Genomic DNA, 72,089 nt, shown 5'->3' with positions numbered 1-72,089 from the left:
ATCTTCAGAAGACCCTCTCTGACTCTGTTATGACCCTCTTCATCATAACGGTCTCTTTCAGAGCATTCTGGGTAATCTGGACTCAGTAGTCTCTTAAAGCTTTTTAACTCAGAGATGATTTTGTGCTCAAGCTCCTGAAATCATAGTAAATATTCAAACAATAAACCTGCATTCAGTCACAGAGAAGGTGAACCAAAGGATCAATACACAAGAGTTAAAGCATGAATATTAATAAACATCACTGAATTATATCAGACCTGCTAATAACTTCACTGTATGCTCAAACATCAGCGTCTACAGATACTGAGGTTAAAAGAGAGAGTTTGACTGGATTGGCTGTTTGTTAGATTGATGTTCATCTTTGTGCAACTTTAGTGGACATTGATCTGCTTTATAGTGGACTACAACTTATCTTACGTGTGTGGAGGAAAGAAAATATGACTATTACAGAGAGGATTTCACAGATTTATCCATTTATTAACACTTTAAACCAGAGGATTATTGTGTTCACACACACACACACACACACACACAAAACCAACCTTAAAAATGGAGTCTAAGTTCTTCTTTGCTGTATGTGATTCTGGTCCTTTATGTTTTTGACTGTAATTAAACAAATTATTTTTGTAAATATGTATTCATGTATTTTATATACACCAGAAAATTAATTAATATCATATATATTTCTGATACTGTAAACTGAACAAAACCTCAGATCAACAGATGTGTCTCCCGAGCTGAATGAAATTGGTTGACCCATTGACCGGTCACTCTTGATGGACACACAGCTGGGTTCAGGAGATTCATTCTGACACAGACTGAAATATAACAGAAATACAAACGGTTTCTGTAAATCTCACTCTGCTCTGACAGAAACACATTCACTGATTCAATCTCCCTTTAATGTTCATCTTTCACTTGAGGAGTCTGTTGTGACTTGAGAGTTAAAAGATTAAAGTATTATTTTTCTATGAATAAAAGGAATCTGCCCCATGTGCTCTTTTCATTCATATATTACAGAATAAAATGGACCAATACACACATATAGATAAAGACACAGACACATCCAGCAGCAACAGAGACAGCTGGTGACAATATCCATAACACACCACAGCTACAGTAAATATGAGACTCATAATATCTCACCTGGACTCAACAGAAGAGTCTTCCTCTCTGCAGAGATCTGAAACATCCATCCGTCGTTTTTTCCTCAAAGACACATCCATGTGTTCAGATAAATCTGATTCACGCCCCTGAATCTGACTATAAATGAAAATAATATTGTAGTGTGCATTTATTGTTTCTGAACATTAAAAATTTGAAACATCTCAGGTTTTCTCACCTCTTGACTGTCTTTATCTGTGTGTCATGTTCTTCAGAGAGATTCATTCTGGAGGCCATGGTTTCATCTAAAAGCAGATCCAGATGTTGATCACAGAGTCAGTTATGAATCAGAGATTAATCAATCTCAGTAGTCAGACATCAGTATGACTTGAAAAGTGTATTCTTGACATTTACACAAATTATACACAAACAGCAAAACAAATTCAGACAAGCACTGTGTTAAAATGAAAGTAAAAGTGTAATCTGAGGATTTACAGACTCTGTGTTTTATCTCTTATAATTAAACACATATCTGACACTGCTTGTTGTTGTACTTCACTTTAAACCAGTCAGGATTGATTTCAGATATCAAAGATGATTGTTAAATCATGATACTCACTGTGTTTTTCTCTCTTAATGTAGTTTACTTCCTCATACGACAAAACAGACCCGCTGTAATAGTTTCACTTTCATGAATCACCTGAGAAGGAGGAGTTTAAGTGTCCAAAAACAAAACATAAAGGGTTATTTCCCCCTTAATATTGAATTTCATTCTTTATTATTTAAAGTTATATAATGAATGTATTTCCCTCAAGGTCTGTACTCTGAGTGTTGTTTATATAAAGGTAGTGTTTAGCTGACGACTGAAGGTCTGGAATCTATGGCAGCTTTCATTGGCCAAGGCCCGCCCATGAAACCGTTTGACTGACATGTCCAACAACCAATCACAGTTCGTTTCGTTTATCATCACGTTTTGAGGGAGTTCCCACCAATGCTGAATGAGGGCCCGCAAACGAAGCGGGTGCTGCTTTACGTTTTAGTGCACAGCAATTTTACCCTTTGTCCCACAATAATGTGTAGGCCAGTGTATTTCAAAATTGTGTCTAGTATTATATCAATTTAAAAGGTTTAATTGGGATCTTTATTTCAAAGGACCTGACCAACCACGACCCGAATAGGCCTATCATTAAAAATATTTTTGGATGACTCTTGACCGCGGATCAACCCGCGCATCACTGGACCCTACCAACACGCGATGGGTAACTCGCAAAGCAAAATGTTCCTTCGTGTTTTCCAGCACGATCCTATAGAAAGGAATTAAAAGTAAGAGGGTTGAGAATTAAGAGGCGGGGCAACAGTTCAAAAATTTCCAAGTTAAAGTTCATGCAAAAAAAATAAATAAAAAAAATTAAGACACGTTTCAGTAAAATAAAAATGGTTTATAACAAAATCCAGCGTTAAAGCAGAAAGCAAACAATCATATTTGGAACATTATAATATTTTATAAGCACGGTTACTTCACCCGGTGCTGCGCAGTGAGCTATTAATCTTTACCTGGAGATTTAAATGATCATTTTTAGCTTTAAATAGAGTTTCCCCCCGTTGTTATGTAAAAAATGTGTATTTTCTCAGTTTCCAGTAAGGATCAGATGACAGGAAGGTCATTGAGGTTGACATGTTTCAGAATTATGATGAAGTCAGAGAGTGGATATAGCAAGAAAAATGGGATTAGATCAGGAAACATGCATTCTTACAGTCCCATTAACAGTAACGCCTCCATGGTTATTTAGCATTTTCTGCTGATTTATATCTACTGGAAAATAGTCATCTATTCACAGATAGGAAATTTAGAAGTGGTGGTGGAGGATAGGACTCAAATATTGTATCAGAATTATGTATCAATATATAGAGATGGATCCAAAGATCCTACAGGAAGAAGATCTTATGCATGTACCATTCCCTCTTTACAAGTATCTATCAATAGAAGAACATCAGATCAACTGACAGTTTATCAATTACAACAGCTCTGCACTGGGTAGAACAAGTTCAACTAAACAAAGTTATTCTGTGCTCAGATTCAAGTTCAGCATTAATATCCTTACAATCATTTTCATCTCGGACTAGGCATATATTATTAAATATATTCAACTATTTTCAGACTTCACAACTTGAATATAGTGGTTACATTTCTGTGGGTGCCTGCTCACAGGGGAGTTAAAGGCAATGAAATAGCAGATTCATTAGCAAAGGAAGCAATAGGCAGGAAAATACAATGAACATTTTATTTAGCAAAGCAGAAATAAAGACAATAATTAAAAGTAAATCTCAAGATAAATGGAACAAGGGAAACACAGACAGGTACCTTTATACAATCCAGAAGGAAGTGGGAAGGATGAGGAGGAAAGGAGGAAAACATAATATCAAGATTAAGACTGGGTCACACAAGTCTAAATAAGACATTACATCATCTCAATGGAAAACATCCAACAGGTCTGTATGAGTGTTGTCAGGAGGAAGAATCAACAGAACATGGGCTATGTCACTGCCAAAAATATATTAAAGAAAGAGAAATATTCAGAAGGACACTACAGGAGATACTAGAGATGCCAAACAAATACTCAGTCAAACAGCAAATTGTAATTATTTAATTGTATTCTTGAGTGAAACTGGGATAATAAATAGAATACACTCTCAGAAAAAAAGGTACACGGTGGTACAAATAATGTTCCTCGTAGAACGGTTTTGTACCTTTTTAATAATTATACCCTAAATGGTACAGGAAAGACCTCTGAGGATAATGTTTGGTACCTTTTAAGGTACAACTGAAAAGAAGGTACAAAAATGTTCTCACATCAAGGGTACATTGAATACCTGTCAACCTTTATAGACAGCTCCCTTATTATTACAATTGCAAATAGCATACAATCTCTGTGAACGAAAATGATTAAATAGTAAAGTTATGAATAATTTACAGATTATATTTAAATGAGTTTATACAGCTGTCTTAAATGTACATTATCATAATAGTTCTGAAAAAAATAGTGCCAAAAACATGTGAAAACCATGAGGAAACAGGTTTTGTGATATTTATAAAACAAAATACTTCATGCAGTTTTTAAATAAATATTTTCATAAACAATCATGATGAAATACATTTATCATTAGTATCCACACAATTTGTCATTTGCTTTCCATTGCAATCTGACCAAATTACTGTTTCATGTACGATTGGTTGCTGTGTTAAATAATTTGCATAGCAACAAGACACTGATTGGTCGAAGGCGGCGGCGCTGCTGCAGCCGTTAAGGAATTTTCTCTGTCATTACGGAGAGCGGGAAGAAGCACTTCTGAAACACACGTCCAGGCATTTTGCCTCTGTCTTTTTCGACTTAAAAGCTTAAAAAAATTAATTTAATGATCGAATAGTTCGTAGACGAAATGTAAAGGTGAGTTTTGACTATTTGTGTACATGAGGCAAACAATTTAAATGTTTCAACTACTCAAAGCGAAACTAGCAACGTAAATTTAGCATATACGACAGCATGCAATGCTGTTAGCCATTTGTGTACACATTTTGACATTTTTAAAGCAGTTAATTACTTTAATATTACATTACAATACACAATATGTCATAGGCATAGCAACACGACATTGATTGGCCAAAGAATTTTCAAACAGAACGGAGAGCGGGAAGCAGACAACCATGGCTTTGTCGTCGATGTCATCAGAAGAACTATTAAAATTAACAGAGGCCGGACTCTAATTCTCAGATGAAGAAAAGAGAAAATTCAAAGGTGAGTTTTATATTTAATCAAATCAACAATGGATAAAATGTTACAACTATTTAAGCATGGCATTAGCAAGTGTATTTAGCTTATGTATGAATCCATTGCTATTAATCGTCCGCTTATAGTATAAAGTGATTAAGTTTGTGTGCTGCAATTCTGGTAAATTAAGTTATGCCTTGTTCAGATTAATTTACAAGATTTTTGTGTCTGTTATGATAGTCACGGTGTCTCACTCACTCACTCACTCACACACACACACACACACACACACACACACACACACACACTCATTCACTGTTGCTCGCTCAAATACTCACTCACTCTTGACAGAACCGTCGTGGAGGACCGTTAAAAAATAAACATGCTAGTCTTTTTGTCGTGATGCCGTGAAGCATCGCAGACGCGACATTGGTGGTCGCCTATTATGACACACTATACGAGATGAAACTATTGAATCTTGCGTCCTGATGCCCGTTGTCGTTTACGAATCCCCATGACACCCTATGTCAAACGGATCTGTTAAAATCGTGTAATCTGAACCAGGCATTAATTTAACGTTTGACATTCGTTACACATACGGTTTCATACCTATTAAACTCTGTGCATTTCATGTTTTCAGCCCAAACCCAACTCAGATATACAAATAACGTCCGTCTTGTGCATGTTCACAAAGTATATCTTGCAAAAGTCCAGACAAACTTGTGACGTGTGTTCTTTGTGGTCTGCACATCACTCTTTCCCTGTGTTTAAAATAGTGTGATTAACGTTACCTGATTCTGCCCTATCTATAAGTCATATACATTTCATTCATTTTATCAAATACGTTTTTTGAAACTGTCAGTGCTGGTCTCACGGATCACATGATAGCACAACTTTTTGAGAAGTCTTTTAAGAAGCAAGTTAAATTCATCAAACTTATCCAACAACTTAAAGATAACCAGAGTGAAGAACTGTCTGAAAGTCTGACAACACCTTCAGCTTTGAGGCAAGTATTAGTATTTTTTAATTTATGTTCCCTTATATTTTCTTCTGATTGACTGATTTTCTTTAAGTCCTTAAATTTTTTATTTATTTATTTTTTGCCAGAATGACATTGATGTCAGTCTTGATAAAGCACAGTAAAACTGCACTTCAAATTAAAGTCTGAAAGATTTCACAGAAGTCACTTTATTAAAAGTCTATTCACCCAATACTCTGATGCTTCAAAACTTCAATAAAGAGATCATAAAATAAGTCCAAATGAATTAAGTTGGTTAATTAATTTGTTTATTTAAAATCTGGCCATCATTTTATGTTACAAAAAGTGCATAATGCTGCTCATTTTTGTTGGTTTCGACATACAACTCTGTGAAGTAATTTCAGTATATGTGAGTACTTTTTGAACATTCCAGAACATTTTATCAATAGCTGCGTTTACATGGACACTTGTAATTGAATTGATGGCTCAATCGGACTAAATACCTTCATGTAAACACCTTAATCGATCCGATTTAGCTTGATCCGGATGAAATTTTGATCGGATTGAAATGGGTGGTTTATCCCTTTTGTAATCCGATCGAGAGAACATGTAAACACTTGATCGGATTGAAAACCGAAACTGAAAGGACTTTGCAATGACGTTAAATAGCGTAATGACGTATGACGCGTGGAACGAGCTGTTCTTCCTGTTGAATAAAGTGTCATATTAATAAGTTTCCTGTCATTCTAAAATCCTCATTTGATCGCGTCTCTGTGAAGTGAAGCAGGACAACGTCCCACCAGTCCTTGTTTTGGATTCTCGTCCACAGACGTCTGGTTTTGGCTGCGGGGAAGGGCATTTTTCCTGCGTGATCAATAAGCAGCACGGCAAAACGGTTAATCTGCTCTAAATTATGACCAGAGACTAATTAATATTACGTCTGCTGTTTAAAACAAATAAATAACCAATAGAGGAGAATATTTATGCGTGAACAGCAGGAAACTCTGTATATTTGTGCAGTGTGCGCATGTCAAAACATCAAATCCGATTTGAAACTTGTGACATATAAACGAGCACATCAACCCGATTACTTTATTTATCATTCATGTAAACACCTTGTTCGGAATCGTCAATTGTATTCATTTCTGATTGTGTCCATGTAAACGTAGCTAATGCTGTTAAAATTCAGAGATCATTTTGGTCACTATAATCGGGATGAACATTTCATACTGTTTCATCTCTATTCTGTGTCATTCCTCTGTATAAACAGCCAAGAGCAAAGAATTCCAGCCCCATTTCCTCTTGTCTTCTTACTACCAAAATTCTCAAAGGATGTTCAGTTAAAATTGGATAACAAAGAACCATGTCATAAGATCAGCACTTACCGGCATAAAATTGTACGAGTACTGCACGAGACTATGGCTCAGCACACACTGTAAGTTTAATAAACACTATTTTTTTTTTTATTATTCCAAACCCTGGTAAACATTTGTAGTAAATTTGCACACTTTTTTTAATCTTCTGATAGATATCCTTCAAACAGTGACTATGTTTGTGCAGTCAAGGCTCTTATCTCCAAATACCCTTACCTGAGAGATGCAGAGGGAAATGGATATGTAAGTCAAATGTTTAATATTTATTTTTTAGACATTAATGTAATTTATAGACATGCTTAAAACCTGCTGTTTCAGCACCAGTTGGTTCTCGCTACAGTTTTAATTTTTTTTTGAAAATTCTATTATGGCAATATTCACTAGTTCAGTGCAGAAAAATAGTTTAAAGTTCCCATTAGAGCATGGTGTGTGAACTGTTCCTTTATACTATGGTGAGGAAAGAAATAACATTAATTTAAATAAATTGTTTTTTATTTAATTATGTGGTTGATGACCATTTGTATGTAGGAGCCAGATATGCATAGTCACTCACCTACAAAATATTAGGTTTACATCTCATTAAAATGTTTATAATGCTATACATAATTTAATTACTCCTTTAAAACTGTTAATGTTAAGTAAATTCAAGGCTATTGTGTGGAAGTTAAAAATGTAAAAGTCTAAGTTGTATTGTGAATAGCTTGTGAATTTTTATTGTAGATTGGAAAATGAAATTGACATTGACATTTTAGTGAAATATTTTGTAGCAAATGGAGAAATGTTTTTATGTTCTGTTAAAAATGTTTTAAATCTTCATTGTAAACTGTAGAGATGTATTTACAAAACAAGAAATATGTGAACCTGTAACAAAGTATTCAAACGTGTATTTATGTGTATTGTGAATAGCTTGTGAATTTTTATTGTAGATGGGAAAATGAAATTGACATATTGTGACATTTTAGTGAAATATTTTGTAGCAAATGGAGAATTGTTTTGTTAAAAATGTTTGAAATCTTCATTGTAAACTGCAGAGATGTATTTTACAAAATAACCTGTAACAAAGTATTCAAACACAATGTATTTGTGTATTGTTTCTCATATTAAATTTATTTTATTCAATAGAAAAATGGCCTTTAATAGTTCTTGAAGGAACATATTTGACAAGGTTAAGGTACAAAAGGGCTTGTCACTGGGGTGGTACCTTAAAGGATCAAATTTGTACCTTAGATAAAGGTACAATATTGTACCAGTAAGTAAAAAAAAAAAGGTACATTTTGGTTTTCCATGGTACAAATCATGTCCTTAAAGGTACAAACTATAATGGTACAAATTTGTTACTTCACATTAAGGTACAATTTCGTACCACTAAAAGGTACCGCCCCAGTGACAAGGGTTTGTACCTTCTTTGGTACAAAATTGTACTTTTTTTTCAGAGAGTGTAGGAAGATCAGCTCTTTAAAGAAACTTCCTCTGCAAGCAGTGACCACAGAAACCAAACTCCATGATATTGTGCAGAAAAGATTTATTGACTAAAACACTGACACATAACTAGTCTACACACACACACACACACACACACACACAGAGATACATGGAACAAGGGGAAGTAAAAGTGAAAGTATGAAACTGTTATATAAACCAGGAGAATACAGCTGTGTGAAGATTAAGAGTCAGTTTAACACTTGAACACAAACCATCAGTGCTTTTCTAACAAAGAGACACAGCTTCTGCTAAACCTGTGTTTAGTTTAGTCAGATCTACGATACTGTGTCATCACGGTTGGACTGGATGACTTCAGTCATCTCCACACAAACAGTAACCAGCTGAAGAATTACTGAGCAGTGGCCTTTTAATAACTTCTGGCAAAGTCCCACCTCATGAGTTTGTCTTGACCAATGAAAACAGTGTCATTTTGGCGGGAAGAAGTTTAATGGGTTAAAAGCTGACTCATTTACATGATCAGAGTGGGCTGTTTTTCTCTATTAATGTATTAAGAGATATTTGTATTAATAGGATTTTTTATTAATCAAGTATAATCAAGGTGAATCTAGCCATATATATATATATATATATATATATATACATACACAGTTATTATTCCATTATAATCATATACCCTGTGTGTAAAAAGAATGTGCCTGCAGAAATATACTAACCCTTAGATAAGAAACACCTGGAAAAACATACAAATGGGCCTTTTTCTTTACCACAACAAGTCCAGGGGGTCCCTTCTCTCTAGGGAGGAATCAAATTTTACACCTAACATTAGGGAGATATTCCTTGCAAGGAACTCTCGGCTTGATTCTCCTTGAAATAAAGTCTTTTCTTCTGGAAACAAAACCCCAGACTGAGTGTGATTCTTCGGATCAGTGGCAGACGAAGCTACATTAACAGCCGCTGTTCATCAGTATCTGAATTCACTCATTCATTTTCATTCTCTCTGTCAGGTGGACTATTAGAAAACTCATGTAGGCAATAGTGAATGAAGGTGTAGGGTGTGATTTGAAACACAACATCTGAGCGTCAACTTTGAATGTTGTTATTTCACGATATATAGCAGCAGGCTACTTTCTCAAATATGTTGACATTATTACCCAGAATGCACTGTTTTAATGAAAAACTGCATGTTACAGTCCAAATTTGGCCGTGTTTACAGCGATTTTTAACATGGTAATTCCTGTTAAATTTTTGTGTGTTGCATAGAGAATTGAGTGTTGTGTTTTGCTAAAAGTGTTTTATGAAATTGACAACTGAATCAAAGGCAGATAATTAGTGTATGGTTTTGCAGATTTTTTGTGTGGTTCTTGTGTTTGTCAGTTTTCAGAAATTGTGTGACAAGTAAAGATTTTGTGTCTGAGCAGTTTAAAAGAAAAACTGTAAACTGAACTGGATTTATTTGCTTGAGAAGTATTCTGTTGTGTTCAATGAACGAGAGAAATGGAGCAATATTTGAATGGCTCTTCATTGTAATGATGGTATTAGCTGTAGTTATAATTATGTATTTACATAGCAATGAAGTGAAGAACTGATGCTCTTTCCTCAGTGGTTAGTGCTGTGGAGCTGAAAGAGAACAAACTAAACCACAACTATGAGCTCACATCTATCCATGGGCCGATCTAGATAATTATTTTTAGGGTGGCAAGGGGATAGCATGAGGGTTGTCAGGGGCAACACCAAAGCAAACAAACATTCAATCAGCTATACTTAATCTTTAGTATATCAATGACATCTATACTACAAATAAAGCAACGAGCAGCAATCATCAGTGTCCAAGCACCAATGGCCTTTGTGCATGATTAGCAATCTAACTGAAATGAATGTCATAATGCAGTTTTACAGGAAAGTCGATCTTTTACTGCCTTTAACTATCATTTTGCATTATTGACACACTGGTTTCCTAATGAATGTTGTTCAGTTGCTTTGACGCAATGTATTTTGTTTAAAGCGCTATATAAATAAAGGTGACTTGACTTGACTTGACTTGAATCATCACTTAGTTTAGGGTTTGATGAAACAGGTTACAACAACACACGGTTGACAAATAAAGAAACTGATTTTGAAATAAATAAATAAATAATAATAATAATAATAACTTCCTCAAATTATTTAAACGGGAATTCAGAAATAGCCCCCTAAACATGTTTACTGTCATAAGCTATGTGATTATGATATGTGGTGTAAGTGTGGACTTATTCAGCATTTATATTTAGACAAATTGCACGTCATAGGATGTCAATTTCAAATGAATGTGAAGATGTCATTTGCATTCTGGTCAATCTATTCCTGCACCACACCATGGTAAAAACTTGCAGTCAGCTGAAGGCAGTCTTAGGCTGTGCCTACATCACACTTCAGCCGAGACGGCTTCTTAAGTCAGGAGCAATCTCCAGCTTTGGCAGCAGCTTCCAGAGACTCTCCAAGTGCCCAGCACTTCAGTCAGAGGTCCTACAGGAGGAAGCTACTACCAAATGCCCTAAAGTCCACTGAGACAAGTGCCTCAATTTGAATAAGAGTCAGTGTATAGAGGCCCTAGTCCCAGCATACAAGTCTTTGTACATCCAAGCCCGAAAGAGTTTTTACACCTTGGAGAACACACTTCCTGCTAATGCCACAGAGAGGTTTACATTTCAGATTCTCACTGACCATCTCAATCTAGAAGAGGCATTACTCATTTCTGGTTTTTAAAGGCATTCCTGGTACCCCTTCACAAGAACGATGGCTGCTCTGGACCAGCAGTACAGTCAGCCACACCAGCTTGCATTACAGCGAATAGCAGAACTTATGGATGGACCAAATATCAGAAGCGGAGACATATAAGCTTTCAGACTGTTTGCACTCAAGAGTTCGATCACTCGTTGGCATGCTGAGGCATCTAAGAAGAAAGGGCACCTTTGAATTGCAGTGTGGCTCCTATGTTTCCAGACTGTGCAGGAAATTGCTGCACTATCTCAGATCAAGTTTTTGCTGGTTTGCAGTCTGTAAATGCACTGCAAGAAATGTAACAGTCAACATCTGCTAGTTCTTCCTGACATGGTAACGCTTTATAATAAAGTTCAGTTATAAGCCATTTATAAGTTATTAGTTAATCATGAACTAATAATTTTCAAAGCATGACTATACATTCATAAATGATTAAGTAAGGAATAATTGACAACGGGCCATTGAAATATTAGAAAAATAATGCACACCCACGATGCGAAGTGGAGTCTGTTATGTTGTTGTTTTTGTTAGTCATGTGTGCAGTATGCGTACAGTATGCTGATGTCCGTTATCACAGTTAACTATGCAAAGTGATATGTAACTGTAATGCGGTCAAGAGATCTACCTGGAACTACGTTCAATGTGTGTTTCCCTGAAAATAATTGCACACATAAAACATTTGTCACACTATCAGATTCAAGCATTCAACGGCCCTGTAGTATAATAAGTAATAAGTTAACATTTTATGTAATGTTTTATTAATTCAGTTATAAGTCACTTATTAGTTATTAGTTAATGATGAATGAATCATTTACAAAACATGACTATACATTCATAAATGATTAATACGTTTCATGCTATTGACTTACAAATTGGTTGCAAGTTATCTTAAAAGAAATGTATTAAATAAATCAAACAGATCATTATTAGATGGTTTATAAGTAATTGGTTGATACATTAATTATCACTTATAAATCATAGAAGTATTCATACCAATTATTTTTTTTTTTTATCATTATCTCAATAAACAATTGTTCATTATGACCAAATGATGAACAAACTATTAATAAATGATCAGTATATGATTTATTGATGAAGTTGTAAGCTGGTCCGTGTTCAGAAGCACAAACCTGCAGGTATGCTAAAGCACTATTTTTAAGAAGAGTAATTCATTTGTTTTGAAGTAGATAAACATTTATAAATCTCTTAGTGATTCCAGTGTGTTGTGTTAAATCCTTTCTCTCATCAGCACAGACTTGTGTCCTGTGTGGAGTTTGTGGGATCTACAGTAGTGATAAAGTGAACCTCTGAACCGCTTTTACCTTCCACTGAAGCTCACATCAGGTGCACAGAGTTAAAGACTCCATGTGTGTCAGAGAAGACAGCTGTCTATACCCTAACCAGTCAGTACTTAGTACACACTACAAAGTGTTCAACACCTGTAATAGATGATGTGTAAATGCATGAATTAATCATTTACAAAGCTTCTGCATCCCCTAATCTAAAGTGTAAACTATTCATCACTTGTAAATGTGTTATGTGTTGTTTGTAGACCTTTCTTATCTGTTACAAAGTCATTTAATCATTTATAACACTTTCTGCATCCCCTTATCTAAAGTTTCACCTTCTGTGAAACAAAAAGGTTCTTCAGATGTTAAAGCTTCTTTATGAAACCATTTAGACAAAAAAGTTATTCTATGGCATTGTGAGGTACCTTTATTTTTAAGATTGTACCCATTTTTTTCCCAGACATGAAAATATCCAACTTATGTGTCATTAGTGATCCTTTGAAATGATCAATAATAATAATAATAATAATAATAATAATAATGTGTGTGCTAAAATTATATGTTTCTGCAGTCATAAAAATGGTTATTGTAGCCCAGTTATTTTAAACTGTTTTATCACATTCTAGGGTTACTATTATGAATAAAAAAAAATCTTATGCAACATTGATAGAAACACTGAAAAAAAAAAAAAATTAACCATCACTGCATTTCAAAATTGTTACTTTTTGGTCAAATTTAACATCCAATTTTTATATTAATGTTTCGAGTTTTACAACATCATTATTGTAATATTTTTGTAACATTTGAATTTTTAGTTTAGTGCAATATTTTGTCTTTGCAACATTTTAATTTCATTTTCTCTAGCAACTGCAATTGGATTTATATTGTAGACCAAAGTTCACTGTTATCCCACCGGTCACTATTCTGACCATCAACATGTTTACTCATTCTATGACCACACTCAACAAAACTAAATATATGTGAATTCATATATTAACACTGAACACCCTAAAGATCATGTGCAACAACAATATTTAGCATATATTTATGTTAAAGCATTTTACTAGCCTTCAATTTTGATGCAGCCGTCATCTTCTCAAGGTGCAAAGAGGAAATAAGCTGCTCTAGTCATGTCACAATTTGCACTAATCTTGTCAAAATGCACATATTTAATTGAGACCCGTTTATTTATTTTTTTCATATTTTCAGGAAGTGAACTGAAACATCAGTCAGTAACATTTTTAGAGCTTTATAAATTAATTTTTACCGTCACTATTGTGACCGGTGGGATCATTTATGAATGCATAGTCCTGTTTTGTTAATGATTAGTTCATCATTTACTAATTATTTGTAAATGATTTGTAAATGAATTAACAAAACATATACACAAATTGTTAGCATATCACTTATTGCTCAATTATAAATGTTTTGAAAATATTACTTAATTATTAACTAATAACTTATAAATGACTCACAACTGAACGTTATTATAAAGTGTTACAGAGAAAGGTGTTAATCTTATGTATTATTTATTGTGTTCTTATTCATTTTTGAAAATAAAAGAATGAAATTATTTGATATAAATATTTAATTTAGAGGTTAATGATTTAATCTTATGTTAATTATCAAATAACCCACAAAGAAGGATGGTGGAGAGAATAATGAGGGACGTTTTTTTTTGTTATTATTATTATGTTCATGATTGTATTATATTTTTTTTCTTAGTTTATTTTTCGTTCTACCTTTCCAAGTTTTCTCCCCTTTTTTCTTCTCTTCTCTCTTTTTTATGTTTTAAGGGGAGGAAAGATAAAGTATTCTTACATTTGAAACCCACTAAATGTTAGGGGAGCAAATGCATTGGGAATTTGGAGACCCCTTTGTCCAAAATCAAAATCAATGTGGACAAGATTAGAAAAACTTGTGAAGGATGTCACAGTTGGAAGTCTATTTTTAAGAGTGAAAGCATGTAATTTTTTGTTTTTGCACTATTCGGGAGTTTTTTTTATTTTTATTTTTTCATTTATTTGTGATTGTGAGGAAAATAAGGTGAAAAAGTTCAATGTATACTTTCATGATTATATAAATACTATTAAAGCTGGAGAAAAGGAGAAGAAAATGAAGAGAAAAAAATAAGGGGAAAATATTTTTTTTCTGCAAGAAACACAATTATATAAAGAAGAACATAACATTTTGAAACATTAGATTGGCAGGTATGTGTGGCATAAGAGAAACAATGTGTCCTCGTGACAATAGCACTAATAGTTGTGTCAGTAATTTTCTTAAGGGAAGTGGAGAAAGTGAGGCAGAGTGACACAACACCTCAAAAAAGGGAACCATCCATGTCAAGGAGAAGTCCACCACACACTGATCTGTTAATAACTACTCTAAGACAGTGAAGAGACAAGATATTTCTGTGTGACCTTATATCTGTGAGTGTAGGACCACTGATGAATCTCAAAAATATAAGAAAGATGTATGGTACATAAATGTATTTCTGTTCAGAAGCATGTAGTTGGTCAGACATCAAAGCTTAATATAGGACAGGAGTGTGGGGAGTTGATGTAAGATTCAAGGCAGGAATAGTAATGAAGGAACAACCAGGAATGATCTGGTGAGATGGAAGTAAGGGATATGCATTATTATTGAATATCACAATATCTAATGTACAGCACTCTGATACTGGACTATATCAATGTGCATGGTCCATAAAAGGAGCGGATGTTTATCAGAAAGTTAATAAAGATTACTGTGGTAATACCGGAAACAGAAAAGATAATTGAAAAGGTAATCTCTAATTTGTCTCTAAACCCGGTTGATTTAACAGAGGATGCATCATGCATTGACGAAAGATATAAAATTCATTATGAGTTCAGATTTGAGTGACAGTATTAAGGAAGTTAGGACAGCTAAGGCTAAATGTGAAGGAAATTATGCATGTGCATTAGCACTAAGAAGAGTCAGAAGGAAGAAATAGATGGAGAATGTTGGATCTGTATGCAGCTTCAATCAGCATGGAATAAACACACCTTATAACCTCAGAAACAGTATGTCCTGAAAAGAATAAATGCAATGTACCAAAACAGATGTCTAAAATTTTACAGATGACAAATAATCTAAGAACAAATAGAGCATTGATGTTTTCTCTCAAAGATTATAATTGTTCATAAGGACAAGCTTTTCATGTAAAGTCACATCTTTCAGACTTATGTATCTGTCCGAACCAAGGAAAGCATTATGTAGGACTGTCAGATTATAAGAATACCATAACTCTGAATCAAACTGCTGTAAATATGAATCATAACCGTTTTTGTATCTTAATAGCACTAGAGGTATTATTGGAGCCTGTGAAGGAACGGCATATCACCACTTAGATAAGGGAGTCTGGCGTGGATGCTGCTACTAAGTTTTGCTCTATACAGGAACTTCAGTGTTAACATGGAAAGACATTTATAATAATGATAGAAAGGTAACACAAGTTCAAAGGAAATGTGATAGATATATTATATGCCCAATCGTTATAATGGGTACAAGACAGTCAGTCCATGGACTCCATTGGAAAATGTAGGATGGTTTTTAGCTGGTTACTCAAGAACATTACTCAAATGAAATATGAAATATGTCTCTGCCTTTCTGTCCATCACTGTGGGTAAATTGTCCTGTCTTTGCCCTTGTTTTGTGTTGTGTTCAATCATCAGTGTCTGACCCTCTGTTCTCCTGTTTTCAAGGACTCGTAGTACGGAGATCCGGCAGCTCGAGTGGTCCGCAGTGTGCCGGCCAGCTCTGGAATCTCTGTTCACCTGAACAACAATTAATTATAGTTTTTGTTATTTTGTGTTTTGTGGCGAGAATAAAGATTATCCTTACCACTAACTCTACATCTGGGTCCTCTATCTATCCTGAACCCTGGCAATCGGTGAATACTAGTTATTATTGTATAGGTAAAATCGTAAATGTTTTTTAGATGACGAATTTGTAAAGCAATGGATATTAGGGATCATGAGATGGTTTGTTTAAGAGAAATAGTAAGAGATCCAGAATTTAAACCAAATACTTTTGATGGTGTATTTAAGGTTTGGGTTAGCAAAAGACTTATATATAACCATACACCACCAGTAGGTGGCAGCAAGTCTCCTTTGTAATGAGTAATCCATTAACGCATTCATTCAAAATGGCTGATTCCTTTAGAAACAGCTAGTGATTGGCTGCATCCGAAATGGCATACTTACCTACTATATAGTATGGAAAAAGCAGTAGGCGAGCGAATGAGTATGTTTGAATCTTTTATGTTCATAAAAGAGTATGCGAGGACTGCAATAATTCACGCGAGATTCGGACGTGCGTATACTTCATTTGCGTTCTAAAATGCCTACTCACCAACTATATGGTAAGGAAAAAGAGTATGTGTAGAAAGAAGTACGTTTGAAAACCGCAGTATTCATAAAACAGCAGGTGAGAAATCCCCAGATGTCCTACTGCTTCAGCCCAGATTCTGCAGTGTTCATTGATGGACACTTTTCAATCCCAGGATGCCACGGAAGACAATACGTCATCATCGAATGTGAAGGACAGCAGTGAGAAGGGTGCTTACAAATGTGAGTATAAGAATGTGTTAAAATCATATTTATTGAGCTGCTGTAAACTGTTGATTTGTTAAGGTGTAAAGACGCTAGCCATTAATGTTACAGTATATTTCGTCCCCTTGGAATTATAAGGTTCTGTCTGACATTTTTGTCAAAATTGAGTTATTCACATATTCTTATTCTGTGACAATTTATTTACATTATGTGATGTTTTATTTTAAGTTTTGTACATTTTGGGATTTTTTATTGAAAAAACAAAAAGGTTCTATCTACAGAAGTCTATGGAACACAAAAACTTTGAAGCTCAATATCTCAAAACTACTGAGAACGCAGAAAGAACCTTATAATTCCAAGGGGACGATTTGTAAAAAAAAAAAAAAAAATTCTGTAAAAATAACAGCAGAGCTCCAGTAATCACATGTACATCTCCAAAGTGGATTCACATAAACCATATACACCTTAAAGACTATTAAATGTCTATTTAATATGAGACAGGAAAATGTTTTGCAGATGAGCAATGGCAGATGAGCAAATCACATGTACATCAACATGAACAGACATATGAGACAATATGAGATATGTGTGTGTGTTATTTTGTAGAATTCACTGTCCACATTGCTTTAGATGAATGTGAGTAATGTAAATAAAAAAATCTACATAAAGTAAACCATTAGTATTGTTGATTAAATGAGGAACATTTGTGTTGGATAAAAAGTGAGTGAACACATCAGCATCTAGCTCAACGTGTACATGCAGTATAACACAGATAAATCACAGAGGAGACTGACTCTTGTCTGGATGTTACAGGGAAAGATGAGACACACGCAGAGGTGTAGTGGTAAAAAAAGAGGTGGGTAAACTATAAATTCTGGGTGACCACATTGTGGTCACGGTAAGGTGGGCCACTGCCTACCGGTGTATGTGTATCCTGATGACATAGCTATAGGCTATCATTTGATTTTACTACCAAGGGTATCACTGGTTGTTCCCTCATATAGGTCACACAATGACTATTCAATTCATACATTAATCTAAGTTCTTGTTAAAGAGTCTCAAAAAGGAATAATAAGGTTGAAATCTATAAAGTTTACTAAATGATAAAACAGAGAGAACAATTTTTTTTAAAGAGGAATAGAGAGGGACGCTTATATCCAGGGGTTCCAATGCAATGCACTTGTACGTAATGATTAGGGATTTTGGATTATTTTCATAGTCGATTAATCTGTTGATTTTCTCAATTAATCGGTTAGTTGTTTGGTCTATAATATGTCAGAAAAAGGTGGATCAGTGTTTCCCCAAATGCCCAGGAATGGTCCTTAAATGTCTCGTTTTGTCCACAACTCAAACATATTCAGTTGACTGTCACAGAGGAGAGAAGACACTAGAACATACTCACATTTAACAAGCTGGAATCAAATATTTTTTTACTTTTGTCTTTCATATATTTTATCAATGACACAGACTGCAATGACACAGACAGCTTCATTGCAGAATGACATCCTTTTGGTCACGTGGTTCACGTGAGATGATTGACAGCTTTACAAACTAATGATATTACACTGATGTCTTAGCTGACGCGAATCAATAAGAGGAGCGTAATCCCTAGCTCTGTTAGCTGTTTTAGTTCTTCAGATCGCATAAATCAGTGTCAAATGAATAGAAATGTTATTCTGTATGACAAAATATTTTACAAACATGTCATAAAATTATTATCTCTTCAAAAGTGGGCACCATTGGACTATAGCCCTGGCGGATCGTGGGCATTGTATGTATGCGAACACAAATAAACCGGAGATGAGACGAATGGCTGCTGTATGAGTGATGATTTCTATTCAAAATAACGAACGTTATTATTATTATTATTAATTGCCGGATATCCATTTTTGAATTTTGATGCGTGTCGTTCATTTTGAACGAATCTTTAATATGACTCAGGACTATCGAGTTGTCTCATAGAGTGATTCTTTCATTTTGTGTTGACCGCACATGCGCATTACACAACATATGGGTTCTGAATCGACAGGTGAGGTACGAGTCTTTTATTCTTCCTGTCAGTCCCATAGAGACGGGAAGAGAAAAGATTAGTTCATTTTGCTGAACAAGACTCAAAGATCCAAGTCAGTAAAATGATCCTATCTTCCCACTACTACTGGCAACACCGCAAGCAATTGGTCAACACTGACAAGTTGCAGCACAATATGAAAGACTTCATCTTTAACAATAAACATCCTATGAAACTAATAATGAACAATATGAAACTAAAACGACATAAGCTTAATTTAAAATGTCATAGGAACTGTAGGCTATTTAGAGGTGGATAAACTCAATTTAGAGGTGGATAAATGCACTTTGGAGGTAGGTAAACGATATTTCCGAATTTTGGGAGGTGAGTAAACTGCGTTTACGTGCGTTTAGCCTCCACTACATCCCTGGACACACATGTGTTTATCTGGTGAAGAAAGACTGATTAAGAAATGCTGCCATCAAAGACTCTCAGTGAGTACACTACAGTCATCAATAAAACATCTTTATTACCCATATCTTAACCCTTGTGGATTGTTCAAATTCACTACCCTTTCAAGTTGTTCGTGGATAGGCCTGTGCAAAAAAAAGGCTTAGTTTCTGGCTTGTATATGGAGTTATATGGAGTATAACAGCAAATTATAGTGTTTGTGTGTGTGTGAGATTCTTTATTGTTGGTGGTTTTCCCTGTTGGGAAGAGGTTACATTTGTTATTTTTACAGTTGATCTCTAGGCGGGACCATTAACCCTTTGGATAGGCCTGTGCAAAAAAAGCTTAGTTTCTGACTTGTATATGAAGCTATATGGAGTATAACAGCATATTAAATTGTGTGTGTGTATGTGTGTGTGTGTTTGAGAAAGAGAGAGACAGAGTGTGTGAGAGAGACCTTTGCACACTTACCTTGATGTATTTCAGAAAATCAAAATGTACACCTCAGCTCTCAGAACTACATGGAGTAAACAAAAGTGTATTTATGCACCTGCTGCCTTTTAATGGTGGTGAAAATATTCGGATGCTAAGTGATGACGTAAGAAGTGCTGTTTCCGGTTCAGGCCTCAACTCGCTTCACTTGAGAATATGACCTCAGCAGCCGTTTATGAGCATTGTTTATTCATATTGATAATTTAAGCTAAACACTTTCAAACTTACAATATACACTACAGTCTCCGTGCTCACAGTGTCCCAAACACAAATAATTTTTATATATATTTTTTTATATTTATATTTTCATTGTCTGGCTATCTGGTACTTCGGTATGGAGTTAAAGGTTAAGATTATAACTTTTTCGCTAGTATTCTATAACATTGTGAGTTTATATTAGCACCTTTTGTTGTTTTCTCGTGGTAACTGATAGAGTGTTTGGACACGGAAGCGCTGCTACGTGACGTCAGACTTAACAAGGGATAGACTAAACAAAAGCAAAGTACATGGATTTAAACACTTGCATGGCATCGTGCTGGTCATTTAATGGTGAGAAGAGCAGCAAGCAACTTGTACCAAAGTTTTAGAAATGATTATGTAGTGTGACCCCTCCAGCAAGGTGCAGCTTATTTGAAGTTGGTATTGCATTCTGGTTCATAATACATTATGTTCATAAATTTAATGCAAAATAGATTTTTTACAGGATTTTAAGGTTTTAAACTGGCTTTACCATCAAGAAAAGACGAGCATTTCACATATAGGCCCTCTGTACTTTTCACCATCAAAAGGCACACTTCTTTTTTTTATTGTTTACTCCATGTAGCTCTGAGAGCATGAGGTGCATATTTGGATTTTTTCCGGTACTGTACATCAAGGTAAGTGCACAAAGGTCTCTCTCACACCCTCTCTTTCTCTCTCTCTCTCTCTCTCTCTCTCTCACACACACACACACACACTATAATTTGATATTATACTCCATATAACTCCATATACAAGTCAGAAACTAAGCCTTTTTTGCACATGCCTATCTAAAGGGTAAATGGTCCCACCTAGTGATCAACTGTAAAAAAAATAACAAATGTTACCTCTTCCCAACAGGGAAAACCACCAACAATCAAGAATCTCACACAAACACTATAATTTGCTGTTATACTCCATATAACTCCATATACAAGCCAGAAACTAAGCCTTTTTTTGCACAGGCCTATCTAAAGGGTTAATGGTCCCACCTAGTGATCAACTGTAAAAATATATTTTTTTACCTCTTCCCAAAAGGGAAAACCCACAAACAATCAAGAATGCATGATCATATGGTGTCATGGCTTTGCAATCAAAAAATGTCGTTATAATGGAAGTCAATGGGGCAAAAACAGCCACCAACAACTAATTAGGGAGAAAAAAATTTAATCTAATGCTGCACAAAAACTAACAATGCATCAAAGCCAATTTTGTTTCTAATCTTTGACATGCCCAAGACTGTGATAAAAGGTAAAAAAATATCCAGTCCACAATCACTTTTTATATTGAAAATATGTAATTTTGTGTGTTTTTTTTCCCAAATCAGTGACATAATTTATGAACTTGGTAATTAAAAAGTTAAAATCTTGGAATGTTTTCAAACATTTGGTAGTTTTGATCAGGACTGAGGTTGATTAATAGATTTATGCAAAAAAAAAAAATTTGAAAAAAATATTTATCTGGTACATTTATACAGCAGTTTAATTTACTGGATGTTTTCAAGAATACTTTTATATACTAGAAAGTGGGCCAATTTAATCCCAAGGAGTATTGAAACAGTACACTTACAAGTATACTACTAGAACACTGATTATTTGTATACTTGCTACATAAAGTATACTTAAAATATACTTGAACTTCAGTTAAGTATACTTAATAAAATAAACTTGAAGTATTCTACTTTTTGGTAAGGGGACTCCCGAGGCATAACATCAACATAAATAAATTAGCAATTTATTAAAAATACATTTAAATTAAAAATAAAATATTGTAGCGAATATGCTTTATTTGATTTCTAAATTAAGTTTGATTTATTATTTTATATTGTTAACTCGGCCGGATTGGACACCTCTGATTGATAAACTGATTGACTGAATAATATATTTAAAGAAATAAAGGATACAGGCTCATATAAAGGGAAATTGAATTAGATAATAAAGTAACATAAGAAGATTTTAAACAAAGTTTAAAATAAAATGTACGAACTACACAATCTCCATATTGGCAAGAATATGCTTGGAAAATCAATATGCAATATTTTATAACACCAGAATTATCTTCCAAAAAGAATCATTTATTTTCAACATCGGAGAATAAGTTGCAGTGAACTTAACCCTTAAGCGTTGTTGGGGACGTTTTCGTCCACTAGGGGGTAAAGTTGAGTCTTATTTTGGCCACAACTTTCTCTGTGTGTGATCTAATGGAATGATTTTTGGTGACAAATCTTATGTTGACCTATATTTTGGGAAAATGCTTTGAAATATTTCAAAAACTCAACGGTACACTCTGGGCAAATTCAGTACCCTTTCGTTATGTTCGTGGATGAAAACATCCACTAAATTAAACCGCTGTAAAAATTAGGGGTGTAACAGTACGCAAAAATCACGGTTCGGTACATACCTCGGTTTTAAAGTCACGGTTCGGTTCATTTTCGGTACAGAAAGGGAAAGAAATGCAAACATTAAACTGCAGGTTGTTTATTACTATAAACTTTTTTTTTAATTTTTTTTACACTTTTTTAAAATACTTTTTAATAATATATATATATATATATAATACAAATAAAAGAATAAGAAATAAAATACTGCTGCAAAGTTCTCCACTAAATAAAATACTCTCAGTCTCAAACCAATATCATATCATAAAATATAAGGAAACATATAAATAAATAAATATGATTACAGTGCAGCATTAACAATACCAGCTTTTAGGCCTGCTCATATTTAAAAATATATATAACTTTTCCAAAGTGTAAAGTGCAGCATGAACAGTTTCAGTTTTGAGTCCTGCTCAGATTTCGTTATTGCGTTTGACCGATCAGAATTAAGAGCAAAGGTCTGTTTAAATGCAGACGGGAGCTGCGTTTGAATTACAATCGTTTTTTTTTCCTAGTTGTAGTGATGTTCACACTTGCGTGATGCCTTTTGAAAACCTTAGGCCGGTGACACACTGGCATATTGCACCTGTCAAACATAGTCTATTTTGCCGTCAATACTGTTGACGGTGTCCTTTATCAGTAGGCTTTATATTTATGCTCAACATGAGATATTATATATAGATATTGTTGTCGTGAAGACAAGAGCCTGGTCTGTCGGCAGCCTCCCTCTATGTCACCTAGTAGCAGCAGTAGCAGTAGTGCGCCGGCGCCGCATCAGGCACGATCCTGGTGTGTAAAGACACAGAAAACCCGAAGCAGGTGTCACGCAACTGACACCAGTGTTTGGAATAACGCCGTTTAAAACAACGGCGTTAGGTAACGACATTATTTTTTCAGTAACGGGGTAATCTAACTAATTATTTGTCCCATCGTAACAACGGCGTTAACATTACTGGACGTTAAATGCGGTGCGTTACTATGCATTGATTTAATAAACTATGTAATCCAAACGCACCCCTGGCTCACACAGCGAGTGAGAAGGTGGGTTAATAACGAGATAAGTGATTATGATTGGCTAATGCAGAGTCATGTGTTTCATGGTAGCCAATCAGAGCCAGTGTTTTTACGCCAGCGGAGCCAAACACACACACACACACACACGTGCGCGCGCGCGCACGCACGCAACAGCTAAACAGAATTCGCAGCAGCAGCAGAGATGGCGAGTCAGGAGCAATCCGATGAAAAGTTGCCATTTTTAAGGTGGAGATATAAGCACTACTTTAAATTCATTGTGGTCAAAGGCAAGAACGTGCATGTAATGAGTATACGTAATGTTATACACACGCATCTACAAAGATAGTGGCCAGAACCACTTTTCTTACAAAGATAATACTTTCAGTGCAGGACAAAACGCTTGCTGTCTGTTGACGTGCAATAAATATAGAAATTTATGTACGAACACCTGTCTGTTCTACTCATTTTAACTGACTTGTGAAAACTGCAGAAAAAAAAACAACAACAACAACCATATTTGACATATAGAAACATATTTTTTTTGACATATTTTTTGACATTTTTTTTTTTTTTTTTTTTTTTTTTTTTTTACATTAACGCAAATAGTTACTTTTTCCTGTTGGGAAGAGGTAACATTTGTTATTTTTTGCAGTTGATCACTAGGTTGGACCATTAAACCTTTAGATAGGCCTGTACAAAAAAAAAGGCTTAGTTTCTGGCTTGTATATGGAGTTATATGGAGTATAACAGCAAATTATTAACAAGTTATTAACAAACTGACCAACTATTATCATGTGTCTAAATAATAAGATTTATATATTTACACTAAAATAGTTCATTAATCAATTAATTTCAATTTCTTAATGATCTTATAAACCACTGACAACTCCTTAATAACTGGTTTGTAAATAATGCAATAATTTATAAATGATAAATTGATCCTTAAAGTATGAAAATACAATGATTGAACTTTATAGATATCCCAATAACAAAATATTTATTGCTTGTATTTATGAACTGCTTAATAATGCCTATTAAAGGAGTGCTATTATGCTGCTTAATAATGCCTATTAAAGGAGCTATTATGCTTTTTCAACTTTAGTTAGTCTGTAATGTTGCTGTTTCAGCATAAAAAAGTTCTGCAAAGTTACAAAGCTGAAAGTACAATTCAAAAGGAGATATTTTATTGAACAAAAATCATCTTTTAAAAACTACAACGGACAAATAGTTTGGACTAGAACTTAAATTGTGAATGGATTTTGGATAGCTTGAATGGTTTAGTCGTGGTGATTTTTTGAAATGACAGTAAAAATGGAATCATTAATTGACTTGTATTTTTAAATTGCAGCTTCCAAACACTTCAAAACTTTTTTTTTCATAGAGAAAAAGTCATTCTGAGGAAATATGCATAGTTTCACGACTTTACAACACTGTATGGATAACAGAAAATTTAAAAACTGTCAGACATCTCATCTCACTCTGTCCCTCTGTTTGAGTAAATGTGCTTAGACTTCCAATGTCTGAGAGAAATTGCGCCCCTACAGGTGCAATTCCCGGACTGAAAGGGAAGACTCTCTCTTAGTTTAACTTTTAAATTGGTTTAAAATACAAATAAATACTTAGATTTAATTCACACCGACAAGCTAAACCAACATATCTGATAATTACTGGTTCAGGGCTCATTTATAATTGATTTCTGGCAAGAAATACGTGAGAAATAAGAGAGATGAATCACCGCTGTCTGGAGTCACAAGCTCAGAAAAAAAAAACACATTTATTCTTGTTTTATAGCTTATAAAAATAAAATATTACAGCGATATCACACAATCCACCAATTAGAACACATCAAGAGCTAAATTCAGATGTTTATGAACTGTTTGTGTGAAAATGAAATATTTGTGGCTGCCTATCTGAAATCACCGCTCTCCAAATTGTGTATTTTTTGTAATTTCCATGCGTTGTATTTTAACAAAATCCTCCCAGAGATTTATTCAGATCAAAACCAAATTTGGTATGCCTAATCTAAAGGCCTTTACGATGTTAAATTTTGAAGAGATTGAGTTTTCGTCAAAGGGCGTGTCCGTGAAGGCCTGGCAAATTTCGATGATTCGCCATGAAAAATTAAGTTGCTATAACTCACACATACAATGTCCAATCTGCCCCAAACTTCACATGTTTGATGAGATTCCGAACCTGAACAGATTTATATGCCCAAGTTCAGTTATAGTCATAGCGGCACCTATTGGCAACAGGAAGTGACATATTTTACACTGTGACAAACTACTCCTAGAAATTTTATGGCATCAATGTCTTTTTTGTGGTCAGTCTAATCTAAAGGCCTGTGCGATGTTCAGTTTTGAAGATCTTGAGTTTTCGTTAAAAGACGTGTCCATGGCACCGTGACGAAGTTCGATGTCTTGCCATGGGAATAAAAGATGTTATAACTCAGGCATAAAGTGTCCGATCTTGCCCAAACTTCACATGTGTGATAAGAGTCCTGGCCTGAACAGATCTGAAGGCCAATATTCCATCGGGTGTGGCAAAATGGCTCGTTAGGGCCCTGGTCCGTCGCATGTGAGGTGAAAGGTGGTGACGATTATAGGGGCCCACGGATGAGTGGGGGCCCCCGGCGATCTCAACTGTCTGGCTGAAGCTAGCCTAAAACGACGATCAGGACAGTTGACAGGCCACTGCTGCGTGTCGTCACGAAAGCTTATCATTTTCATATGTTTTTAAGCTTGGCCACTTTCCAATTGAAAGATTCAAAAGAGTTTAAATCATTCAAACACAAGACACGGAAAAGCTGAACTGGTTACACGCGCGCTGTGTTCGGTGCGCACGCATCTCACAGACAGCGACACTGAACCGAGCTCGCCTTTGCGAAGTCCTTTGGTTATGTCTTAAGTGACGTAAACAGTTGAGAAAAAAATCGGATGTGTATTATATTGGATGCATTCATTGTCTCTTAAAGTGACTGTGCCTAATTTAGCTACTAGCTGCTGTAATGTTAATCCAAGAAAAGTAAATTAAGAAAATCACTCACTGCTCTTGACTGAATTATTCCGTAGTTTTAACAAGAATGAGTGCACAGTCAAACCAAAAATTCAGACACCATATATTATAAAGAAAAAAAAAAAGTTTTAATAGTAGGTGCTGGACACTATAATTAATTTAAGTAAGTGAGTATAGCAAAATAAAGCGAACTGTGACATATTATACCCAAAAAAACTTCATACAGTGGACAACTAGTGAAAATGATAGAGAAAAAAATGGGACCAAAAATTTTCAGACACTGACCTCATGTTTTGCTTATGTGTTTTTTTTTTTCTTCTGTAATTGCTAATGCAACCTTTTCACACCACAGACTGAACAGAAGTAAGCATAGCTTGGTAATTGTTCAACAAAGTATTTATAGTTGTGTAAATATTGCCATACTAACAGTTGTCTCAAGTTTGGTTTGATTGTTATCCATTACATATCTTTCTATCAAAGTTATCTGATATTATCAAGATGAATTTGTTCTGACAGTTCAACTTTGATTTCTTATCATATTTTATTACCATTTTATAAACTAGAGCAAATAAACTTTGATAATTAAGAAAAGGTGCCTGAATACATTTTGGTTTGACAGTTAATTTAATTTTTACAGTGGAGACTATGCAGTGCTATTTTATATTTAATTATTTGTTTGCTGTACCTTGACACCTACAAACATGAAAAATTAAACATTGTGCAATTAGTACAAATAAATAAATAGAATGAACATATAAATTAAACAATTTCAAACAGGGCCCACTGGTACAACCTGCACCAGGGCCCCTCGAATACACCAATACCTACGAAAGAGTCTATTGGTACGAAATCCGAATCCCAACAGGAAGTCGGTTATTTAGAATTTATTTAGAATTTTCTCAGCAAAATTGTTGTTGTTTTTGCCATTTTCCCTGGTTGTACTTTAACAAACTCCTCTTAGAGATTTAAAGGCCAACATTCCATTATAATGATAGCACCACCTGCTGGCAACAGGAAGATTGGCACATATATGGAATATACTTAGATATATTCCACTTATATTTATGACTTTAAATGCATATTTCTCACAGTTCACCTTTTTACTAAAGCCACTCACTGGCGGTGAGCCTGGGTGCGAGGGCCTGTTCACCGCTGCTTGCAGCTTTAATCAACATTTGTTTCTCTGGATAATGTTATATGAAGCACCATTACTTTAAACAAGTTATATTTGAAGCCTGCCCTCTGAGAAATCCTGAAAACATTGTTATAAATTGAAGCAACATCTCCCCCTTTGCCTTTTAGACGCGGCTCATTTTTATAACAGTAATCTTGGGGGGTGGACTCATTTAAAATAATGTAATCATCAGGTTTTAGCCAGGTTTCTGTCAAACAGAGTACATCTATATTATGATCAGTGATCATATTATTTACAAAAAGTGTTTTCGTAGAAAGGGATCTGATAAGCCAAGCTTTATCATTTGTTTATCCGTATTGCATCTGTGTCAATTAAATTGTTAATCTTAACTTGGTTTAGACATTTTTTGTATATTCTAGTTTGGGGAACAGACACAGTCTCTATAGTGCGATATCTAGTTGAAAGAGTCTCTAGGCTGCTAGCAGACAGTCGGTTTAGCCAGTCTGTCTGCTTCCTGACCTGGGCCCCAGTTAGTCAAGTATAAACACTAAGACTATTTGCCATATTTCTACAGAGAAGAGTGGCGCCACCCCAGGAGGGATGAAGACCATCTCTTTTCAACAGGTCAGGTCTGCCCCAAAAGCTCGTCCAATTGTCTATGAAACCTATGTTATTCTGTGGGCACCACTTAGACATCCAGCCATTGAGTGATGACAATCTGCTATGCATCTCGTCACCACGGTAAGCAGGGAGAGGACCAGAGCATATTACAGTGTCTGACATCGTGCTTGCAAGTTCACACACCTCTTTAAAGTTATTTTTAGTGATCTCCGACTGGCGAAGTCGAACATCATTAGCGCCGGCATGAATAACAATCTTACTGTATTTACGTTTAGAATTAGCCAGCACTTTTAAATTTCCCAAGATGTCAGGCCCTCTGGCTCTTGGTAAACATTTGACTATGGTGGCTGGTGTCTCTATATTCACGTTCCGTACAATAGAATCACCAATAACTAGAGCACTTTCATCAGGTTTCTCAGTGGGTGCATCACTGAGTGGGGAGAACCTGTTTAATGTTTTGATCGGAACAGAAGAGCTGTGTTTTGAGCCACAACTACGCTTCCTCACCGTCACCCAGTTGCCCTGTTGCAGGGGCTCTGTTGTCGGAACCGAACAATGTGCAGGAATCCCTGAGCTAGACGCATCCAAAGCTGTATCTAGAGCCCTAACATTCTTACTGTCCTCAATTTTATGTTTGGATGCGTGTCTCTAATTCTGAAATTTTCTCTGTCAGCCTAACTATTTCCCTGCATTTATCACTTGTAAATCTTTCATATGTGACAGAGATAGATAAACTGTACATGTGATACATGTGATAGGAAAGAGAGTCCAGATTTAAAAGAGCTTGTAGTTCTTTTATTTTATAAAAGAACAATGAAGAAGTGAGGATGAAGGGAAGATATGAGGATAAAGAGCAGATCGAAAGACAAGAGACAGAAAGAGGAGGGGAAGAACCAGAGAGGCATGTTAAGGAAGAAGAAGAGATTAAAGTGACAAAAAAGACTACACACAGTCTTAAGATGATGAAATGGAAGCCAGAAGAGATTGAGAAAGCCTTGATTAGCTTCAGGTGTGTTTCATTAGGGTTAGAGCTAAACTCCAGAGTTGTGGACCTCTAGTAACTGAGTTTGAGACGAGTGCATTAGCTCTTTGCATCGCTAGTCTTTTACACATCGTCATCCATTTGAAAAGGTCTCATAATATTGATGTTTGTATTTTTGTTTCAGCGTGGTTTAGATTTTTAGATTGTTAAAAAGTGTTTTGCATTTTAACTTTTAGACATTCTCTGTTCTAGTTATGAATTAATTTATACATTTCTAAACAAATTTTACATTTGTACAGAATGTCCATTCCATGCATCTTGGGATTTATTTCCAGTGGAATCTGTGTCATGAACAGAAAGTTCTCAGAAAGATTAATCTGTATCTACAATCTGTTAATGTTGTGTTTAATAATAATACCAGTGACCTTTTCATGTATATCAGGGGTGTCCAACTCTGCTCCTGCAGAATTCAGCTCCAACTTCAACTTTCAGATGCCATCTTTATTTATTGTCTTAACTGTCACAGAATGTAACGAACAGGATTGTGAGATATCAAATGCAACTATGGTTACATCTATGCTGCCTTCAAAAATCATCCAGATGAAGGCATCTCAGGAGACAGGAAATGGAAGCTTTAGCCTAAGTTCTGCCAGGAAGACTCAATCACTTCGTCACTAATTACCTTCATCATTATCCAATCACGTCTTTATACTCCTGTATAAAAGATCGTACTTACACATGTTTGAGTTCGCAGATGCCGACGCGACAACAACAACCTCCACCCTCCCCACCACCACCAGGATGGTCCTGTCCTTACCTTCCAGGGGGGTCGGCTGCGCCCCTGCCTTCGTCTTCAGGCAGGAAATGCAGATTCGCTACCCTCGTATTACGAACCATGGACGGGACCTTCCGCCAAAGAAATTTATAATTGTGCTTGCTGAGCTGTCAATAAATGTATGCTTCGTACATCATTTTATCTCCCGAGTTTTTCTGGTAGAACTGAAGCTAACATTGAATTCGGACGTGTCTTGATGCCTTCCTACCTTGGAAAGCGTCCTCCGAAGGCAGCATTTTTAATTTTTTGAATACAGCCTATGAGTTTGAGGCTACATCCACTCGAAGCCAGACCTTTCCCTATCTGATCTTATTTTTTTTCCTTCATTTCAATAAATATCTGCGTCCACACAAAACGATTTAGTATACATACTACGTGTGGACAGGGCCTGAGATAGACGGGACATGGAGGACCTACAATAATGTACAATATTTGAAAAAGAATGTGTTTTTTTAACATTGAAGCATGTCAGCATATTATGTTAGACCAAATACACAAAATAAAGCATCATATGACCTCTTTAAATGAGGACTTTGATCTTATTTGTTTTCTTTAAGAAATTATAAGTTGTTTAACTCTTTATTGTTTGGTTAGAGTGGGTGATACCATACTGACTGATGAACGGCTTGTTACCTGATGCGTAAGCTCGTTCCCCACTTTCATTTATGCAGATGGTCTTAAAGGGGGGGTGAAATGCTCGTTTTCACTCAATATCCTGTTAATCTTGGGTACCTATAGAGTAGTACTGCATCCTTCATAACTCCAAAAAGTCTTTAATTTTATTATATTCATAAGAGAAAGATAGTCTGTAGCGATTTTTCCCGGAAAAACATGACCGGCTGGAGGCGTGGCGTGTGGGCGGAGCTAAAGAATCACGAGCGCCAGTAGGCTTTTGCGTTGAGAGCATTTGGAAGTTGTGACATTATCGTGAGGACAAAACCAACCAAAACAAACCATGGCTAACAGTCAGATTCATCGTATATTTATGATCCAGAATCATATCCAGAGGCTGAAATTTAACAAGAGCAGCATCAGCAACAACGTCTCTATGTGGTATGTACTGAAACTGTTTATATTTGCTTAGCGGTTTTGGAAAATGACTAAGTTCCACTTTGTCGTCTTTTTTTAAGCTGTACATGTGGAAAGTGCAGTTTGATGACAACATCGCATGTTGTTTACTTGATGTGCTTACACGCCGATAGCTAAGTTAACAACACAGAGATATCTGAAGCAGTTTTACTCACCGAATGCGGTTCAAACACACAATCGTGACCCTTTTTCGTTGGGACTGCATTATCCTTAAGAAATAAACGATGTGCAAATCTGGCGTCAAACTGGGCCTTGTTTGTAAAACAAGCATCTTCGAAATGCAGGGAACAAACACAAACACTTGCACAACTCCGTTGATGCTCTGTAAAAATAAACTCCATTCACTGGTCCCTTAATGCTGTTTCTCTTTTGGTAATCTGTGCAGGGTTGTCTTGCCCTGGCAACCAAAAACACACTCCTTTTGTGACATTTCGCGACGCTCTCGCTCTGATCAGTGAATGTCTGTGCTCTCAGTGCTCTGCTATACGGGAGCGCGCGCTCTTCCGGCAGAAGTGCCCTTAGGACCCATATAAGGAAATTCCGCTCCATCTAACGTCACACAGAGCCATACTCGGAAAAAAAACTTTCCGAAACTTCTGACAAACCGGAAGGAGTATTTTTGGAACAGAAATACTCCTTCAAACGTACAACTTAATTTTTGAAACTTTGTCCATAGTTTGTCCTTTGTCCATTGTCCAACTTTGTCCCCTTAGCATGGGTATCCAACTCTTTAACAGTGTAAAAAACTCAGTATGCATGAAATAGCATTTCACCCCCCCTTTAAGTAGAAAATCTTTTCTTAATTGTTCTTTTTGATTGATTATTTGTGTTAAATTCTCTTCTTTTGTGCCTATATTGCCATATTATTTTTTATGTTCAATGTTTTGGAATTATCTTGGTTGTTTGTCCTGAAATTGCTTGATTGATTGGTCAGTTAAGTTTGTGATGAGTAACACCTGTTATGGGAATTTTCACCAGGGGCAAGTTCAAGCTCAAACAGGTGCACAACGTTTTGCTACGGTTTCTGGTTTAAAAGAACATGTTTCCTGGAAACGGTGTGCAACAGGGTTTGAGATATGTTTTCTCTTGTTTGGTAGGTGTGTCAATGTCAGCCCAATCAGCAGCAACATGTATATAAACCACACGGTATTAAAGAGACAGCTCGCTCAATGCAATTAACAAAATAAATTCACAAGAGCAAGTATATTGTTTGCATGTTTATTTTCATTAAAGGCAAAAGTTTAGGTTAAAGTTTCTATACTCCTTATATAATGGTAAATATTACAATATCATAGCACAACAACAGTGATTAGCAATAATGATAAGCCTAATACTCACGATAAAAATAACATGGTCATATAGATCACAACATAATCTTGAAGGTAAGAAGTGGATTATCCTTCACCTGAAAAGTTTGTCTTGTCTATTTTGCATACATATTTATACTGATCATATCAGGCTCCTAAAATTCTTCAGAAGAACACAAAGAATGGCCTTCTCAGTTGCCATAGTTGCAGCTCTTGCGTCATCAGAACAGAGTGATTAACGCACCACCATTTCCGTTTATCCGTTGTATCCCAGGTGATCTTTTGACTTCATTTCTTTTTTTAAAAACTCTTGTAGAAAATGTCACTGTATGATTCACTGAAGAAGACTTACTGGCAAAATTTTCTATTGTTCTTTGCAGCAAAATTACAATAAAGCTAAAAGTAATTAAGAAGATTAAGCGAGTGCAGATCCCTTACTATTAGTTAATTATCTTAGAAAAAATCTAATTATTGGAGGCATTGAAGACATTTATGTGTTTAGATGTACGTCAAATGCAGTTCTGCTCAATCTGTTCAGTGATATTTATACATATTTCATCAATCATAAACATTTAGTGTCATGTTTATGATGACCAGGTCACTCACGGTCACGATACATACTAGCATTGCATCTATTATTGTAGCATTCCCAGCTGAACAGATGCACTTTACTCTCAGAAACTGATGTTTACAAAGGGTTTAATCTTCAAAAACACCGTAAGAGCTGAATAAAACAAACAAACAAACAAAGTGTCATTAGACATCTTCCTGCAAATTGTAAATAAATGTCCAAAACAAACCTATAAACTAATAGATACACAGTTGCAATCTGATTGACCTACATCATAAATTGTATGACAATAAATCACATTTTTAGTATACAGGCTAATGTAATAACCTTGCCTTACTGTACTGTAGTAAGCCTGAATAATATGAATTATTTTAACACTGTCAGTAACCATATTTAATGCAGATACAGCACCAACGAATAAATGAGTTTTAAACAACTGACAAACTTCTTTCAAAGTGCTACTTATATGACCCATTTGATTTTATAAATCACATCAATGTCCTTTTAAAGTTCAATGAGAACTATATGTTAATTAATTAATTTTGGTAGAACTGATGACATCAAATTAGTGCGAAAAACATAAAATGACCAAATAAAGTCCTGATTTACTGTAAACAATCCACCTGGTGTGCAAACCAAGAAAAACTGTAACATTGACGAGGAAATAATACAGTAACCATGAATCACACTCTCTCTGAATAACAACATTAGCAAGTGAAATGGTCATCACTGATATTCGAAACTTGCATATATGCTAACAACCAGCTAAACGTTAGTTAATAGCTTCAGAGGTAATCGCTAAAATAAACACTTCAAAGTCTTTCAAAGTTTACCACACAGCATGAAATTAAAACGATACCTTGTGCCCTTCATCAGCCAGGAGCTAAGAGATAGGGAGAAACCTTTAACCGTATATATGTAGAGCGTGCACCCAAAAGTTCATCCTTCTTCTCTGGTAACGTTAGTCAGAATGACGCTTCACGTACAAAAAAGTGCGCCAATGTACACACATAGCACCACTTCACTTCCTTTTTCAAATTTCAAAATAAAAGCGTGAGGCAAGAAACAAACACTCTTGAAAAACAAACAGGAACACAATGTCCGCATTAAGCACTATGCAAAAATCACCAGACAACCAAAACAAACAAATAAATAGTTCTTGAGTGACATTTGCCTCGATTTAATAATAAAGTCCTTTTTTGACTATTCCATGGCAACACCGCCCTCTGTGGCTGGAAGTAAAGGTGTCGACCCACTTCAATGCTTGGGGGATTTAATGGTCATTTACACTCCCACCAAAACATGAGTGATTTGTATGACATTAAGGAATATAAATTACAAATGTTTTTCAAATGAAAATAACCTTTTACTGTAAGAAATGGACATAAAGTGTCCATACTAAGGCATTTCTAGAATTCAAGTAATATAAAGAAAAGGATACACTTGGTTGCTCTTGGTAGGAGCTAGACGGTCTCTAGCAACAGGATCAGCTTCTGGACTGGGCGTTCAATGACAGACAGCTTGTTGAGGCGACGACCATCCGTTTCCAGATTTCGGTCACCAAGGCATACTTTTACTCTTCTCACAAGCCCGTCTTTATCTGTAGTAGTCTCTGTAACTCTGGCCAACCGCCACTCATTTCTGGGCAGATCATCAATCTTTTCCATGACAATGTCTCCTACTTGCAGGTTTCTCTTTACTGTGTGCCAGCGCTGTCTGATGGCAATGTTGGATAGATACTCCTTACGCCAACGACTCCAAAACTGCTCTGCAAGGTACTGAACATGACGCCACCTTTTCCTTGCATAGATGTCTTCTCTGATGAATCTGCCTGGTGGTGGTAATGCTGGAATAGACTTCATAGTAAGCAGGTTATTAGGGGTGAGAGGTGCAAGACTGTTGGGGTCGTTTAAGTTATCAACTGAGAGTGGTCTACTGTTTACGATCGCCATAGCTTCATAAAAGAATGTCCGCAGTGATGCATCGTCCAGTCTGCCAGAATAGAGTGAGAGAGTTGAGCGAAGAACATTCCTCACTGTTCTGATTTGTCTCTCCCATACCCCACCAGCATGACTTGAATGGGGTGCATTTAGGACAAAATCGCACTGTTTTTCAGCTAAGAACACTGTCAGACGATCAGCATCAATCTCCTTGAGAGCATTTTTCAGCTCATTCTTGGCTCCTACAAAGTTGGTGCCTTGGTCACACTTGATTTGGCGCACTGCTCCCCGCAATGCAATGAAACAGCGTAAGCCATTGATGAAAGCATCTGTAGACATGTCATCTAGCATTTCTATATGAATAGCTCTGGAGCTGAAACACGTGAAGAGGAGGCCGTACCTTTTATGATCCTTCCGACCGTGTTTAGTGATAAAGGGACCAAAGCAGTCCATACCACAGTACGTAAACGGTGGGGATGGATTCGTACGCTCTGAAGGGAGGTCGGCCATTCTTTGTTCTTCTGTGGGTCTCCTGAGCTTCCGACATGTCACACAGTGATGCACATGGGATGCTACTGCTCTGCTAATTCCTGGAATCCAGTAGCCTTGTGATCTGATCTCATTAATTGTGAGACCCTTTCCTTGGTGCTTGACATTCTCATGACATTGAGAGATGATCATCTTCGTTATGTGGTGATCTTTAGGAATGATCACTGGGTGTTTGATTGAGTTGGGTAAAGATGCATCACAAAGTCTTCCTCCTACCTTGAGTACTCCTTCTTGATCCAGGAAGGCATCAAGATGATACAGCTTGCTGCCAGGTGACAGCTGGGTCCCCTTGCTCAATAACTTGATATCCTCTGGATGGGTGTTTCTTTGTAAATCTTTAATGATGATGCGTTTAGCATCTTCTCGCTCAGCTACCGTACTGTGGCTGCTGGATTTGTCCCCTTTGGCTCGTCGAATGAGGCGAGCCACAGCTTGGACAGCTCCAGACCACGAAGACAGCTTTGACAAGCGGTCTGAGAGGCTGACTTCTGTTGCTTGTGCACTCAGTGTCTGAGCCTGTCTCACTTCAGGATCTCCAATCGTTAGTGCTGTGTCAATATCTGCAACAGGAGGTATATCCTTCTTCCATAAGAATCCTGGCCCTGTCAACCAATTAGATGTAAGAATCTCACCAGCGTTTAAACCTCTCGACGCATGGTCAGCAGGGTTTTCATTAGTGGGAACATATCTCCACTGTTGAGGAGTAGTGCTGAGATGTATCTTTTGCACTCTGTTCGCCACAAATGTGTGAAAACGGCGTGCTTCGTTGTTTATGTATCCCAAAACCACTTGGGAGTCGGTCCAGAAGTGCTCTTCTATGTCTGCATATTGTAGCTCCCGTTTAAGCATATTGCTCATGGCAACTGAGATGACAGCAGCTGTCAATTCGAGCCTGGGGATGGTCTGGACCTTAATGGGAGCAACTCTGGATTTACCGATGACCAGGGCACAATGGATATTTCCTTCTTTGCTTGTGAGTCTCAAATAGGTACACTGGCCATATCCGCTGTTGCTCGCATCAGAGAAGTGATGAAGTTCCCTTTTGATGACCTTTCCAAAGTTTGCAGGCACATAGCAGCGGGGTATACTGATCTTTTCCAAGTTCACAAGATCTGCTTTCCAATGCTCCCAGCTAGGCTGCAATTCTTTAGGAAGGGGGTCATCCCAGCCTGTTCCATTTCTGCACATTTCCTGAAGCACTAGTTTTCCACTGAGCAGCAAAGGAGCAATAAAGCCCAGTGGATCATACAGAGACGCAACTGTGGATAGTATGCCACGGCGTGTTGCTGGCTGGTCTTTGAGGTCAACAGAGAATCTGAAGTTGTCAGAATCAATGTGCCAGTGGATCCCTAAAGCTCTCTCTAAAGGTGTGTCATCGAAGCTGAGGTCAAGCGCCTTTACTTCAACAGCTCGTTCAGAAATTGGAATGCTATCCAGGACAACTTTGTCATTTGAAATAAATTTGTGCAGTCTAAGACCACCTGAGGCACACAGTTGTCGAGCTTCTCTTGCTACCTGGATAGCTTCTTCTGTGCTGACTACACTGGTGACACCGTCATCTACATAAAAGTCTTTTGTGATGAATTTTGAGCCAAGAGGATACATACCCTCATTCTCCTTAGCAAGATGTTTCAGACCATAGTTGGCGCATCCAGGTGATGAGGTTGCACCAAAAAGATGGACCTTCATGCGGTATTCATGTGGGTGTAAAGCTAAGTCTCCATTTTTCCACCAGAGAAAACGGAGGTAGTTTCGATCTGCTTCTTCCACGTGAAATTGGTGAAACATCTTTTCAACATCGCACATAATGGCAATGGGATGTTGTCTGAATCTTACAAGAACACCAGTCAGATTATTCATTAAATCTGGGCCTTGGAGCAAGTGGTCATTGAGGCTGGTTCCCTGGTACTTGGCGGAGCAGTCGAAGACAACACGGAGCTTGTCTGGCTTCTTAGGGTGGTACACCCCATGATGAGGGATGTACCACTTCTCTCCATCCTTTCCTTCATCATGCACTTCTTCTGCATCACCTCTTTCAATGACCTCTTCCATAAACCTCACATAGTGTTCCTTGTACTTTTCATCTTTCAGCAATTTCCTTTTAAGATGATTGAGCCTTACAATGGCCAGCTGCTTATTGTTAAGGAAATTAGGTCTTCTTTTGAAGGGAAGAGGCATCTCGTAATGACCGTGGTCATTCTTCCTTATGCCTTGCTGCAGTTTGGTCAAAAAGAGGATGTCATCCTGTGACACAGTTTTATCATCTTCACCAGCGTCTTTGAAGTCAGACTCCAATACTTTAATAACATCTGCTGGGGTCACTGGAGGGAGCTCTTTTATGCTGACTCTATGACAGATGGTGTTGAAGCTTTGTGATTCATTGTGTGAAGACAGGCGACCAACAATGCTCCATCCTAGGTCTGTATGGACTGCATAAGGTTCATCGTCTCCTCCTAAAATCACCTGTTTTGGTGCCAAAGCCTTTGGACAGTTGTAGCCTATCAGGAGACCAACCTCACAATCCTGCAGAGCTGGAATTTTATCCACTATTGTAGAGAGATGCTTCCAATGACGTGCTGTGTCACAAGTAGGGATATGAGTACGGTTCACTGGAATGGAGTCCTTAGTGTAGGCAGGGGGCAGGTTGAGGACAACGGAGGAGCTGTACCCTCTTACTTTAAGACCTGACACCCTTTCACTCGGCATGACAAGATCCTTTGCAGTCATGGTTGTCAACTTCAGTCTCACCGGACAGGAGTCAGCTTGTAACTTAATGCTCAGCTCTCTGTCGACAAACACAGTATCACTCTGGGTGTCAAGCAGAGCATAAACAAGTTTTTCAGAGCCTGGATTCCTCTCGGTTGACACCCACACTGGTACGATCATTGAAGTATTGGTGGATGGCTCATTATTCTCTACTTTGTGAGATGTAGAAGTAGTTATCTCTGTGTCACCTTGGTTTGAAACTGGTGCAGAGTTGACTTTCTTTGTATAGTTTTCATCATGTAGACACGTTGGATGTCTACCTCTACAGGTGTCACAGGACAGACGGTGACGGCAGTCTTTTGCGCTGTGGCCTGGTTTCATGCAACCATAGCAGAGTTTGTTATCCTTCACATATTTCCGTTTCTCTTCTAATGATTTTGCCACAAATTTAGGACAGTTGTGAATCTTATGCTTGTCGTCCTTGCAGAAGAAACACATTTTGAAATTCCCTTTAGTGGGCTTTTGTTCGTTTTCGTCATTTTCTTTATTTTCTGTGGCTGTTTGAATGTGAAAGACGTTAGCCCTGTTCCTTTTACTGTCCTTAAGGTTCCGTTTTTCTGAAGTAGGGTCAGAGGCACGAAGAGCACTGAAGGAGGTTACAGGATTACAAGAAATCTCTGCTTCCATCGACATGAAGGTCACAAAATCTATAAACTTTGGAAAGTCATGAGTCTCAATCAGTGTCTGCGTGACCTGACGGTTCCAACGTGCTGCTGCCCAATCTGGTAATTTGTGTACAAGTTTCTGATTTTCATCACAATCATTTAATATTTCAAGCCCTTTGACATGAGGCATAGCTTGATGACAAGCATTCAAGAAGTCAGAGAATTCTCTGAAACCTTCAGAATCCCTAGGATGAATCTTAGGCCATTTGGCTAGTTTTTCCCTGAATGCCTTTTGTATAGCAAATGGCTGTCCATACCGTTGGTTCAGCTTGTTCCACGCATCATTATAAGCCTCATTATCATTCCTGTAGAAGATACCATCAAGAGACTTACGAGCTGGACCGCCAACGTACCTTTTTAAATAGTGCAGCTTGTCAGCAAAAGAAATGGCCTTTCCATCAATGAGCGACACAAATGCAGCCTTCCACTCAATGAACTGGATAGGATCACCGTTGAACACAGATGGTTCTGTTGCAGGCAGCCTGTTCAGAGCTATGCTATCTTGGACAGCTTGAGCGAGATAAGATATATCAGATCTTGGAGGTGAGGATTTTGCTGTGAAGTCAGTAGGACGCGTTGCTGTGATGTTGGTAGGACATTGAATAGGAAATGGAACCAAATGCTGTTGTGGCGTTACACTCACATCCTGCTGTTCCCCTAAATTTGAATCTGAAGAATGAATGCTGTCTTCCTGTGCCATTTCTTGATCATAGGCCTGCAGTCTGGCTCTAGCTGCTTTTAGATCCTTCTCTACCTTTAGTTTTTCCAGTTCACACTTCTGAGCTTCGATCTCTTGTATCATTGAGTATTCTGCTTCTTTGGCTGCTAATTCAGCTGCTGCATCCGCTCGCTTAGCTGCAATGGACATAACTGTAGACCTTGATGATGTGGGGTGTGAGACTGTGGATCCGTAGACAGAGCGAGCATAATCGTGATGGAGTATCTCACGAAGACTGTGTTTTACATTTTCTCTGTCAAAGTCCTCAAGGCATGCCATTCTGTCAAAAATTATCTTCGAAATATCTTTTGTCACAGCTTCACAAGTATCAATTCTGCGTCTAGTGTCACTGGATGGAGCGATGTGATCTCTAATTTCCAGGTAGACGTGCATGACATCATCCCTTCCCTTCTCAAGTGTATTAATAAGCGCTACCAGTTGGCTCTCACTAATGTCTGTTTTTAGCTCTTCCCTTGTGTTGCGAGCCAGGACCTTCCATTGTTCGTACAGCTGAATCAATCTTTTCTCCTTTTTCAGGGCCTCACCTTCTTTAAATACACGCATCTTTTCCGTGGGTTTCCGTTGTCGACCAGATCGATGAAGCTCCTCCTCTTCCGTTCTATTATAAGGGGCCTCCACGTGCTGGTCTGGTTCTTTATTTTCAGAAGCATCCATTTTCTTTAAAGAAGTGCCACCGACTTAGATCTCCAGACTAAATTCTTTGGTTGTCATTAAACAGCTTTCAGATATGTGGTAGGACTGATGAGGTGTAGCTGTTATTTATTTTATTATTATTATTTTTTTTTTTAGGTAAAGCACTTACTCTCCAGAGTAAGGGCAAGCTCTTACTGTAGCATTCCCAGCTGAACAGATGCACTTTACTCTCAGAAACTGATGTTTACAAAGGGTTTAATCTTCAAAAACACCGTAAGAGCTGAATAAAACAAACAAACAAACAAAGTGTCATTAGACATCTTCCTGCAAATTGTAAATAAATGTCCAAAACAAACCTATAAACTAATAGATACACAGTTGCAATCTGATTGACCTACATCATAAATTGTATGACAATAAATCACATTTTTAGTATACAGGCTAATGTAATAACCTTGCCTTACTGTACTGTAGTAAGCCTGAATAATATGAATTATTTTAACACTGTCAGTAACCATATTTAATGCAGATACAGCACCAACGAATAAATGAGTTTTAAACAACTGACAAACTTCTTTCAAAGTGCTACTTATATGACCCATTTGATTTTATAAATCACATCAATGTCCTTTTAAAGTTCAATGAGAACTATATGTTAATTAATTAATTTTGGTAGAACTGATGACATCAAATTAGTGCGAAAAACATAAAATGACCAAATAAAGTCCTGATTTACTGTAAACAATCCACCTGGTGTGCAAACCAAGAAAAACTGTAACATTGACGAGGAAATAATACAGTAACCATGAATCACACTCTCTCTGAATAACAACATTAGCAAGTGAAATGGTCATCACTGATATTCGAAACTTGCATATATGCTAACAACCAGCTAAACGTTAGTTAATAGCTTCAGAGGTAATCGCTAAAATAAACACTTCAAAGTCTTTCAAAGTTTACCACACAGCATGAAATTAAAACGATACCTTGTGCCCTTCATCAGCCAGGAGCTAAGAGATAGGGAGAAACCTTTAACCGTATATATGTAGAGCGTGCACCCAAAAGTTCATCCTTCTTCTCTGGTAACGTTAGTCAGAATGACGCTTCACGTACAAAAAAGTGCGCCAATGTACACACATAGCACCACTTCACTTCCTTTTTCAAATTTCAAAATAAAAGCGTGAGGCAAGAAACAAACACTCTTGAAAAACAAACAGGAACACAATGTCCGCATTAAGCACTATGCAAAAATCACCAGACAACCAAAACAAACAAATAAATAGTTCTTGAGTGACATTTGCCTCGATTTAATAATAAAGTCCTTTTTTGACTATTCCATGGCAACACCGCCCTCTGTGGCTGGAAGTAAAGGTGTCGACCCACTTCAATGCTTGGGGGATTTAATGGTCATTTACAATTATTCTAATTTCTAATTAAGAACAAGAAAGGAAGTCAAAAACCTTTGAGCAGTTTTAAGCTATTTTAAAATCTAAAGATTAAACACGTATTTATAGCAATTAAATATTTTACAGTTGAAAAAAGGTATATACAGTCATGCCCAAAAATATTGGCACCTGGTAAATATGATCAAATAAGGCTGTGAAAATTAATCTGCATTGTTAATCCTTTTGATCTTTTATTTGAAAAAAAAAAAAAAAAATCACAAAAATGTATCCTTTCATTGCATAATAAAAATTTAAAATGGGGGGAAATATCATTATGAAATAAATGGGTCTCATTCATGAAACACGAACAGAACAAATTTTTGTGTAAATCGCGTGTAAAGTGGTTTTGGCGTAAATTTTCGGATTCATTAAAACGTTCGTATTTTCCAAATGTTAGTTGGTACGAAAGAAATCTACACCTGCTCCCAGCCACGCGTAATTAGTGCGTTTAACGTCTGAACGTTTTGCTCATTAATACGGCTGCATTTTAATTCACCTTAATTGGGTAAATATTTACACAGCATTTTGAAAAAAATATTATATATATTAATTACATACGGTTTTTCTTTTAACTTTTATTATGAGAGCCAGTAATAGGATCTGTAATATGCTGCCAAACTTCCTTTTTTAGGACCTGATACGCCACTAGTACGCTTGAAAATAAAATGTGGCGTTTTGAATGAACTTCTGATAATAAAACTTCAATTTCTGCAGCTGAGAAATGTTTCTTTTTCAGTCGCTTTTGAGAAGACATGTTGAAATCCTTCGTTTGGTGTCATAATATGATGCTCATATATAGTTGTCAGTCGGATTTAATAGGCGGGATTTATGGTAATTGAGAGTGAGCGTGCACGCGCGTCCCATTTACGACTGATTGGAATTCATTAACACACACACACACATTTCACTATCACATCTGACGTTTACGAAGTTTTTGTGAATCAGGAGAAGAGTTTTCGGGAAGTTCTCTTTACGCGCAAATCACTCAGATATTTACTCGTATATTTACGAATGTTTCATGAATGAGACCCAATGTTTTTTTCTCTAATACACATTGGCCACAATTATTGGCACCCTTTTATTCAATACTTTTTAAAACCTTCATTTGCCAGTTTATCAGCTCTAAATGTTCTCCTATAATGCCTGATGAGGTTAAAGAACACCTGACAAGAGATCAGAGACAATTCCTTCATCCAGAATCACTCCAGACCCTTTAGATTCACAGCTCCATGTTGGTGCTTCTCCTCTTCAGTTCACTCCTCTTATTTTCTATGGGGTTCAGGTCAGAGGACTGGAATGGTTATAGCAGAAGCTTGGTTTTGAGCTCAGTGACCCATTTCTGTGTTGTTTTTTAAAGGGTTTGTGTTTGGGTTATTGTATGGTTGGATGATCCAAACATGGCTCATTATAAGATTTCTAACAGAGTCAATCAATTACTGATTTTTTATGTGTTGATATTTGATAGAATCCATGATTCCATGTATCTAAACAATGACCTCCAGCAGAAATATGCAGTAGGCCCACAACATAAAAAATACAGCAGTATATTTTATTGCACACATGTTTTGTTTTTTTCTCTCTGTGTTCACCAAACCCATCTTGAGTGTTTGCTGCTAAAAGCTCATTTTTTTTTAGTTTAATCTGATCATAGAAGCTATTCCCATTTAACCTGTTAAATGTCACCCCGTCCCGTATACGGGACGCCTACGTTGACTATACTATATTACAACCAAATCTAATCTAATCTTGACAAACTATATATCGTTGGAAAGGTCTAAGACTCCCAAATATATATTGTACCAATATTTTTTGTTAAAAATTATGTAGGAAAAGTAATAGATGAATTTATGACAAGAGTGCACCCTCAGAAATTTACATTACAAAAGGAGTTTTGACCTTTGTTTAAAAAAAAGACTTCCTCGTTGCCTTTTTCTCTATCACATTTTAGAAATCATCAGAAGTTATATATCACTTGAAAACATAAAATCTCAAAATTCATCCTTCAAAACCCATTTTAAAATCAGACATTGCATTACCATGTAAATGGTACATCAATATCATGTTACAAAATGTTTTCAGTCATGAATTATAAAAATTTAGGTCTGTATCATGCACATTCATGTCTATCTTCAAAAACGTGAGTGACATTTAACAGGTTAAAGTTCCAGTCATGTCTGATAACTGAATATGCTTTAGTTTGTTTTTGAATGAGATAGGATAATTTTTCATGTAACCCTCCCAAACAACATGTGTTGATGTAGGTTCAGTTTGACAATTTTTTTAAAGGTGTTCTGAACCAGAGACTCAACTATTTTCTGGAATTAAGGGAGTTACGGGAATTTGGACTTTGTTTTCCCTCCTCTTTATATTTATGTGAAACAGGAAGCAATGGCTGGATGATTTCATGTTTATAATCATGCTGGAGTGCTAAAAATTGTGAATATGAATGGGAATATACTTCAGAAATATTTTACTCATATGAATTTCTAGGGGTGCCAATAATTGTGTCCAACTTTGAAAAATGAATCAGTGAAGACATTCATTTCATAATGATATTTCCCCTCTGATTTAAATTCTTATTATCCCATGAAAGGATACATTTTTGTGAATTTTTTTTTTTTTTAACCCCTTTACGTGCAAACATCGCCGACGGCCCCAGTTTATTATTGTTTCACTTTCACAGCACGTTAAACATCACTGTCTTACTTGATCTGGACAAACTGTGCATCAATTGGAAGTTTAAAGACTCAAGCTTAGATATTTGACCAATATTTTGATAAAACATTGTTGCAGTGACAGATATTTAGTGATTTATGTCAGGAGTGCAAAATAATAAATCCGTATTATGCCACATTTTGAATAGAAATTCACCACTCATTCATATTCAGTCACGTCAGCAGCGGTTTATTTGTGTTCACATAGACTCACTGAACAGCGTCAATAAGGATTTATAGACCAAAGATGCATATCCGCGGAGATATATGGATATACAGTCTTGTTCAAAATAATAGCAGTACAATGTGACTAACCAGAATAATCAAGGTTTTTAGTATATTTTTTATTGCTACGTGGCAAACAAGTTACCAGTAGGTTCAGTAGATTGTCAGAAAACAAACAAGACCCAGCATTCATGATATGCACGCTCTTAAGGCTGTGCAATTGGGCAATTAGTTGAAAGGGGTGTGTTCAAAAAAATAGCAGTGTCTACCTTTGACTGTACAAACTCAAAACTATTTTGTACAAACATTTTTTTTTTCTGGGATTTAGCAATCCTGTGAATCACTAAACTAATATTTAGTTGTATGACCACAGTTTTTTAAAACTGCTTGACATCTGTGTGGCATGGAGTCAACCAACTTGTGGCACCTCTCAGCTGTTATTACACTCCATGATTCTTTAACAACATTCCACAATTCATTCACATTTCTTGGTTTTGCTTCAGAAACAGAATTTTGATATCACCCCACAAGTTCTCAATTGGATTAAGGTCTGGAGATTGGGCTGGCCAGTCCATAACATTAATTTTGTTGGTTTGGAACCAAGACTTTGCCCGTTTACTAGTGTGTTTTGGGTCATTGTCTTGTTGAAACAACCATTTCAAGGGCATGTCCTCTTCAGCATAGGGCAACATGACCTCTTCAAGTATTTTAACATATGCAAACTGATCCATGATCCCTGGTATGCGATAAATAGGCCCAACACCATAGTAGGAGAAACATGCCCATATCATGATGCTTGCACCTCCATGCTTCACTGTCTTCACTGTGTACTGTGGCTTGAATTCAGAGTTTGGGGGTCGTCTCACAAACTGCCTGTGGCCCTTGGACCCAAAAAGAACAATTTTACTCTCATCAGTCCACAAAATGTTCCTCCATTTCTCTTTAGGCCAGTTGATGTGTTCTTTGGCAAATTGTAACCTCTTCTGCACATGCCTTTTTTTTAACAGAGGGACTTTGCGGGGGATTCTTGAAAATAGATTAGCTTCACACAGACGTCTTCTAACTGTCACAGTACTTACAGGTAACTCCAGACTGTCTTTGATCATCCTGGAGGTGATCATTGGCTGAGCCTTTGCCATTCTGGTTATTCTTCTATCCATTTTGATGGTTGTCTTCCGTTTTCTTCCACGTCTCTCTGGTTTTGCTCTCCATTTTAAGGCATTAGAGATCATTTTAGCTGAACAGCCTATCATTTTTTGCACCTCTTTATAGGTTTTCCCCTCTCTAATCAACTTTTTAATCAAAGTACGCTGTTCTTCTGAACAATGTCTTGAACGACCCATTTTCCTCAGCTTTCAAATGCATGTTCAACAAGTGTTGGCTTCATCCTTAAAAAGGGGCCACCTGATTCACACCTGTTTCTTCACAAAATTGATGACCTCGGTGATTGAATGCCACACTGCTATTTTTTTGAACACACACCTTTCAACTAATTCAACTAATTGCCCAATTGCACAGCCTTAAGAGCGTGCATATCATGAATGCTCGGTCTCATTTGTTTTCTGACAATCTACTGAACCTACTGGTAACTTGTTTGCCACGTAGCAATAAAAAATATACTAAAAACCTTGATTATTCTGGTTAGTCACATTGTACTGCTATTATTTTGAACAATACTGTACATCGGAAATGCTAACTTGTGCAGCGATGAAAAAGGCTACAAATAACATATTTTTACAACAGTAAACGACCAAATACCACCCATGATCGCTAAAGGAAGTTATTATAAACACTCGATCGGGGTTTAAAGTGAGTTTTGAGTAAAAGTGTACTAATAATTTCATAAATTGTCTGATGTAGCTTGATGCTAACGTTAGCTCCAGTGCTACTAATAGCAGGTGCATTTCTTCTTCATAATGCATTTTTGTCTCAATAATTCATGTAAGGTCGTAAGAAAATGTTTTGTTGTATTTTTATAGTAAGATTTTTGATAAATAAGGGCTAAATGCAAACAGAGACTGAAGTGAGATCGCTGCTTTGTGTCTTTGTAAAGCCTGAAAAACCACAATAAAGGCTAATAAAGGTGGAATAAAAACAAAAGAATAATGATAAAAGAATAATGCGGATAATGTGTCATACCCGGCGGAGGTGTGAAAGACTCGTTTGGTGAGAACAATACAATCATGAATGGGGAGTTTTGCAAAGCCAACTCACATACAAAATACACAGGAGAGTTTACATGTGAGATCTTACAGAGATGACAAGGGCCATAAATCAATCTGATTAGCCTTCTCTAAAAACACACATGACATGGCCTTAGAAAATATTTCATAAAATTCACAGTTTTACAGTTTCGATTATGAATTTTTTTATGAAGTTTTGGAAGACTTGTGGCCTTAGCTACACTGTGTTTTCAAACTCATATCCTACATCAACAATTTTTTTAATACATTTAAAAAATATGTTTTTAATATTTTTATTTTTGTTTTTATGTTTGAGCTTATATATCTCTATTATCATAACAGTCTGAGTGATTCTGATTCCTGAACAGTAAACATTAAAGTGTCAGCTTTGTGAACAAAGGTTGATTATGTATCTAGTCAGAAAGAATCATGAGCAGAAACCTTTTTATTTTGGGTATGTCATTTCTGTCTCCATGCCAAAAAAGGGGGGTTACTAGTAAGGGGTTAAATAAAAGATCAACAGGATTAACAATGCAGATGAATTTTAACTAGGGATTCACCGAATCCAGGATTCGGATTCGGCCGAATACAGGGCTTTGTCACGGGGTTCGGTTTTGGCCGAACCTTAGGTTTTTTTTCACCGAACCGAACCCTAGGCTAGTGCTACGCTGGTCGACGTCACATGGCCTTTGATTGCGTGAAGGTGTTTATATGAGGAGGAACACGGCCCGACAGTCCGCTCTAAACTAAACTGTTCTGGGACGATTTATACCGTAGCAATACAGAGCCAGCCAGTCACATCGGGTGCTAACGTGGAGATAAGTGTTTTTTCGGTGAGTCTTTGATTCCTCTTAGAGAGGATCCTCTTCAGTGGTGGAAGACAAACCAGCAGCGATTTCCACTGCTGGCAAAAATGGCAAAAATCTACCTCTGTGCCCAGTGAAAGACTTTTCAGTACTGCTGGGGACATTCGTTCCCACACTCGCAACCGGCTGTCACCTGTTAATGCAGAGCATCTTGTTTTTTTTTAATGAAACTCTCATTTCATGTGAAAGATTAGAGGGTTTTACGTTAATTAAATTATGATGCAGGATATGTGTGTGAGATCTTCGGTAATATTTTTCGTAATATTTGGCTACTGTTCTAATCGTAGCCTATCCTACTGTTATAAACGAAAACTAAACAGCCTACTATCCCTGTTTATTGAGTTAATGTTCAATTACATTAATTTCAGTTAAGTCACCAAACATATTCTGATTTTTAAAAAGAAAAGAAAAACATTTTTCTTTGCATTGCTGCACTTTTATTGAAAGGTTTTGGTTGTTTACTTGGGTAAGCATAAGCTTGGTAATTGTCAAAAAAGTTTTTCTCACTTGTCATCCTGGCATAATGTTGCATATTCTTTTTTTCTTTTCTTTTTTACATTTAAAATAAAATAAAATGAAAAATACATTGCTGTGGATGTTTTTTACTTCATTAGTGTGTTTTACTGTGATAATGGAATAAGGATGCGAGTATTCGGAATAAGGATTCGGTATTCGGTTTCGGATTCGGCCGAATCTTAAACAGTGGATTCGGTATTCGGCCGAACCCCAAAAATCTGGATTCGGTGCATCCCTAATTTTAACAGCCTTATTTGATCATATTTACCAATATTTTTGGGCACGACTGTATTTATAACACAATTTTAGAAAATGTCCTTAATTTGTCCACACTTGGAAAGCACAATTTAAAAAATTCCTGAAGTTCCCATGACCATGAAAACCCTACTACAAAAAAAAAAAAAAAACATCAAGAAGAACAAAAGAGAAACTAAAATTTTCACACACACACACACAAAACTTTCTCTCCCAGTTAATGAGTAAATTACATGCTAGTTACACTGCAGCACCACCCAAGTGGTTAGGTTAGGGTTAAATAATCATTGATGTGAAATACTTAAATCCTGGTCATTCTCCTGCCCTTCTCAGCCTACACTCATCAGCGTCCTGGGTTTGAATGTTTCTCCTCCAGCCATTTATTTAATCTGAGCATATGTCACATCACTAGATCCAGCATCTGAAAGTTAGTAAATGAATAAATAATTGCTAAAAATGCATATTTAAATTTTTGCATATTTCATTTTATTCTGCGATTCTCAACAATGCTTGTAGATGCAGTTTCAGTGGCTCCTTGTAAATTATGACTGATTTTTTCTTTGCCACTCACCTTGATGGGTTTCCAGGTTCAGTTTAGAGTAAACAGTGTCAGAACTTTCACTGGTTTTACCTAAAAGATGCCAACAGTTAATAGCATGTTATATTCATTTTTATATTCATATAATCTCTACAGCTTCAAGAAATATTTTATTTTAAAAGAATATGTTTGACCAAATTACCTTAAAAACACCATTGTAATGATCATAAAACATCTCAGGTTACGAATGTAACCATGGTTCCCTGAGTAAGGAACGAGACACTGTGTCATCTAGGGGGCTATGGGGAACATCTCGTCGCGACCCGTGTCTGAAGCATACATTTAAAAAAAACACCAACGAGTTGGTCGACAACGTTACTACCGGCGCGATTATAAACAGGCAGCGGGAGAACACGTATTTCACTTCTTCATCTGAAGCTTGCGTCCGAAGCAACAATGGTTACATTCATAACCTGAGACGTTCCCTTTCAAGGGATTTTCGAACTGTGTTCTCTAGGGGGTGCTATGGGGAACAGTATACCCATGCTGCCATGCTGAGGGGTGTGCAGGCCAGAATCATGGAGAACACTAAGTACCAACTCTACCATTTCCATGGGAGTTGCCCCTGGGATGTATAGACGGCTGTCTGTGACAGTACCCCTTACGGACAAAGGCTTAAGCTACATACCCAACTTAATCATTAGGGCCTCGGCCCGGCGTAGAGCTGAAGGCTTGGAATCAGGAAAGATTATTTTACGTATACGGCTAAGAACCTAGCATTTTATACCAAGTCTTGCCTGTCACACAGGGGCAACCGCTTGCTTTCGCATAAGCTTGCTGAAAGAGCTGTCTCAACAAATCCCTAGTAGCAACACCCTGTTTAGATAGGTATCAGAGGATACATAGGTGGAGTGGTGCCCAAGATGAATGGGGCTTTGACCAACTCAAGAAAGGGCATGAAGCAACCGCGCGAAGCCCTCACCATATAGGATTTTTGGAAGAAGGCAGAATACTAACATGCAAACTTCCATAGCCTGGATTTCAGAAAGTGTGCAAAGACTTCATGTGCACACATACCATAGCATGGATTTTCAAATACTGTTCTTAGGAGGGGCTCTCGTGGCACTCTGATAGAGGAGCTCATAGATGGAATGGTGCATCTCAATACAGGATTGTACCAGGGTTCTTTGTATAGAAAGATGGAGGCAGGAACAGGCGGACAATCAAAATACTTTAATAATAAAATAAAGACAAAACAATGCGGCAGAATCAAAACACAAAATAAAATCCAGGCCTGGTCCTCTCTCGTCCTTCACTGTCGTCGCTCCTGTTTTATATCCTTCTATCTCCTCCATGGGACTCGAGACCGGTGGGTCGAGCAGGTGTAGCTCATCTCTCAATCATTCCACCGGCCTCGCCCCATTCCCACGGCTCTCGGCCCCGCCCCACTCGTCACAAGTATGTTTGAGAGTCATCAACTCGATATCTGGAAAAAAACAACTGAGAACTCAGTCTCACATGAAAGGAGAACTCCGAATTCAGAGTAGCGCACTCATAGGCAACCCTTTTTGGAAAAGGGGAGCGCTGCTAAACTTCCATGAGAATCGCCCAAATAGCCCCTCATATTGAGGGAAGTGATGCTTGAAGTGTATAAACAAATACACACTGGCTGAATGGAACCCAAGCAACCAAGGTCTAATCATCTCAAGAAAGGGAAACGAGGCAGAGCGCGTAACCCTTACCGTACAGGATTTCAGAAAGTGTGCAGAGTCTTGCGTGCACACTTACCACTTACGTGGATTTTAGAAAGTGTGCAAAGTGTTCACGTGCACATTAACCACCATGTGGTTTTTACCTTTCACTTTCATCACTTTCACGTCACTTTCACTTTTTAGAAAAAGTACACAGAGCTTAGCGTGTGTCCCTAAAGGTTCCTGAACTGCACGGGAGAGGCAAGCTCAAATTTTACAAACTTCTGGCAAGGGGAGCTTCACCTGAGGCAGCACATAGAAGAACACTTTTAAGTGCCACCTCCACTTCCAACTGCATGCAACAGCGCAACTAAGTCGCCAGGAGACCCCTCAGGGTGACCTGGCCAGACACCCATGAACCACCCAAAAATATTATAGGTCCAGCAAAGGAGAATGTTATGCGAGAGGTTGCCACCTAACCTCGATCAGGTGGAGAGCTGGTGGTTACAGGTGAATTAGGAAGGGGAGGATAAAAGCAGAAGTTAAAAATCCCCAAAGGGAATGAGTAGATACCTAGGTATCGCTCTGATTTGGACGAGAATGCTACCTCGTCTGGATCACATCCCTCAGGTTCGGCTTCCTTCCTTGTGACCCATGATTCCTGCCCGCATGGTGGTCCATATCTTCTCGAAATGGCCTCTTTCATTTATTTTCGATCTCTGTATGGAGAACAGGCAGAAATGGAATATTCACCTGAGCTGGAGGGCTATGGTCAGAAAGATAACGCTCATCAAGGCGGCATCACCTTGTTAGCGCACTTTCATGGCAAGTCCAATTTTGCCGTGGTGCGATCCATAACCTCCAACAGCTCGACATATGCAGGGCAGGAGGATTGAGAAGGCTCAGCCTCAGCTTCTTCACCATCCTCAAATATCTCTGCTTTTCCTGGGTAAAAACCCAGCAGAGCACTAACCTCAGTATCAGATAGTGTTAAAGATATAACATCATCCTCCCGAGGCTCTCTCTCGTCCGCCGCCATTACGAGCACGAAAGGAAAACTCCCTTTTTAAACCATTCAGACAGATCGACCTGTATTTCTCACGAGCTCATTCTCCTCCGTGCCTCAGCAGCGGAAGGTCCTGAACCGCGGGAAGCAGATGGCTGCCTTTTTTTCGGAAAGAGAGACGAACGAGAGCAGAGCTTTTTCATTGAAAAAATGCTCACAATTCATGCAGATTGCCTCCTCAAAGACATCATGTGCGTGCTCTTCATCTAAACAAATGACGCAAAGATTGTGTGTGACATCGGGTGTCGAATTACACCGACACAGATGCACACATTGTCTAAACGCCCGCTAGTAGTCATGATAGACAGAGCAAGATGCTCTTTCAGATGCACGCTTCAAACAGAACAGTCAGTGAAGTCGAAGAAGAGAATGATGTGTTCCTTGGTGCCTGTTTATAGTCATGCAGGTATTAACGTCAGAGGCTGTCGCAACTAGTTGTTGTTTTTTTCAAAGTATGCATCAGACACGGGTCACAATGAGGTCTTCCCCATAGAGTCCCCTAGAGGACGCAGCGTCTTGTTCCCTTGAAAGGGAACCATACAAGCATCAACTTTTGTTTCAGTTTACCTTTGTTTTCTTTCTGTTTCTCTGTAGGTTTGAGTTCGATTTCAGCATAGGTGACGTCTGTAGTTCCACTTACAATGTCTACAATTAATAACAGAGAAAATAATGAGAAGAAATGTGTTTTTATCTGCAAATATTAGTCAAATGTAAGATAAAGATGGTTTTGGTTATTGAGAAAACAACTACTTTATTAAATGATCAACCTGACATAATTACATTCTGTAACATCATTAGTTACCAGTGCTTATGTCTTTATTAATTGTTGCATCAACAGAGTCATAAATATGAGCAGTTCCTGTAATAAATGTATTTAATTTAAACTATTAAAAGAATTCAAGCCCACAGAAAAAGATCGGTTTTATGTTTACAGTGACTTAAAGCTAAACTCTGCTAAATATGCAATGAGTTATTAACATTCTACATTACATATGAAATATTTTAATAATGAAATAAAACTGAATTACATCTAGTTGAAATATAAATGTCAGTAACACAATCATATTACACTTCAGAAGAGGGGAAATTATTTGTCTTTTTAGTTGAAAGATATTTCTAAGTATCTTCAATCTCAGCTGGTAAAGTTTTCTGGACTGACCAGACATGAGTGTTATATTTCCCGCTTCACTCTGGTTCTGCTCTGATGTCTGACTGCTGTTCTGCTGTTGACTGACACGAGAGAGAGACTCAGATCTTCCACCTAAGACAAACAGAATATGTTCATGAATATGAAGAGTTTATTTGCTAAAACAGATAACTCCATTTTTTTTTCTAAAACCATGTTTTTTTTTTTACTGTTATCATGTTTTTATTGTGTTTTATTTTGTTAGCTAGCTGTATTGTTTTATAATTTTTTAACCTAATCAAAATAACTTAACTCAGCTTCAGATTAACTGGAATGCAAATTAACTCTTCAAAAGGAAATAAGGGGGTCAAAATGACTTTAATCTCCTTTATGCATACATAAATATATACATTAGGAACAGAGTAAGCAAAAAATAGAATTTAATTATAATATTGCAGAAGATAAACCTTTGTTGTTTCTGTAACGCCACAGAAAGACAAAGAAGACAATGATGAAAAATATGAGTCCAGCAGTAACTCCAACTGGACTGAGATCATCAAATCCTGATCTTCTGGAAGAAACTGAGATGAACACATTTTACAGTCATATTGATTCTGTTTATTACACAGAAGCATTTTAATAGTGTTTCTAGTTTCTTGTCTGACCTGTGACTGAGATCCAGCTCTTGGGTGACTCTCCTCTCTCTGGGAGTTTGCAGGAGTAGAAACCCTCGTCTGACTTTGAGACAGTAGAGATGATCATCTCTGTAGTTTGATTCTGGATGAGTGACCCATCTTTATAGAAATCAGCTCTGAGCTTTGGTGAGGATGTATTTTGATCTAAACAGCGTAGAGTCAGAGTTTCTCCTTCAGTCACAGGATGAACAGCACTCTCCAGAATCACACCAGCTACAGAAACAGAGAAAACATCAACTGAAGAGTAGTACGAATATAGTCAGACTGAAACAACAACAACAATAATAACAACAATAATAATTATAATTATAAATAGTTGTATTTAAATGTGTCATTCAAAACATTCAAGAAAAAATGAATGACTATCATAAAATACAAGACAGCAATACAATCAATTCTCATTTAGGAATACGATTGTGTGGGTGATTGAATTGAGATCACAATCCAGCTACAGTATTTATATCCAAAACATAAAATGAGTAAAATTAATGAATACAAAAACACAGACTCACTGTGTATAGTGATATTAACAGGATGACGTTTCTCTCCAGATACAGACTCGCACCAGTACACTCCAGTGTCATCTGTGCTGGTGTTTTTGATTATACATGTAGATCCTGTTTGTGATCCTCGACGTAATGATGAACAATATTTCAGCCCCCATCTGTCTGTGTATCTTCTCACTGTCCATCCAGCAGAGTTACTCTGGTCCTCACATCTCAGAGAGAGAGAGACAGATGTGAAGTGTTGAGTTCTGCTGGGACTGACCCTCAGAGAGACTGGAGGAGAAACACCTGAGAAGACAATCACAGATACAATTCACAAATCAGGTCAAGACAGTTTTATTGATAAAACACTTTACACAACTTACATTGTTTCAAAACAACTTTTCATAAAAAATATTCCATTTATATTTTCACTTTCACTTCCATTCTCTCTTATAGTATCAAAAAATTAAAAAATATATATATTTAAACCTTCATAAACAAAAGTAAACTTTAATATATTTGCCATTATTCCATCAGCAGCAAACCAAAGACATGTGATAACCAACAAAAACCTCCATAAGATGTTACTATTGGAGAAAAACCGCAGAGAGAAACCAGACTCAACTCGAGGATCAGTTCTTCTTTATCTGTACAGTGTAAACCTAGTTATGTTTATAGTTAACTGAGCTTGCTGTATATTAATTTACTAAGATATTATTAGTTGACAGATAATAATCAAACTGTAAAATGATTGATAAAGTGTTTATATGGTTCATCCTATAAAATGTGTTGATGTGTACACTGAGTGTCTTGTGTTGTCTGGTCAATGTCACAAATATTTAAAATATATTTAATTATGAAAACACATTTATAAATAGGTTAGATAACACATTTTATTACCCTTGTTTGATTATATTCCACCAAGTTCACTGATGTAAGTAACGCTTTTGTGCCAAAGTAGTTTTATTTTAGTATTTAATGACATTAAATGTTATACATGTTTGCTGCTAACCAGGAATCAAGGTTTTTCTGGTTAGTTTGGTTTATTTAGACTAGTAGATGAAGTAACTAAACCTGATAGCAGAAGCATCTTTCTCCATTCACATCATTCAAAAGTAGCCATATATATTATGAAAGGACAACATTTCAAGACACATCAAGCTTTAAATAAATCAAGGAAAATGTCCAGAGTGTCACTCATTCTGTGATTCAGTTTGAACTCACCAGTGACACATATTAACTGTTTGTTGCTGGTGATTGTGTTATAGGCTGGTATTCCTCTCTCTGCTCTGCACACATAAACTCCTGTGTGATTTAGAGCAGCAGAACTGACAGTGTAGTTTCCTCCAGCTCCTCTGCTGCTGTCTGAGAGCAGCTCAACGATATCTGTAGTCTGCATAAAGTGAAAAAGTGCAGTTACCTCAAGAAATGAGCAGACATTTTTACATGAGTCTTATAAATTATCTTTGTTTGTATAATCAGAGTATTTAGATTGATTAACCATTTATAATCTGCATTTCTAATTTTTTGTGAAACCAGTTTGTTCAGATGTTGCTACATGAAGCACATTATCTTACCTGATGAGAGAGTTAGAGTGAACCAGCTGAATGTCCAGCCTGTAGAGGAGCCGTTAACCTCACAGATCAGAGTCACTGGATCTCCTTCAGTCAACCACGACTGTGGAGAAACACTTAAAACTGCTCTGGGAACTGAAGGTGAGAAATCTCTCATTAATAACATGTTAAACTTGTGTGTGTATGTGAAGAGATGATCAAACTCACCTGATACTGTCAGTGTAACTTCATCACTGCGGTGTGATGTTCGTGATCCTCCTCTCTCTGCTCCATCACAGGAGTATGTACCTGCATCAGACTCAGTAACAGAACTGAATGTGTGTTCCTGTAGTTCACTGGAAACATAGTCTGAACCGTCTTTATACCAGCTGTACTGCCAGCTAGTGACTCCTTCAGCATTTATGTCACATCTGAGAGTGACTCTCTCTCCTCTGAACACATGTTGAGCAGGTTTGATGGTCACTGTGGGTTTTGGTGTTTCTGTACAATGACAGCCATTCACAAAAATAATGCTCTGTTTTTACTTTATGAACACAGTAACTTGACTGTAAAACACACGCTGAATCAGATGAGACTGAACTGCTGCTCTCTATAACTGTTATAGTCATTTATAAAACCTCTGTCAATATACACTTATTGAGAGTTTAGAAATGTATAAAAATATATCTGCTGTTTTCAATAAACTGATGTTTCTTGTCACACATCAGAACTGTCACATGAATAATTCAACTTTTTAAGAGGGTGCATTTATAGTCAACATAATGTGAGTAATTTCTCAACTTTCAGTTGGTTTATAAAAGTAACTGTAAAATCAATCTTAAGTGATGAAAATATATGAGTCAAATGGACTCACCTTCAGTTTGTCCAGAGTAGATGTTTGAAATCAGCACTAAAACTCAAAGAGAAAAACTCATTACAATCTGAACATTCAGCTGATAATTATAAAGATGAACAAATATGAAGATATTGTGTGAGGACTTTGTATGTGTCTAGATAAACATGAAAACATCTGACTGGTATTTTATAGATTTGATCACATCAGAGAACTGTTTCAGGAACTTCAAGACAACAGTCTGATCACGAGCAGAAGAATAAAGACAAACTCTTACTAACTGTGTACTAGTGAATATTACAACAACGGTGACAAAAACTGCAAAACAAAACAACAGAACTGATTCAACAGCATTACACATCACAAAACTGAACGACTGAACAAAACACTGATCTACAACCCAACAGAGTGCATTTCTACACTAACTACACTTCAGCACTAACTACACACTTCCTATAATAGCAATTCCACTGAAATAAATTTAGAGAAAATAATACTCACAGAGCACAAGAGGAAGTTGACTGAGCTCCATACTGACTGAATGATGACAGACGGTTAAAGTTACAGATGTGTTAAAGACTCAAGACTTCCTGAAACCTGCGCTCAGATCTTTAGAAACATCACAACAGATTAAACACATACAAATGTGCCTCATGTGTAACAGAAGATCTTTTGATAATGTTGAGTCTTGTAACATGTTTTCAGAAAATGTCACACTGACTAACATTTTTCTACTGAAATGTTTTTATGAAAATTGAACAGGATTTTTTTTGCTCTTATAAGTTCTTTTCTGGTGTTTTCAATGAACAAGAGAAATTAAGCAATTTTTTATGAATGAATAATGAATTATAAAAAACTCATAATATGTTATATCTACTCATGAATAATCAGCAATTATAATACATCATAATACTTACATATTTGTGGTTATAAGAGTATGATTATTTACAAAACACAATGAACACCATATTAAATCTACTAAATTTACAGTATAATAGACTGTGTCATATCTTGCCATTATTTCAGATCTGCACAGTATCGTACTACAGCTTGTGAGTGGTTAGATGTTGAGTGTTATTTGAGTGTTTCTGTGGAGCTAATGTTAATTAATTGATGTGAGCTTAATACTCCAACCGAAAATAAAAGCAATGATTTATATGGTTACATTTTATTTTGATGGTCCCCTTAATCAATCGACTATAAGCAGCTTTGCAACTACATGCCAACTAACTCTCATTAGAGTATTAGTATGATCAAGAATGGTAGAATCTTGTATGATAGAATAAGCTGATGTACTTGCAAATACACGTATAGTCAGTTTATTTGTTGGTTGATCATAAAAATAAAGTGTTAGCTTATATTTAAGTAGCAGACATACTAATACTCTAATGACCACTAGTTTATATGTAGTTACAGAGTTACTTCAACAGCTGTCTAAAGGGTACATAAAAATTATCAAACTGATATTACAATAAAAATAGTTCAAAGCAAATGTGTCATATTACACATTTATCTGATCTGATATCTGATCTTATGGCTGTTTGAGAGAATTTTTTATTTTTATTATTATTGTTATTATTATTATTACTACTTATAAGTTGTCTTTGACCGCTTTAAGTAAAGTAGCATCAGAAAAATGGCAACATATGAGATTTATAATACTTTATAACTATGAGAAGTATAATCCATTGTAAAAGTGGATGCAACACGTTCATTGTGTTACAAATCATCATACTCTTAAAAGTTAAAATCACGAATAAAGAAATATTATAATATATTAAAACTGTGCTTATGAATATTAATTAGATGATACAACATATTATAAGTTTTATTATAATGCTTTATGCATTCATTATAATGCTTTAAGAATACCCTTATAATGTATTATAAATACAGTCTTCATAGAAAGTGTTACCCAATTTTTTAATGGTTCTTTATTGTAATGGTGGTGTTTGCTGCAGTTATAATTATGTATATATATATATATATATATATATATATATATATATATTTTTTTTTTTTTTTTTTTTTTTTAAGAAATAGCCAACGTCAGAAATGTATCAATATTTAACTGAGAGAATGATGTGAAAGTGGAAGTGCAAGAGAAAAATAAACAGCTTGCATTACTAAGAATTTCTATTAATAATGCTGTGATGTCAAATAAATGACATTCAATGTGAAGAGAAGATCATATCAGTGGTCTTCAGATCTTGTTTTGTCAGTGCTTCAGTCAGAGGTGTAAAATACTTAATAATTAATTCATTTAAATAATTAATTTTACTTAATTACTTAAGTATAATTTTGGTGGATTTGTACTTTATTCAAATACAATTTAAACTGGTTACTTGTGCTTTTACTTCAATACATTTGTGTAGAAAAAAACTGTACTTTTTACTCCTTATAATTTTATTTAATCTTAGAAAGCACGTTAGATTTACTTTATCTCATGCACAATAAATACAGTAAACAGAAGTTCAAATGTGTGTGCTTGATGTGAGAATCAATGATCAGTGTTTTCACGCATCAAGCACACACAGTTCTACTTCAGATGTGACTTTCATCAAGTAAATGTCTGGCTTCAGAAGTTTACTATCAAATATGAGGAAGCATATTGATGTAGCAAAGACACGTTTCCCCCCAAAACAGTTTATTCTGTGAAATCTTTTATATACAATCACTGTTGGGCAAGTTTCTCTGAAAATGTAATCAAATTACTGATTACTGATTACTCCTTTCAAAAGTAATTATTTACATTATTAGTTACATTACTTTTTCTCTATGAAATTTATGAAACCCCAGCATACACGTCACTTCCTGTTTGTTGTTGGTGTCTGTACTGCATTTGAGCTCCGTCACTATATTCTTTTTATCGACTATTTTTATCTTAAAAATCAATTTTACACCAGCGTTTCCGTTTCTATAACGTGTGAATATATCCTCTTTTGTATTCTACAATAAAAACAACCAGAGTGCCTCGGTATCAGTAGTTTTATTTTGATCTCCCAGTCCGCTATTAGCTTATAGCCCATTAGCATCAGCAGCGTGGTTGCTGCTAACAGCGTTTGCATTTCTAATACTCTATTCACACAAATTACCATTGCTTTGCTCACTGTTACTTGGTTTAATGGCGGATGAATGTCTACCTTTGATTGCAGGTGAGGACACGTTCGAGCTGGAGGCCGTGGAGAAGCAGATTCGTGACCTGGAGGTGAGGCAGGTCCAGCTGAGAGAGCGGAGAACCGTGCTGGAATCATCCCGGGCTGACGCTCACAAGTCCGGGGTAAGTATACAGCGTACTGCTAACAGTCCCACCACGTCTACTCCGTGTGTTTATCTGCACAGGCCCGGGACACCACGGACCCTGGGTGCATCAATATTCAACATGGCGATCGTAAAGCAAGTGTGTGTTTATGTTCTTGTTCAACTCATGTTTGAGCTGACTGCAGCATTTTCTCTGCTGGAGATTTGATCCTCCAGAAAAACCAAGCAAAAGTGATCGAAGTGCCTGTTTAGTATTACAACAACGTCACTTACGATTATCGTCAATATGGAAGATATTAAAAAGACTCTGGCCTCAATCCAACTAGAGGTCGGCAAAATAGCAACGCAACAAGCGGAGATCCTGCAGCTCACGAAACAGGTGAATCTACTACAAGCTCAGGTGAGCGGTTATGAAGTTAAACTAAAGAAGAAAGACGATCAGATCAAAGAATTGGAAAAGAGACTGGATGATGTAGAGCAATATTACCGTATGGATGATCTGATTATCTCTGGATTGAAAACACGACACCGTGCCTATTCCAATGTCGCTGTGGGAAACAATGCTGATGACACAACTGCTGAGATGGAGACCCTGGAAGTCCAGGTTATCCAATTCTTCGGTAGTAAGGATATTCCCATTCAAAGAAATCAGATCTCGGCCTGTCATACACTCCCTCGGAATAACAAAAATAGACCTACCCCACCGGCAATCATAATCCGTTTTATCAACAGAAAGGACAAGATCGCCTTGTTACAACAAGGGTTCAAGTTAAAAAGTACGGGACTGTTTGTGAATGAACATTTAACGAGGAAGAACGGAAATATTGCTTATGCTGCGCGGCAACTGAAAAAGGCTAAAAAGATCAAAGCGACCTGGTCTCGGAATGGTTAAGTTTATATCCGAACGATTGGAGCAATACCAGAAGAGGAAAGAGCAGTGATGGTGAAGGAAATGGACGAATTGAACCTCTACAAATGATGATTAGAGTTGAGTTACAATATGAGCTGTGGATGTGCGGACCTACTAATTTTTTTTTTTTTTTTTTTTTGTGTGCCGTTGATTGTGGACGATGATTATCCAATTCTCTGGGACAGATGGAATATTCAGTTAACTTTAGTTATTAGTTTTTTTGAAGTAGGAGGCCATCTCAACCAGGGGACAATCAGTTTTTTTTCACGTGAGTCTGTGTCGATTCTCTTGCCAGTTTAATTTCTATGGCTTCTATTGATTTGACCATCTTTGAAGATAATTCTCTTATTTTCAACCCGTTTGAGCAGAACATAGACAGTTGTGGCATCTATGATAGTTTCTTTAATTCTGATGTAAATCAACCTAATCTAAACTTGTAACTATTACTCTGAAGGGCAAGTAAATTCACTGCATCAAACCATACAATTTCCTAAAAATCTTTTCTCTACTTTCCATTGGAATATTTGTAGTATGTCTAAAAATCATGAGGAATTGAGAACTTTCTGTCTACCTTAAGTTTTTCCTTCTCAGTCTTGGCATTTTCTGAGACTTGGCTGACTGATGACGTATTTTCTTTATTCCCCCTACCTAATTATGTATCATTTCATTCTTGTAGGAAAAACAAAAGAGGAGGGGGTGTCTCTCTATATGTTTTGAATTCCTTTGATGCTGGTGCTAGAGATGATCTTAGTGCAGAGTTTGACACCACTAATACAGAGTCTATATTTATCGAAATTCCATCTTGTCAGCAATTCAATGGTAAGAGTATTCTGATCGGATGCATCTATAGACCACCAGACTCAGACCATAATACATTTATTGATGCACTTCAATCAACACTTGAGTTAATAACCAAAGAAAGCAAATTATGTTTTTTACTCGGTGACTATAATATTAATTTACTTAAATGTGATTTAACACAAACAGTTGATTTTTTAAATGCACTCCATTCTTTTAATTTTTTCCCTCTTATTACAAAACCATCTAGAACCACTTCCTCATCTGCTACTCTGATTGATAATATTTTGTTTAATTCTTATAATTTTTGAGGTCACTTCAGGCCTCCTGATGTGTGATATCTCTGACCACCTTCCTGTCTTTCAGTTTATCCAATCCAGCCAATTAATGTCTAGTTATACTAGGAATGGGCCAAATACATATCGTAAATTCTCTAGAAACAACATTGATCATTTTAAGTCTGCCATTGGCAATATCATATGGGATGAGGTACTTATGTCACAAGACGTTAATAGTGCATACACTTTTTTCTTAAAGTCTTTTAATAAGGCCTTAGATGTATCATTTCCGCTGATGAGTATAAAATCCAGAAATAAATATTCTAAGGGGAAGCCATGGATATCTGATGAACTAAAAAAGCTTTCCCAGAAAAAAAAATAAACTTTATAGGAGGTCTATTTTTAATCCTTCTTCCATTAATACTGAAAATTATAAGAAATGTAAAAACCACTTCACATCTTTAGTAAGAAAAACAAAGAAAGCATATTATTCAAATCAATTTGCACAAGCTTCTAAAAACATTAAGACAACATGGCACCTCATTAATCACTTACTGAACCGTACTAAATCCCCATTTACTGCCCCTGTAGTAATGAACAGTAAGAAGGGGGTTCTCTCCAACCCTGTTGATATTGCTAATGGCTTTAATGAGTTTTTTATATCGGTTGGTTCTGAACTAGCATCTAATATTAATGGCTCAGATATACATCCCTGTTCTTTAATTAAAGGTCAGTATCCTCCATTCCATAATTTTGACCCACCAACTGTTCAAAATGTTCCTAATATTATTTTATCACCAACTGTTCAAGAAGTTCGTAATATTATTTTATCACTTAAAAATGCAGCCCATGATCATGATGGCATTAAAAGTCTTCTTATTAAAGAGACAGTTGACTATATTATTAAACCTCTCATTCATATTCTCTCACTGTCTTTGAAAACTGGAATTGTCCCCCGGGATTTGAAAGTTGCTAGGGTTATACCAATTTTTAAGACCGGTGACTCCAAGGAATTTGGTAATTATAGGTCAATATCAATTTTCCCGTGTATATCGAAAATCTTGGAAAGACTTTTCTTTTCTAGATTATTTAATCACCTGGATGCCAATAATATTTTATATAAACATCAATATGGTTTTCGGAAGTGACACTCTACTGAGCATGCCCTCATTCAACTTGTGAACTATATTTCTTCAGCTCTTGACAATAAACAATTTGCTCTTGGAGTCTTCCTGGACCTGAGTAAGGCATTCAATACGGTCAGCCACAATATTTTGATTGCTAAACTTAGTAGATATGGAGTGGAGGATGTTGCCTTGAGATGGTTTAGAAGCTACTTAGCTAACAGAGAGCAATATGTATACCTGGAAGGCTATACCTCCATGAAGTCACAAATTATGATTGGGGTCCCTCAAGGATCAATTTTGGGGCCTCTTCTATTTTTAATTTATATTAATGATATGGCCATGATTTGTACCAAACTCCTCCCAGTACTATTTGCAGATGATACAAATCTTGTAGCTTCTCACCAAGACTTTAATATTTTAATCAAAACGGTCAATGAGGAACTATCTTCCATTGTGGAATGGTTTCAATGGAATAAACTTACTCTTAATATAAAAATTTTTGTAATAATAACAAACATTACCCTATAGAATTATCAAAAACCTTTATTAATAACACTCAAATCGAATTGGTTCAGCATACCAAGTTTTTGGGAGTCATTATAGATAGTGGTCTTAAATGGTCTAACCATATCAACTTCGTATCTAAGAGGTCAGCTAAAATGTTGGGTATATTGAGGAGGGTTTGCCCTTTAGTTCATTCCTCAGCTTTTTTAACCTTATATTATAGCTTTTTGTTTCCATTCATTAATTACTGCAATATTGTCTGGGCAGCTACCTATCCTACTTATCTGAAGAAATTAATAGTGATACAGAAGAAATATCTTAGATTTATTTCTCATTCAAACAGATATGCACCCTCGGCACCCCTTTACAATAAATTTAAAGTTCTCCCTGTTGATAAGGTTAATATTTATCAAACATGTCTATTTATGCATAAGTCTATATATAGGACACAAGATCTACCAGACTCCTTTCAGAGTTTGTTTATCCCTATCTCACATGTACACTCATTTCAAACTAGACATAGCAATAATACTTTTGTCTTACCCTACACACGAACTACAAGACATCAATTTAATATTTCTTTTAGAGGTCCTAAGCTCTGGAGTGATTTAAGCCCATTGTTGCGATCAATGTCCTCTTATTCGGTTTTCAAAAAGCATCTGAAGAGACTTCTATTGCTAGCCTGATGCCTTTATGTAGTCCTTTCTAGGTAGTGCTTGTGTCACGGAGTGACTTTGTAAGGGCGTAACTAAAAGTGACAGAGATTGGTTCCGCCCGGACCATATATCGTAAACACCGCCGCTTCCGGGAACGCCGATGAACCCAAATCGGCGTGTTATTGGGAACAGGTGTCTTGTGGAGCGTGGCGATCACTGATTGGGCAATTTGGTGAAGAGGAGACACATAAATAGGGCATCAGAAACACAGGAAGTGGTTGGTGATTCCCAGTAGTTATTGTGTGTGCAACGGAGCGGAGGAGAGAGGTGGAGAGAGAGTGTATGGTGTACTGTGTACTGTGTACTGTGGAGCTTGGGCAAAGAGAGATACACACACAGGGCTGAGTATACGAATATCTTTATTGGAGCATTGTGTTCAGATGCATTGTGTGAGGTGAAGTTAACACACATTGAAGATCTGCTAGGATTGCAGGAAGGAGATCGTGCTGCCAGTTGTGTCGGATGTCGGTTATCTGGAAGAGAAGTGGAAAGATACAGTGTTAATGAAAGTGTGAGTACACTGAAATATTCATTGAGTCAACAGTTATTTTACAAGTGTGGAATATCCATATACCTCTTGTGAGTTGTGACTAGTGTGAGCGGCCCCACCATAATAGGATTGGTGGGTGAGCCGGAACCAGCGAAAAAGGAGTCTGGTGCCTTGTCATGGCTGTGACATTTCCTCCGGCCGTCTGCTGCATCGGTGCCCCCCAACGTCCAGGAACTAATCCCCGGTCCTATGTGGTTTTGACCCTAATTCACTGTGAGTGTGTGGAGTGCAGTGGGTGAGTCCTTTTCTTTGCTGTGTGTACACTTGAAGTCTGCAGAGTCGTGCTGTGTCATGTCGTCAGTAATCACCCTCTAGGCTGGGAGAGAAAACCCTGTGGAGAAGAACGTGCACCGGTGTTGTGAGATGACCGTCTTTTATATACATGCCCGCTCGTGGCTTTTGGACCCCTACTTCGCCGAGTGGTGACGTGTCAACAATAGCAAGTAAGGAACAGTGTGCATAACAGTGTGAAAAGCCTGATGTCCACCTCGTCGAGGGTCTGTGAGTTGTATCCATTCAGTATTGTCATTGTATACCCACCTGCATGCCCAGAGTCAAGCTCCAGTTGCCCCTGTATACCCCTCTGTACACCTAAAGCTAAGAGCCAGCGTATTGCCCTTGTATACTTACCTGTATGCCCAAAGTCAAGCTCCAGTTGCCCCTGTATACCCCTCTGTACGCCTAAAGCTAAGAGCCAACGTATTGCCCTTGTATACTTACCTGTATGCCCAAAGTCAAGCTCCAGTTGCCCTTTTGTATGCCCTTCTGTACGCCCACCGCTAAGAGCCAGCATACTGCCCATGTATACTCATCTGTACGCCCAAAGCTAAGAGCCAGCGTATTGCCCTTGTATACTTACCTGTATGCCCCTCTGTACGCCTCAAGCTAAGAGCCAGCGTATTGCCCTTGTATACTTACCTGTATGTCCAAAGTCAAGCTCCAGTTGCCCCTGTATACCCTTCTGTACGTCTAAAGCTAAGAGCCAGCGTATTGTCCAGCGTAAGTCAAGCTCCAGTTGCCCCTGTATACCCCTCTGAACGCCTAAAGCTAAGAGCCAGCGTATTGCCCTTGTATGCCCAAAGTCAAGCTCCAGTTGCCCCTGTATACCCCTCTGAACGCCTAAAGCTAAGAGCCAGCATATTGTCCTTGTATACTCATCTGTACGCCCAAAGCTAAGAGCCAGCGTATTGTCCTTGTATACTTACTTGTATGCCCAGAGTCAAGCTCTAGTTGCCCTTGTATACTCACCTGTACGTCCAAAGTAAAGACCCAGTTGTCCTTCTGCATGCTTACCTGTACGCCCCGAGTGAAATACCAGTGCATCGCCCTTGCATACTCACCTGCAAACTCCATCCATAGGGTTTACCTGGACGAAGTTAAGGATTGTGTATCCTTCTTGCATACTTACCTATACACCGAAGGCCAAGACCCCAATATATTCACCTGCATACTTACCTGTGGACCTTTTAGGCATTTCCAACTGCGGACCCAGAAATTCGTGGCGAACGGCGTCAGGTACGCACCCCACCCAATTCATCAGAATTACTTGCCTTCTTTGCTCTGCGTGCAGGGACTGGAAGGGCCCCACCGACGGTTCTCCTGCAGGAGAAACACAAAGGCACTACTGAGAAAAAAAAAAAACCTGTTGAGTCACGTGAAGGAAAGGACACCAATTCACCTACAGGCTTACCTGAGAGTCCCCGTGACAGAGTCAGAAGCGACTCGGACCTATACTCTCTGGCCCCGAGAGTGGATTTTAGATTCCCTTTTCCCTTCCCCTCACACCTTTTAGATAATTTAAATAAAGTTTGTTTTAATTATACCCACTCTCTCTCATGTGTCTGGTCATTGGGGTGTTCTTGAGACCTCGAGGTGGAAACTAGGGAGGGGCGAGGCTCACGACATCTGTGGTCCGCTCCGGCCTGTGACAGATTTTGGCGTAGTCGGCAGGGTTCCTCCTCGAGTTGAGCGACCAAGGTCCCCCAATGGCCGACGACGAGTTGCCCGAGGCCCCGCCCCGAGTCATGCCTGTGTTCATGGGGAACCCTTGGATCCAGAAATATGGAGGTGTAGAATCTGAGGTGAGATTATCCGAGTGGAAAGCTCAGATTGAATATCTTGCTGGGATCCAGAGACTAACGGCAGCACAGCAGCTGAGATTTGTTCTTAATTCTTTAGAGGGGGAAGCACGGCGGGAAGTCCAGGCCGCCCCAGAAGCCGTCCGAGCCACCGCTCAAACCGTCTTCCAGTTCTTGACGGAACAATATGGCGATACCACCCCAGTAGCTATCCTTAGAGCACAGTTTTTTAACTGTAAACAAGGCCCCCGACAACCCATCAGAGCTTTTGCACTGCGACTGCGAGAGCAGTTTACGAGGCTACGAGGACGTCAAGATCATGGTCTCGGGGACGGAGAGACCTTGTTGAGAGACCAATTTCTGCTGGGGTTGAGAGAAGGCCCAGTACATCAGAGCCTGCGAGTGCAGTTCCGAAGAGACCCTGAGCTTACATTCGAGGACCTGAAGAAGGAGGCGGTGGCTCTGGAGATCGATCAGGCCGAAGTAAAAGACCCCCCTGTGTGTGCAGCCGTAAGTGGCACTACAACGGCTGTTCCAGAAGCAGCAGACTGGAAACAGGCCCTGAAGTTGGAACTCCTCAAAGATGTCCGTGAACAAATGACGGAGTTATCTAAGACCCTTTTGGAGGAACTGCGACTGGGCACTTCGAGGCAAGAGGTAAGGCCTGCCCCCCGAGACCGTGGGTATTCAGATGGTGACCGAGACCCAGGAAGGCGACCTAGCCGGCCTACCCGCCCTCGATTCGAGTGGGATGAACAGGGGCGACCGATTTGTAACCGTTGTAGAGAACCTGGCCACTACAGTCGACAGTGTGGTCCCCGAAGAGGTTTTTAGGTCGACCGGCCACAGTGGGTCGTGTGGTCGGGACCCCCTTAGATGACCCATCTATAGAAGCTGGCTCGAAGGACAAGATGATTGGGCATAGCCCTGTGGTGGAGGTCCAAGTGAGTGGCATCAAGGTACAATGTCTCGTTGACACTGGATCGCAAGTCACCCTATTTTCTGAGAGTCTGTCACAAGAGCTGTTTGGGAAACAGAACGTGCAAGGAACAGAGGCCCCCTGGCTCACCCTGAAGGGAGCAAATGGGTTAGACATCCCCTATATTGGCTACAGACTAGCGGACTTGGAAATTCATTTGAAAAAGGCTGAAGTCAACAGTTTTAATACTCTTTATAATAATGCTAACTGTTCCATCAACCCTAAAGGGGTAGTTCACTTTCAAATAAAATTTTGGTATGTTTTAGCTTACCTCAAGGGCATCCAAGAAGTAGGTGTCTTTGTTCCCGTTATCTAACCAGTTATCTTTACAATTTGCCTGTAGGATTCAGCTGATCTACCCGTCTTTGTACAAGCGGAGTTGGCAGAGGAGGTCATAAAAATCGACATCCTTTGGGACAATGACGGGGCAGTCAGCGATGTAGGAGTTGTGATTGAGGGCATCACTGTCCTCAGCAGTCTTGGGAATCTCAGTAGAGCCTTCTGCTATCTTTTGGGACTTATGACTTATGTGGATTTTAGATATCTCAAGACCCACAAATACTTACTTGAGGTGTTCCAAAAACTGTTTCTGTTAAAGGAACACTCCGACTTTTTGGGACTTTGGCTTATTCACAGTATCCTCCAGAGTTAGATAAGTCCATACATACCTTTTTCATTTCTGTGCGTTCTGTAAGTGTTATTTGACGCACCCACCGCTAGCCTAGCTTAGCACAAAGACTGGATGTAAATGGATACTGTTAGCATAGTAATCCCAATAAGTGACAAAATAATGCAAACATTTTCCTATTTACATGTTGTGATCTGTATAGTCACAGCGTGTAAAAATAACAAGGCTATATGAGACAGAGACCATTTTTAATCGTAGAAATACTGGGAACTATATTCTCACTAGGCGTAGGAGCACAGCTAACGTTACTTGGGCGGAGTGACTACTTGGGCGGAGTGATTAGTGCAGCACACGAGACGCGCCTTGTTGATGGTTCCGTAAACAGAACAAGTGACTAGTTAGACGTGACTCGTGATCATGGCTGACTTTGAGGAATTGTCAGACTCAGAGGAATTTTACTGTGTATCAAACCAAGATCCAGAACCATATAGTTTTGAGCCAGAATACACAGACGAGGAGTTACAAACTTTGGAAGCTGTAAGACAAGATGTCGAAGGGAGAATCAGAACGAACACAGACTGTTGCTGTAAATGTGGAACATGCCAACCTATGCCGACAGAACCGAGTGCCTTTGTTGTAATGAATAGGACCGGGTATTGCCATCAATGTCAAGGCTTGATGACAATCAAAATATTTGCGTCACTACCACGGAAGATTTCTCTGCCCTAATACACCCGGCAGTTGTCGCTTTTTTTCCCCATTGTGACAAGATCAACTGGAAGAAATGCCCCATGCCGAGTGAACCTAATGGTCAGCTGTCCACCAAGTAAGTGATTTTGTTATAATGATCACAAGCAGTGTGTTCATGACAACACAATAATAACAATAAAGGGGATACACGGAGCCCCTATTCACATAATTGTGTCACTACTAAGGTTATATTACATTAGCATGGCACTGTTACAGTATGGCTAATGTTAGTCATCTCAAAACATAACGGAACACTTACCGCAGCAACAGGTGATCCAATTTGTCCTGTCTTTATTATCGATGGGATGGCTGTATCCTTTAGCACACGTTTCGTGGTCCGTGTGGCAACTTGCATTTTTTCAAAATAGTCGTCCACAGTAAAATGTTCAGAGCAAACGAAATACTTAGTGATGGTGTTCACAGGTGTGTTTGGATCTATTTACAGAGCAAGTAGCCATCGATTCATCAGGTCAGCGTTTTGGGTTGGAATTCTATGAAACATCATAGTATTACCTGGTCTCCCCTGTTTATTGTTGCAGCTCTTTACAATACAGCAAACACCCATGATTGTACACTATCAATGTACTATCTAGTAATTGCTGACTCTATTACTCCAACTCTGAGCGAACACTCTGCTCATCAACAAGGCGCGTCTCGTGTGCTGCGCTAATCACTCCGCCCAAGTAGTCACTCCGCCCAAGTAACGTTAGCTGTGCTCCTACACCTAGTGAGAATATAGTTCCCAGTATTTATACGATTAAAAATGGTCTCTGTCTCATATAGCCTTGTTATTTTTACACGTTGTGACTATACAGATCACAACATGTAAATAGGAAAATGTTTGCATTATTTTGTCACTTATTGGGATTACTATGCTAACAGTATCCATTTACATCCAGTCTTTGTGCTAAGCTAGGCTAGCGGTGGGTGCCTCAAATAACACTTACAGAACGCACAGAAATGAAAAAGGTATGTATGGACTTATCTAACTCTGGGGGATACTGTGAATAAGCTAAAGTCCCAAAAAGTCGGAGTGTTCCTTTAAGGTTCAGAAGTTAAAAAATTATATTCTTGCATAGTTGCTGTTCAAGATCATACCACAGAATGGGCATTCCTGATGGAAGTGTTTCTGTTATCGGTTCTGTTAAAGGGATAGTTCACCCAAAAATGAAAATGTTGTCATATGGTACTCGCCCTCAAATTGTCCCAAACCTGTATGAGTTTCTTTCTCCTGTTGAACACAAAAGATATTTTAAAGAATGTTGGTTAACAGGCAGTTGAAGGTTGTCATTGACTTTTCATAGTATATATTTTTTCCTACCATGGAAGTTAATTAAAAATGTGTTTCTTGCTTTATTTGGTTTTATTATATTCATTGTAAAGGGTAAATAGTGTAAAAAGTGAATGCAACATTTTGATAATTTATAATCCAATAATAAGTTAAATTCACTTTTACATTTAGTAAATAAAGCAGATTTGTTTGGTTAAATTTCATCTAATATTTCAATTATATCTATTCAATATTCTTAGTTTATTTGACATAGAATTACAGTTGTGGTGTTTTATAATTTGGATTATATCTAATTAATTTTATTTCTCATATAAAGTTATTCAGATTTACAATTTTTTTTACTGACATTAACTCAATTTATACAGTATATTTTATTGATTTCACAGCTTTAAAATCTACTAAATTTTCTTTTTTTTTTGTAAATAATAGTTAAACTTTTTGCAGTGTGGGGGGTAGGGGCTAGTGTGTTTGCAGTGTGTGACTAGTAAGGGGTTGAGAGGAAATTATTAATGGTACCACGGTCCAACTTAAGACACTCCTTTCTCCGCATCCTTTTTGATCTTCAACTCAATCACAGGTAACACTCCACACCATTCAAGATTCAATATTTCATTTGTCATGTACAAGTTACATGACATACAAAAAGCAGTGAAATGTAGGTCTGGCATAATCTTTTTAGACTGTGCAAAAAAATAAGAGAAAATTAAATACAAATAATGAAATATGCTGAAAAATTATAAAAAGAAAAAATACGATAATTAAATACAAATAATGAAATATACACAATATATTAAACTACTACACAGATGATGTGCAGAGATGTAAACAATGTGCAGTAAGGATGAGTTGCATTGTTAGGTTGTGTTAAAAGAGCGCAGTGTGCAGAGAGGTATTGGTAACCCTACACTACCAGAGTCTCTAAAGTGTAGGTTTTTAATGTCCTTGTTTAGTAGTCTGATAGCGTGAGGGAAGAAACTCCTCCTGAGCCTCTCCGTTTTTGCCATCAGACTGCAGAAGCGTCTGTCTGAATGTAGCAGATGAAACAGTGGATTTCCAGGGTGGATGGGTCTTTGAGGATATCAGCAGCCCTAGATTTACATCTCCTGGTGTGGATGTCTTGCAGAGAGCGGAGAGATGTTCAGCTACTCTTTGCAGGGCAATTGAAGGTATTTGAAGCTGCTCACTCTCTCCACTGGGGTCCCGTTAATGATGAGTGGGGTGTAGATTCACTGCTGCCTCCTCCTGAAGTCAACAACCAGCTCCTTAGTTCCCTATCTGTCGGTCACTACGAGTAATG

At 37.4% G+C, this 72,089-nt stretch overlaps 3 protein-coding genes and 1 long non-coding RNA gene across 4 annotated transcripts in view; all 4 read right to left on the bottom strand.

The window, feature by feature from the left end:
- Positions 1 to 1,850, bottom strand: part of LOC113039790 (NLR family CARD domain-containing protein 3-like) — a 20,740-nt gene extending 18,890 nt beyond the window's left edge. The window contains exons 1-6 of the mRNA XM_026197890.1: positions 1,724 to 1,850; positions 1,343 to 1,409; positions 1,147 to 1,263; positions 711 to 818; positions 543 to 603; positions 1 to 134 (exon numbers count right to left, since the gene is read on the bottom strand). The exon at positions 1 to 134 is cut by the window's left edge and continues 59 nt beyond it. Coding sequence (XP_026053675.1) covers positions 1 to 134; positions 543 to 603; positions 711 to 818; positions 1,147 to 1,263; positions 1,343 to 1,401 — 479 coding nt within the window. The 5' untranslated portion in view covers positions 1,402 to 1,409; positions 1,724 to 1,850. The remainder of the gene's footprint in view (positions 135 to 542; positions 604 to 710; positions 819 to 1,146; positions 1,264 to 1,342; positions 1,410 to 1,723) is intronic.
- Positions 1,851 to 34,879: 33,029 nt separating this feature from the next.
- Positions 34,880 to 38,081, bottom strand: LOC113040501 (uncharacterized). The gene has a single exon (XM_026198826.1). It carries the CDS (start codon positions 37,955 to 37,957, stop codon positions 34,880 to 34,882), a length of 3,078 nt encoding a protein of 1,025 aa, XP_026054611.1. The 5' UTR covers positions 37,958 to 38,081.
- A 2,782-nt stretch (positions 38,082 to 40,863) lies between these two features.
- LOC113039811 (uncharacterized) lies at positions 40,864 to 42,118 on the bottom strand. The gene is made up of 2 exons (XR_003275084.1): positions 41,695 to 42,118; positions 40,864 to 40,988 (listed from the first exon to the last, which is right to left on the bottom strand). It is a non-coding gene; the product is annotated as an uncharacterized LOC113039811 (long non-coding RNA).
- Positions 42,119 to 48,918: 6,800 nt separating this feature from the next.
- LOC113040500 (uncharacterized) lies at positions 48,919 to 55,915 on the bottom strand. Its single transcript, XM_026198825.1, has 7 exons — positions 55,741 to 55,915; positions 53,999 to 54,241; positions 53,801 to 53,914; positions 53,367 to 53,468; positions 52,775 to 52,852; positions 49,484 to 49,543; positions 48,919 to 49,333 (listed from the first exon to the last, which is right to left on the bottom strand). The coding sequence occupies exons 1-7, from the start codon at positions 55,913 to 55,915 to the stop codon at positions 49,293 to 49,295; spliced, it is 813 nt and encodes a 270-aa protein (XP_026054610.1). The 3' UTR covers positions 48,919 to 49,292.
- Between the last annotated feature and the right edge of the window lie 16,174 nt (positions 55,916 to 72,089).

The sequence above is a fragment of the Carassius auratus genome, chromosome 22, assembly GCF_003368295.1.
Source record: "Carassius auratus strain Wakin chromosome 22, ASM336829v1, whole genome shotgun sequence".
NCBI classification, from domain to species: Eukaryota; Metazoa; Chordata; class Actinopteri; order Cypriniformes; family Cyprinidae; genus Carassius; species Carassius auratus.
The sequence above is the reverse complement of the archived record's forward strand: the minus strand, read 5'-3'. Positions and strand labels throughout refer to the sequence as shown.

What these genes read in the sequence shown, in the direction of transcription:
- LOC113040500 (XM_026198825.1), bottom strand. Translation starts at nt 55,915, where the DNA reads ATGCAGACTACAGATATCGTTGAGCTGCTCTCAGACAGCAGCAGAGGA. An exon ending in GCGTTACAGAAACAACAAAG is followed by an intron (nt 53,469 to 53,800) that starts GTTTATCTTCTG and finishes TGTTTGTCTTAG; the next exon opens with GTGGAAGATCTGAGTCTCTC. An exon ending in GAACCTGGAAACCCATCAAG is followed by an intron (nt 49,334 to 49,483) that starts GTGAGTGGCAAA and finishes ACTAACTTTCAG; the next exon opens with ATGCTGGATCTAGTGATGTG.
- LOC113040501 (XM_026198826.1), bottom strand. Translation starts at nt 37,957, where the DNA reads ATGGAAGAGGTCATTGAAAGAGGTGATGCAGAAGAAGTGCATGATGAA.